This window comes from Castanea sativa, chromosome 5, assembly GCF_040712315.1.
Source record: "Castanea sativa cultivar Marrone di Chiusa Pesio chromosome 5, ASM4071231v1".
Classification (NCBI taxonomy): Eukaryota; Viridiplantae; Streptophyta; class Magnoliopsida; order Fagales; family Fagaceae; genus Castanea; species Castanea sativa.
Genome location: NC_134017.1, coordinates 22,150,146 through 22,222,234, shown reverse-complemented (window position 1 = coordinate 22,222,234; position 72,089 = coordinate 22,150,146). Strand labels below are relative to the sequence as shown.

General features: G+C 36.7%; 2 protein-coding genes, 2 long non-coding RNA genes and 2 pseudogenes across 4 annotated transcripts; 4 read left to right on the top strand and 2 right to left on the bottom strand.

Moving 5' to 3' along the window:
* Positions 1-31,793: 31,793 nt before the first annotated feature.
* On the top strand, positions 31,794-35,121 carry LOC142633597 (putative receptor-like protein kinase At3g47110; annotated as a pseudogene).
* Positions 35,122-37,201: 2,080 nt separating this feature from the next.
* On the bottom strand, positions 37,202-66,594 carry LOC142636520 (protein MLN51 homolog; annotated as a pseudogene).
* LOC142633820 (uncharacterized) lies at positions 41,489-42,433 on the bottom strand. The gene is made up of 2 exons (XR_012843973.1): positions 42,374-42,433; positions 41,489-41,671 (listed from the first exon to the last, which is right to left on the bottom strand). It is a non-coding gene; the product is annotated as an uncharacterized LOC142633820 (long non-coding RNA).
* On the top strand, positions 43,811-44,818 carry LOC142637019 (serine/threonine-protein phosphatase 7 long form homolog). Its single transcript, XM_075811311.1, has 4 exons — positions 43,811-44,259; positions 44,356-44,446; positions 44,617-44,697; positions 44,741-44,818. Exons 1-4 carry the CDS (start codon positions 43,811-43,813, stop codon positions 44,816-44,818), a joined length of 699 nt encoding a protein of 232 aa, XP_075667426.1.
* On the top strand, positions 48,336-51,530 carry LOC142637012 (purple acid phosphatase 15-like). The gene is made up of 6 exons (XM_075811302.1): positions 48,336-48,345; positions 49,123-49,317; positions 49,424-49,614; positions 49,973-50,254; positions 51,089-51,211; positions 51,426-51,530. Exons 1-6 carry the CDS (start codon positions 48,336-48,338, stop codon positions 51,528-51,530), a joined length of 906 nt encoding a protein of 301 aa, XP_075667417.1.
* LOC142633761 (uncharacterized) lies at positions 51,597-52,197 on the top strand. Its single transcript, XR_012843960.1, has 4 exons — positions 51,597-51,615; positions 51,726-51,820; positions 51,904-51,952; positions 52,077-52,197. It is a non-coding gene; the product is annotated as an uncharacterized LOC142633761 (long non-coding RNA).
* Positions 66,595-72,089: the final 5,495 nt, after the last annotated feature.

The following is a 72,089-nucleotide window of genomic DNA, read 5'->3' as shown; positions in this document are numbered from 1 at the left end:
TTGATCTCTTGACTATATGATAAATATTTCATAAAATTATAATTGTGTGGATTTTATATTCCAATGAATGTCACACAACCTTATAAAATAGTGTCGCATATTTTTAATAACTTAAGACATCATGCTATTAATTAATTAGAGTATTCTACCAAAAAAATTAATTTAATAAGAGTTGTTTAAGAGAAATAAGATTCCAATTCTCATATTTCTTCCTTGTTACAACATTTGAATTATTAAAAAAAAAAAAAAAAATCAAGCCACTCCACTAAGAGTTGTTTTGTTTTGCTTGATAACCCATGGCTCATGGTGGTAATTACTAATTATCTTAGTTTCTTTTCCTTCTATTTTTTTGATAATTTAATAATTAAGGGAAAAGAGGTTTAAACTTTAAACTTTTTTGTTAAAAATATCAAAAGTACTAATTGAGTTATAAGTCTCTTGTTATAATACTTTTAGGTTTTGATAAGGCTAGGTTAGTCCAATAAGGCAAAGTATTTTGTACTAAATTCATTGAAGTTTAATGCATGTCTTTTATATATATATATATATATATATATATATATATATATATATATATATATATTCATTCATTCATTTATTTATTTATATATTAAGAGTAAGCTCCACCTGTACACTGATTTAGTCAAAAGCTTTTAGAGTTCTATAATGTCAACTCAACCACCACCACTAGGACCATCACAATTTGATAAGTTTTAGCTATATATTTTGGTGTTGGATCATGGATGTGGTGGGGTGGGACCCACATTATGGATCAACAATTTTTAAGGGAGTTGATGGAGTTTTTTCTTTTATTTTTTGCTACAATGAAGGTTTTTTTTTTTTTGGGGTCATCTTGCACGGTACTTTACAAAATATTGCAAGAATCCACATATTAGTCAGGCATAAGGACAATGGATCCAACATCAAGTTACGTAATGAATGATCTTATTCATAATTCTTAAAAAATAAGATTTGGTTTGTAAAGTATATGGTCTCTTTTGTTCAACTCATTGAATTATACTTTTTTGTTTTGTGTAGTCGGGCATGAAGCAGAAGAATCATGCCTATTGATTCTATTGAAGCATTATTCCACCTAGTACTTACCAAAAAAAAAGACAGAAAGCAATACCATAAACTTCCTCTAATCTAGCATTATGAAAGGGAATCATGTTTCATTTTAGAAATATTTAGCTTGCTTTTCCCAGGCCATGCAAGTCTTGGAAATGGCATTTTCCCTATAATAATATAACAAAGTAGTTGTAACGAAAGCTACTGTTTATTGAAGTTGGTTCTATATGGCGCCTCCAAGAGCATACACACTTTGTGTTACTACTACTCATTCTTTTTGATAAATGTATTACTACTCCTTATTCAGAAATGCTTGATGTTCAACCATTAATATAGCTTGTTAGATATGGTGGTTGAGACCTGAGAGAGATATACGGCTCTTTACTGCCTAAATATTTTGCAAAAATTCTTATTTTCCATATGTCAAAAAGAATTCTTATTTTCCAAACAGATTGTGTTTTAGTTAATCAAAACTTTCCAAACTTAAATAAAATTAATAATGGAGCCCAACTTTCTTTGAACTACTTTCCAAATTTGAGAAGAAACTTCCATGTTTCATTACCGAATCAGATGAATTTCTTCAATTACAAATCCGCATCAGTCAAATTTAGGGTCCATTCATTATTCAGAGTTGTTGGCCGGTATTGAAGCATAATTTGTAGTGAATTAAAACTAATTCTCACCGACAATACCCACTAAATATCTGCTACCGTGACCTCTATCTAAGATTGACCTTATCTTGATGACATCCAATCAGGCAAACTAGTTAGTATCAGCCAACAATATATTGCTGCTACTGCAAACTAGTTAAAGTTCTATATATGCACAATATGTGAGAAAGTTTAACTAAATTTTTGGTAAAATATTTTACTGAAAATGCACTAAAGTATACTTGTACTTTAAAAAAAATAAAATTTTAAAAAATTGTACATAAACTAAACGCAGATGCAAACTCACCTCTAGAATTGCATTGTGGAACTTCTAGCATGCATGATAAACATAAAAAAATAAAATAACTGAAAAATAATAATAATAATAGAATTTGAGTCAAAACTCAAAAGTTTAATACAAAATTAAACATATATTAGATTTCTTTTTAAACTTCTTGTTTTATGAAAACAATATATATATCTCAGAAGGATTTTACTAGCAAAGCACAAACTACAAGCACGCAACAAAATTGCCACAAACAAACTATGCAAACCAGCTACGCTTGTATAGATTTTTTTTTTTTATGGACTCAGCTGCATAGATAGTTAGACTTAGATAGACTACCGTGAGAAACCATGACCTTGGAATCACCGGGATGAACTGATTAGATCGTGTAATTGTTTCTAAAAGGATGGTCGTTCAACTGAGAATATTTATCCTTCAAGATTGAATTATTTGAATATTTTAAATATTGAGCCACCACTTATCTTTATTAAGTAGGAAAAATAAGAAAATTATAAACATGGTTACTAATGCATAATCCAAGACCAAAGAGAGAATCATGCTGTCATCAGAAATTTTAAGAGGCCAGCCATATCATGAGTGCTGCTAATGCTAGTGATAGTGCTAGAGTGAATATAATAAATGAACTTCTTGTATGTTGAAAATATACAAGCTAACAAGAGGAAAGTCAGAGAAAATATTACTAAAGCTAACTAATTGAAACTAACTGATTCTAATTAATTAGAAAAGCACATGTAGAAAATTTTTTGAAGATGTGTAGAGAAATACACAATCTACAAAATATAATTCCTAATCTAAATTACAATTTCTGGTATGCCTCTTGTGAAGCATTCTCATGCGTTGTAGTTCCTTGGCCATATTCCTGGGGCAAGTTCTCCTCGGCAAGCCAATTTTAGGTGAAATTCTCCTCGGTGAGTGCCGTCGGGCTGAATGAAGCTACTTGGTAATTGGTATGATTTGTGGCTTGATTGGTTGGGCTTGAGTAGGTCCCCTTTTATCAATTGGGCCTTCTTTATTATTCATTGGGTCAGTGGCTAATGGCCCAATATCAAGTGGGCAATTTATTACCCCCCAGGGGAGATAGAGATTAGAGATGCAAATAGAGACTTCTTTTGAGCTTTTGATGTTTTGTAGTAACGGGATTTTATTTTAAATACCTTTTGCAGTTTATTTGATATACAGTATCCTTTCGGTTTCTGTTGTTCGTTTCACATGCCTATGTTGATTTGATATATTCTTTAGTATTGTGAATTAAACTGTATCTTGGGCATTATAACTGACAGTATTTGTTTTATTATCCCACATATATAGTGCACAATGCTTTCAAGAAAACACCGGTTGAAGCTAATCAAGACATTCCAGCCGAGTTCTTGCAGTGGTTTCGCGTGTTCGGGTTTTGTAGATTAGACTTGTTGGTTATATATTAACAATTTATTTTTGTGATAAAGCAAAATGAACAATACACAGATTTAAGAAAAAGCAATAACATAAATAGATGTACAAGGCAACAGTAACAAACAAATACTGAATAAATATATAAAGAGAAATATGCAATTAATTAAAAACTCACAGACCAAATGTGTGAATAATTCAGATTAAGTCTTGTGTTTAACACAATTTCCTTAAAGCAGATTTCGCCCCTCACACAATCACCATGGTGCTTTGAGACTCACGGACGTCTGCCTCCTGGATAAAATGATCTACAGCACGAAAACGAAGCACACAAGGTCGTACTTTGTGAACTACTCAATGTCTCTTGCTCTCTCTTTGACACAGAATGAATGCACAAAAATTATTCTCACTAGGAGAGTTTTTTCTAAAAAAAATAGTTTTATGAATGAGGGACTATGTTAAATTATACGTTACTGAACAGCTACTTTATTTCAGTAATAACTGCTATGTACAGGCTAACTGACAAAAAAAAAATTTAATTAAAATAATAAAATACTATTATTTGGACAAGTAAGCCCAGCCCACATATGCCAAAAGCTCAACCCAATGTCCAACTCATGAACATATAAACTCATATCTTATCTATTTCCTTTCCTATGTGGGACTCAAGATATTTACCACTTTTAATAGCATCTTCAAGTGAACATAGAAATATGAATTTCTTATTCACTCCATGCTATTTTTCCAACAATCCCCCACATGAATAGAAATTGATAAACACAATGCAAATGATGATGCAGACACAGAGAGAGTAGAAGAAAAGTTACTGTATCGGAAGAAGTAGCTTGTGACTTTGAACTTTCCTTTGTAAAAGACTATCGGATATACTAGCTAACCAGTGAACATAATGTCTTGAACTGTTCAGCCATTTGTGTATACCAAGACAATAGAATTCACACAGCTCATTTTCGGACAAATTTCATTCTTATGGTTGTGTTCATTTCGGCCCTGAACTTATCTTGGTAAATTCATGAAGTACTTTAGAGAATTCAGTCTTGAAACTGTCATGGAAGCGGCCCACTTCACACTTATATAGGTGATTCTTATTAAGAGTATCTTGCTATACCCCACTCGAAATTTCAAAATATAAGAATCATTAAAAGCCAAACTTACCCTGAACATCGCTTACAGGCATCACTATTTCATCATAGAAATGGGAAGGAGATGTAATCTCCATAGTGATAAAAATAGTCTCCATGATTCGATTATCCCTTTGAACTTAGATCTTGGGATCTCCAGTCAACAAGGTTGGGTTGCCATCCCGGAGACTTTTAAGTAATAGGCTTCAACCTCATTCCTCTCGATGAGCAGTTTACTTGGTCTCCACTCAAACAACTGATTATGGATCCGTTTTATAATTTGGAATAACTTCCAATTGAGAGCAATTGCCACATGGTAATATGTCTCTGATAAATATATCAAGACCTACCATAACTATGTGTACTACCAAGACACTTAATTGGTAATTACACATTTAAGAAAAAGGTAGCATATTTCACATGTCACTGTTTTGTTTCTCAATCAAAACCTCTTTAAATAAACCACATTCTTTTTAAGAAAACACCCCCACATTTAAAGAATTTTAAAAAGGTTATTTGACATTTCCATAATCCATAGTGTCTTACACATTTTCTTTTAGGTTAGAGAATATAATATTAGCAAAAGAACTCTTCGTTTTAATATATCCAACACCTTTCACACGTGGGAATGTTTTCCCTTTAATGCCTCACTTTGACACTGAACAAGTTCACATGCCTTAAGTATATTAAAAAACTTACAAGTCTATCCGGTCAATGCCTAGGCCATGTGAACTCCTTTCCCTATGTAATATGTCAAGCTACTTTCTCTAGAAAAGCAAACAAGTAGAAAGTTGAAAGAGACTTATACACCAATATAGAGAAGCCAAAAGGTAATAAAGTATCTAGATATTTATATCAACACATATATAAGTCAACTTTACAATATATGGTGCATAAACTGCTAACTACAAGCTGGCTGAATATATATTAATAATATAAGTCATTTCTATATCACACAACTACAATATTATACTTAAATTATTACAAACCAAATCCACACTTGCAATAATCCAGATTTACTCTATATTAATTTTGAATAGCCCATTGCTCATATAACCCTTTCTCACGTACATGTCATTCTTTGTGAGTACAAACTTGTCAGATTCAATGACCAACTTGAAACCATTCTTACTCAAAAGTGAGCAAGAAACAAGATTCTTACGAATATCTGGCACATGCAACACATCATTCAAAGTAAGTTTCTTGCCTGAAGTCATCTTCAATATTACCTTTCCTTTTCCTACAACCTTAGAGGTTGAGGAATTCCCCATGAATATTTCTTCTCCATTGTCTACAGGATGGTATGAAGAAAATAAATTTTGATCTATACATACATGGCGAGTAGAACCAGTGTCCATTCACCATTCCTTGGTATCTCCTCCTACCAAGTTCACTTCAGAAATCACTGCAGAAAGGTCTATATCATCCACATATTTAGAAAGATCTTCTACTTCAGTAACGTTGGCTTGAAAGCCTTTCTTGGTCCCTTGATCTTTACGTTTATGGCAGTCCTTAGCACGATGCCCCATCTTGCCACACACATAGCATTTTTCGTTGAACTTTGTAAAGTTTTCCCCACTAGTTCCTTGACTTGATCTTCACCAGAGTATTTCCTCTTATTCTTGTTATGCTCCACAATGTTTACTTTAGATTTCATGTAGTGATTCCCTACAACTTTTTCAGAAGAGCAATTGTCTTCCTCAATTCTCAATCTTACGATCAAGTCTTCTAGCCGCATCTCCTTGCACTTATGCTTCAGGTAATTTTTGAAATCTTTCCAAGATGGAGGCAGTTTCTCAATGATAGTAGCCATTTGAAATGATTCACTTACAGACATACCCTCAGCGTGTATTTCATGTAAGATTACCTGAAGCTCTTGCACTTGACTAAGCACAGTTTTGGAATCCACCATTTTGTAATCCAAAAGTTTGTCCACAATGAACTTTTTAGTTCCAGCATCTTCTGTCTTGTATTTCTTATCCAAGGATTCCCACAATTCTTTTGCTGTCTTGATTGAACTATACACACTGTACAATGTGTTGCCCAATCCATTCAGAATATAGTTTTTGTACAGGAAGTCAGTATGTTTCCATGCTTCCACAGCAGCAACCACTTGCCTATCTGTCTAATTTTCCTTGAGTTTTGGAGCATTCTCATACAAGAATTTTGCCAAATTCAGGGTTTTAAGATAAAACAACATTTTTTGTTGCCATCTCTTAAACTCAGTACCATTGAATTTCTCTGGCTTTTCTCCATGATTAACAGGAACAGTAATAGGGGCAACAACAGGCACAATTTCATTTGACATTTCTGTCAAAATAAAACTCCATCAGATTGAATCCTCAAAATCCAACTGAAGCATTGATTTATATTACACAACAACCAAAATATAAACAACCAAAATGTATAACACACGGCACTGCATTAAAGAATCACGTTAAAGTAAAATCATATACAATATAAAAAGCCATCTAGGTTCTGTGCAGTGCCAGAATATACAAAAAAACCTTGATAGAAAAAGTGTTTTACACAGGTACCAAAGAACTAGAAACAAAATTGAAAAGAAACATAAATCTGTACAACTGACAAGCACTTAGAAGATTAGACAATACATAGCCTACAGACTAAGATGTTCAGTGTCATGTGAAAAGGAAAGATCATAGCATATATAATATATAATACACCGGATTGCAGACAAGGAGCCGAACAGCACACAAACACTAAAATATAGACTCTAAACATAGTCCAGCCAAGCAAATAAGACAAATAAGCTTAATATCAAATAGAATATTATATTATTATACAAAAGATATTTTAATGGTGAAAGAAATCTACATACAGTGTTTCTTAGAAACAAAATCTTGCAAATATATATTGCTCAGTCAAACAAAGATTAAGAAATACAAATATCTTAATATAATATATTATAAATCAACTATACTTCAAAATCAACACTGCAAACACAATCCCAAATCAAAGCCAGTCAACAAGAATACATAAAAGACAAAAGACTCTAACAAAAAATTATAAAAAGGAAGAAGGAAATAACTCTACCAATTTCAGTGAATCACGTAACCCACATTATCAAAATATCCAAGTATGCGATAAACACAAAACCAGTTTTCTAAGTTTCGCACAGTGTATCTATTATTACCGATTAGTGTTTTACAACAAACACAAATTCCCTTCGCCGTTAAATCACAAAAATAAATTAAAGTATATTTTGAAAATTTGCTTTAAGACTGTTGGCTATATATTAACAATTTATTTTTGTGATAAAGCAAAAGGAACAATACACAGATTTAAGAAAAGGCAATAACATAAATAGATATACAAGGTAATAGTAACAAACAAATACTGAATAAATATATAAAGAGAAATATGCAATTAATTAAAAACTCACAGACCAAATGTGTGAATGATGAACAATTCAGATCAAGTCTTGTGTTTAACACAATCTCTTTAAGCAGATTTCGCCCCTCAAACAATCACTGTGGTGCTTTGAGACTCACATACGTCTGCCTCCCAAGATAAAATGATCTACAGCACGAAAACGAAGCACACAAGGTCGTGCTCTGCGAACTACTCAATGTCTCTTGCTCTCTCTTTGACACAGAATTAATGCACAAAAATTATTCTCACTAGGAGAATTTTTTTTGAAAAAATAGTTTTTATGAATGAGGGACTATGTTAAATTATACATTACTGAACAAGTACTCTGTTTCAGTAATAACTGTTGTGCACAGACTAACTGACCAAAAAAAATTAAAATAATAAAATATTATTATTTGGACAAGTAGGCTAGTCCACATAGGCCAAAAGCCCAACCCAATGTCCAACTCATGAGCATATAAACTCATATATTATCTATTTCCTTTCCTATGTGGGACTCAGGATATTTACCACTTTTAATAGCATCTTCAAGTGAACATAGAAATATCAAATTCTTATTCACTCCATGCTATTTTTCCAACAAGACTTAGTTAGTTATGTCATTTCCAAATCGAAACTAGGTTAGGATTGTAATTTGCTTTTTACTTTTGTAAATGAGGTATTGTCGCAGATTACCAAAAGGGGCGATTATTAAGTCCATATGTTAGATTTGGCAAACCGTGTTAAAGTGTCAATTTGTATTTTATGTTAAAGAGTCTTGAGGTTTTGATCGAGACCAAGTTTCAAGAAGACAAGAAGTTTATGTCTTGACGAAAAGTCTCTCGCTCCAGTCTTGATCGACCAAGTTTCATCAGAATTAATTCTAATTTAGGCCCATAAATCAACTTAAGGCTTTAGATTCCACAATTAATTCCTCAAAGTATATAAAAGATCATATTTGTCAATTTCAAAGAGGTTAGTTTTGTGTTTATGCACTTGGAGTTTTGCACGAAGTTTTCCTTTCACCGTCAAATTGAAGTGAAGAGGATGAAATTAAGATGGACGGTTAGATTTTACAAAAACGACTTTGGACGATTGTGCTAAGGTGATGGACGAAGAGAGTAGGTAACACAACGACACATATGGAGAATGGATGGACTAACCTTGATGGACGGATGGGAAAATGGACGGACACTAAGGCGAATGGTGGCCAAAGCCACATGGCACCCACATGATATATTTGGTCCTCAAGGAACCTCAAATGGAAATAACTTGTGCTCCACAATCAACCCTAGGTAACAGAATCTCTATATAGAAAGGATCCTACAAAATATGCGCATTTTTGAGGATCTCCTCTACAAGGAAATGTTCCCCTCCGCCAAGGAACCAAAGTTGGTTCTCCCACTACTATAAAAATCCAAAACCCTCAAATACTAAGGTACGCATAATTGACCCCAGCTTTGACACTTTAGAGTTGTGACAGTTTTTCTAACTTGACATTCGGAGGGTATTTGGCCTGTACTACACCGGTACTCTCTTAAGGTCTTCTTTTTTGGTGTTGTGCAGGTGTTGCTTTGGCACGTAAGGACTGTGCGGCTAACTGACGATTTTTGGCATCATTATGAAGTAACTCTCAAGACTGGTGATTTAGTCAAAGCTACTCAACAATCAATACAAAATTGCTTCTGTGGAAACCTTCAAAGTAGTCTTTAGTCATGGGCAAAGTGCTTATGTGAACAAATCCAGAGTTAGAGATTCTGACTGAGTTAGAGCTGTGAGTGGTCTCGACTGTAAGGGTCGTTTAGTTTATCATGATATTACATTATTGTAATTTTACATTAATGTAATTTGAATATAAGAATCCAACATCATATTGTTTAGGAAGGTGATGCGATTAAGGTGATATGATATATTTTGTAATTTTAGATTATAATGTTAGAAAAAATAAAAGAAACCAATAATTTTAATGTTATATCATCGTAATGTGTATCACATCAATGACACATCACAGTGAACCAAACGCCCTTAGTCTATAATTAGAGTTAGTTTTGTTGTATAAACTTCTATTTTATATTTTTACCCATGGATTTGTTTCTTTGAGGGTTGGTGGTAAGCTTCTAAAGATTTTTTTGCACATGGCTCTCTCTTCATATCCATATCGCTTTTGTCATTTACCCTCCAATTATATTTGTTTAGTGATATTAGATTGTGCTATGTTTGCCCGTGAATGGATCAAACAAACATAATTGGTTGATTAATCAAATTCAGCATAAGTTTTGGGTAGTTGCATTGCAAACGGGTCTAAATTTTCAACTAAAAAAATAAGAACAACATCCATCTCCTTTAATTCTTCTTAAATTAAAAAAAAAAAAAAGATTGTTGAAAATTTTGAACTCAAATAAGGTATTCAATCCCATCTACCACTTGAAATACAATCAAGCTGCTTAGTGCGCATTAGGGTACTTTATTATAACCCAACTTTTTTTCTTACTATTTACATGTCTTATGTGAGTCTTCTACTTTTTTTTTTTTTTTTTGAGAGAATTTCAACTTATGGCGTCCGCTCTTGATGATAGCTTTTTATCACTAGACCAAGACACCAATCAATTTTTGGTGTAGGCGGGAATTGAACCCCAAATCTTTTATACAACTATCAGAGATTTTACCAGTTAAGCTAACTGGAACCCACAGTCTTCTACTTATTTTATTTAGCTTTTAACTTTCTATTTATCGTACTTTAGCACGCAAAAAAGAAAAAGAAAAAAAAAACTAGATATTATTCCAAAACAGATACTTCATAAGAATCCTTGAAGAAAATTCCAAACAAGAAATCTTGTTTCAACCTTAACTAAAATTTTCTATGTTATTAATATTATTAAAAGAAGAAAAACGATAAATTGTCCCAACTTCTTGCCGATATATTGTTTCATCTTATTTAGAAATTTTGTAAATAACTTCCTCCATTACTATATTAATTTAGAGCTGACAATTCTACAATCTCCGCTCCTTTTCCAATATGTCTTTCCATCAAATATTGGATAAAAATGCTAAAACGCATAAAGCTCTAATTAAGAAATCCAAATCTGAGTTAAAAAAATAATAGTACAAATCATATATAGGGTTGGGTTCAACCTATTTCAAGAAGATTAAAGATTAATAACCATAAAAATTGTAGATAAAAGTGAAAATTGATGTACATGTTAAGAACATGTGATTCAACAATGGAATTCACAAATTTGAATTCAATAACGAGTTATTAGGTGATATAATATTGCTCAAACTTGAACCAAACCTTAAAAGAGCACATAAAAAACCAAAAACCAGAATCCATTTAATTTTGGCTGTAAAATTTTAAAGAAATTTTTTTGAGATATTACTTTCTATGAAAATAAACATGAAATGCAGGTTGTATAAAAAAAAAAAAATGAAATACAAGTACTGCAGGTGTACATATAGGTCGAACAAAACCTGACATGTGAGGGCTATCGCCAGAAAAGCCTCCCCTATAAAGTCCTTGAGGTTCTCAAAGAAGCTCCATAATTTTTTTTTTTAATATAGTGAGAAAGTGAAAAGCATAACATTTATCAACTGATTCTCATGATGTATACAACTCTTGGTGGGTCTTGTGCATTGAATATCTATACTTTTTTTTTTTTGGATGAATGAAAAATGGGTAGGGGGCCGACCAACGTGGTAATCTTACTTAAGCGTGACCATAGTAACACCCTACTCATTGGGTCCGGGGCCTTACTATGGTGTAGGAGGACTGCGATGAGCCATAGGTTCCTAGCCCCACAAGGGACACTAGCGATCCTGGGCTGCTAAGGGAGGTACCCTCCAAGCGCGTCCATATTTGGACTCAAACTTGGGACCTCGCACTTAGCACATCTTTGTGCCTCACCCAACACCACTAGACCACACCTCTCAATGGTAATAACTATACGTAACATACAGGCTGCTTCAACGGTACACATGAATAATCTGCTATCTCTGCAATAGTATTAAGGAAATGGACTGATCCATAAGAATTAGTAACACTGTAATAGTATGGTTTAATCGAATTGTAAAGATGTATAATCCTATTTACACTTGGAAAAAAGAAAAAAAGATGTAGTGTTGTGAAATCCATAAAAGCAAGATTGATACAAATTTGATAGCACTTTAAACAAATTAAATAGTTATCACTCAACAGAGAATTATAAAAGAATATTGAGAGCAAACAACATTTGGCCTGGTTTGTTGTAGGTAGAAAATATTGGATATCATTTTGAGCTAGAGAACAATCAACGTATGGGAAAAAGAAGAGACAAAAATAGGAGAACCTTAAAAGGGTGAGAAGAGATGGGTTTGCGCAACAGTTGGGATATGGTAAAAGATAGAAAGAGGAAAGAGCAAATTGTTGTGGCACTTAATAATAAGAGTTTTATAAAAAGATTGTAGAGAGAGTCTTCAAAGAGTGTGCCCTACTTTATGATGCCAGCCTATATTTTGGAAAACGTGGGAAGAAATTAATGTGGAAGGGTCACATTTTGGCTATAATATGTAAGGTAATAAGTGGGCTTGGACTTTTCAAAATGTATGATCTGATTTTAATTTAATTTTGAACTACAGCTCATCTTTTAGATAACAATAAAAAAAAATTAATGTGATATTTTAGATAACATTAAAACAAACTTAACAGAAAGAGATTAAAAATGCTAAATGAAATATTACAGCACCACATGGCAGGAGCTCAATACAATGTAATGAAAACACATTAAAACAAAGAGAAAAACCAGCAGTGTTGCAATACAAACCCAATACAAATATTCATTAGTAAACATGCCTCTTTCCTTGAGGCGGGTCTTTCCAACACTTGATTTACTGGAGTTAATTGCAGGCTGTACCAAAGGAATCAAAATGATATTTAAGCAAATTTCGTTGAGTGCATATTTAAGTTTATCAAATATATAAATTCATATATGTTATTTATGGGAAGAACCAAATGCAAATTGAAGGAGTTTTTGAACTTGTTAATTGAGTTCATCGTAGGTTAATGTCATCTACATATCAAGATGAGAATGGACCTTTTTAATATTGTAGAACATATGGAAGAATCATACTGTTTAACAATATATATGAAACAAATGACTTGAAGCACAAAAATACCTTGGAGAGTGAATAAAGAATGGTTTCTAATCTTTGGTCACAATGAAAGCACAAACACCCTCTAAGGAGCTAGGGTCCCATTTGATGTATGTCAAGGAAAGCCAAAAACTGTTTGAAGAACTGGAAAGATTAGTACATATATCATTAGAAGAAACTTTCAGATGTCAAACTATCAAACTCCATTAGGCAAAAACATAAACGAATTTGTGACATATACAGAAACATATTAAGCCAAAAAGCTGACACTATGAGATTGATTTGAGAAGATATTTTTAGTGCTTGCGAACATAAAAAGAAACATCCTGGCTCTCAAAAAATTAAGACGCGGTCTTTTCTTTTGTAACATCAAATGCGGAAAGGGTCTTCACTACACAGTCTAGAATAAAGATCTGGTTTTCTCATCAATATTCAGTAGTCAAGAAATGAATAAGAAACTCACAAACCACACTTCATGAAAAATATACCAACAACGTTAAGCCTTATAGCAAATCTGAAAACCTATACACAAAATTTACCTCAATTTTGGTTAAATAAAAAAAAATTACGAATTACCACATATATAGAAGATTGTAGCACTCTAAGAAATTGAATCAAAGGATTACAAATCACCTTTCTTAGAGAAATTTATTTAATTAAACGCATAACACGCAACAACTTTTTCTATTCATAAAGTTGATCTTTCAAATAAAATAAACAAACGAAGGGATTAAAAAAAATTGCATAAATATAGAGACACTATGTTCGTGTTAAAAAGAAGAAGAATGATTAATGTTCAATTAAAAGCAAGTTAGCTCTCTGGCCTTTGAAGATTGCTCCTTTTGTATCTGTGAATGTCTTATTTAGCCTTGAAGTTGTTTCTCTCTTTCTTCCTGAGTAGCAATCATCTTTCTTTCTCCTTTTTCTTGGCACAGTCTCATATGACGGGTTTAACATTGATGAAGAGAAGACGTGAGAGATAGGTAGTAATTGAATTTGAATATATTATGGCAATGACCCTTAGGTTCATTTCAATTACAATAGATGAAAACAGGAACGTAAGAACAACCATGTTAATTATGAGGAAGACAGAGAGTTTAGCAATTTGAAGCGACTAAATCTTGTAGAAGAAGAGGAAACAACAGCTAAGCTTTTGAAGAGAAGAAGACATAGAATGGAGTCCTACGTAGCACAACACAACGTAAATGCTAACAGTTAAAAAAAAAAAAAAAGGTTGACACGATTTTTTTGGGTAACAGTAAAAAATGTAAATGAGAAGAAGTTAAAGAAGCTAAATTCAATATTAGAGCGCCATATGACAGGATCTCATGTACTCCTGCAAGAGGTCCCTGCTTATATATATATATATATATTGATGATTAGTCACAAACGCACGCCATGCGTGAGAATTAATAATTATTTTGTAGTTATGGTATAATATATAATTTATTCTCTAAATTCTGTGGAAAATAATTTGTTCTCTCAAAAAATTAAACAATTTCTAAAATTATTTTTCATTTATCTATCCCAAAGAATATTGTAGACGACTAAATTCTTTGTTCGAAATAAGTCAAACAAGTAAAATAGTTTCACAAATGCGAATTTGTATTGATGAATATGTGGTACAATTCTCTGTGATTACAAAAGAGTGATCCTCTGATTCGATCTCCTTGAAAGATTTGTTGATTAGAATTGTGGTGATGTGATTTTAATTCGAACACAAGATATCCTTCAATTTGGCTGAGGAATGGATCAAAGATCTTTGAAACAGAATTACAATGAATCTCTAGCTATGAGCTTGTTAGATATTCTTTGTTCTTCATGTTCTTCGTGTTCTTCATGTGTTCTTCATGTTCTTTGTGTGTTCTTCTTTTTTGAAGGTTTGTGGTGGAAGTTCTTCATGGCTTTAGAGGCTAGAATCCTTAGAGCTTCGCTGATTTGTGGTTTGTTGAGGTTTCTGGAGGCTTTTGAGCTTGATTCCAGTGACCTTTGAGACCTGGACAAGTAGTTTGGATGATTTTGCTTCGAATGTTGTCTGTATTCGAGGTTGAAGTTCTTGAAGTTCTTGGAGGCTTCGGGGTTTGATTCCGGCAGATTTTCTGAATTTTTGAACTCAAGATATCTTTTTTGTGTCTCCCCAAATGACTTAGGAAGGCTTCTATTTATAGGAGTTTAGGGGTGGGTGAGCGACACGTGGCAGAGTCTGATTGGTGACACATGTCACAGCCTGATTGGTCCGCTTATGTCATCGCATACACGTGCTGGATTACTTGTGTCATCGCTTACACGTGCAGGGCTGCTTGTGTCATCGCTTACACATGCTGATGCATTTCATGCCTCTATTTCAATGACACTTGGCAAATTTCTATTGGTCTCTGAATAGTGATAGCAAAACCTAGCAGTAGTACGTGGCGCTTTGTAATTGGTTGTATTTTGTGGACTTGGTAGTATGATGTGTCAACTTGTGATAAGTTAAGAATTTTCCCTCTCTACAAATGCCCCCTCGAGACTCGTTCATGCACATAGTTTTGGAGTGTGGTGAGTGAATGAGTCTTAAAAAAATGGATTTTTATACTTGACTCTTCTAGTGAAATAGCTGAAGGTGGTGGAGCTTTTAACAAGATGAAGTAATTTCAGAAGAGTAGACCCACCCATATGAAAGAATTTGATGAGACCGAGAAGGGGTTTGCGAGTATTTGAATGTACTCGCGTGATCGAGTTTTCTCAGCAGAGGTTAAGTCGAAGTAATTTCAAAAGCGTGTTCAATGGTACTTGGAGTGGGTTGGTGAGGCTGAAAGTTATTTGCAAGAAGATGGATGTACTTGCAAGGTTGAAACATTTCAGTAGAGGTTAAGTTGAGGTAATTTTAGAAGAGTATTTTGGATCGTTGGTGTCGATCACAGGGTGTAGAAGATGGAGAAGAGGTGAGAATGTTGGCTGGGTACAGCATGTAGAGCTCTGGAGCTAGCCTCCCATTTTTAAGAACTTCTGGTGAAGTTATATCTGAAGGGTATACTTTGGATCACGGAGAGAACATATGGGAGAGTGGTTGAATGTGCATGTGTTATTGCATCACTCAGGTTAAGTTGAGGTAATTTCAGAAGGGATTCTGGGTGTGCTGATGTTGGTGGTGAAGAAGATAGAAATGAAAATGAAGTGAATGAGTGAAACATATGACACCATGGTGCTGGCCCTGCATGTTGGGGACTCTCTAGCTTAGATGTCTCTGGGAAGTACACCTTGGGATGTGGGACTGACTGCATGCTGAATGAGGTCCGACAACAAGTCGTTGAATGCGCCTGTGTAACTGGACCATGCTGACGGACATTAAGTTGAAGTAATTTCAGAAATATATTTTCTGAAATTCTTCAAGCTGATCTTAAGTTGGAGTAATTCCAGAAAGTGTGTGTTGAGGTACCAGCAACGATGACCTTTGGGCTCCACGCTGGTGGAAACATGGAATGAGGCTTTGGCGACCATTTACCAGCACCAAAAGCTGATTTCTGATGATCTGGTATCTTAGAGGTCATCGTAAGTGTTGGATGGGAGACAATTTGTAGGATATCCCAACACTTTTTACCACCTTCACCTAATGCAACTTGTTGGGAAAGCACAACAAAATGAAAGGTGGAGCTAACTTGTGATCCTGGTTTTAGAAACTAGCCAAGTTGATGTTTGTTTCGAACTGCTGCTTCTGATGGGAGACCAAACAGTTGGAGAGAGACTATGGGAGCCCTGATCTTAGGAACAGGTGTCTCTGCTAGACTTAGATTTCCTGGCCAACCAAGTCCAAGGAAGCATGGAACGAAAATACAGACCTTGTTATGAATAACTTTATGAACAAATGTGGTCGTTAAGTGAGGAAACAAAATTTGTTTGGATCCTAAAACAGCGATAATGTTGTGAGAAGGGTTTCTACTGAACCATGAGGGGGTTGATTTCAAATTGATTATGAAGCGATTTTGGTTGCTAGGTGTTGAGAATGATGAAACCATAGTAAGAAATGGTTGTGAGAAGGAGGAATTGAAAATTTGAAAGAAGCAAATCTTCATTTCATGATTCAGTGTGTTTTTCTTGATGAGTTTCAGTGAATTAGACCCTTCTATTTATAGCGGAAAGATGAAGAACGGTAGCTAGGTAGTTGAGAATGGCGGATGCGAATTTTTGGTGAGAATGGTGGACGAGAACAGTAGGCACCGAATGGGAATGGTAGGTCGGAGACTAGTAGGCACTGAACGGGAATGGTAGGCTAGAGTAGTGACCCAATGTAATTTCAATTTTGAGACATACTTGCGAGAGTTCATCTATTCTTTGAAAGGGGAGCCTTGATGAAGTCTGGAGGATAATCTTGAAGGAATCCAGACCAAATGGATGAATTTCAAATTTTGATCTTGAGAACTTAAATTTTGGATACCGCTATTATTTCGGAAAAGTGGGTCAAATTGGTGGTTTCCAAGTCCAAAACAAATACACAAATTTCAAAATCAGAATCTTTATGAAAATCAGAATAGGATATGCTTTGCTCGGATATCTTGATTCTTGGTCAAAATTTATATCAAAGCCAACAGTTGTAGAATCACAGTATTTGAGCAATTTTGGATTCTCAAATGTATAAATAAACCCCAAAATTGGAACGTACATGAAAAAACGAGCAAGACATGTCCTTCTTGAAAATTGACTTTTGGTCAAGATTTGTGCAAAAGTCAACTTTCTAAAAATTGGACCATTATGCAATTTCCAAGTCTCGGTTGAAGAAACAGATTCCAAATTCGGAATTTACGTGAAAAATTGAGTGGGATAGGCCCGTTTTGAAAATTTTGACTTTTTGGTCAAAGTCAAAGGTCCAATTGGTCAAAGCATTTTCTCTCTCTCTCTTTTTTTTTTTAAAAATTTCAGGCTATCCGAATCCGGGTCACAGTTTTGAGTCGGTCCGGGTTAAACTAGTTGATGGAGGATGACGTCATCAGTGACGTCATACGCCTGCACTTGGCGCGTGTGACGCGTGCACGCACGTGAGAGAAGAGCCAACGCGTGTGAGCGCGTGGAAGGTGAGGGTTGCGCGTGGGAGCGCGTGATACTGAAGGCAGCATTTCTTAGAGCTTCTAGAGGCGTGTGGAAGCGGGTGGATAATGTTTTGGACCTGAAATTTTTAGGTTTTGTAGATCGGGGCCCGTAGAAGACCCCTGTATGGTCAGTTTTATGAAGTTGTGCACAGATTTGCATAGTTTTGAGGGCCTAAGCCGTTGGTCATCACGAGTTTGTGGCGGGGCGTGGATGCGCGTGGAGTAGATTGAAGGCCGATGGATCTAGTGGTGTCATTGGTTTTGTAAAATTGTTCTCAAATTTGCGCAGATTTGAATGAAAAACCCGTGGGTCGTTGAGAATTTGTGGCTGTGCATGGCAGCGCATGGCTGGGCATCTGGGCCTGGAATTTTTCAGGTTTGGTGGATCGAAGGCCGTAGAAGACTCCTGTGGGTTGATTTTTGTGACACCTTGTCAGAAGTTTTTAGAAATCCGGAAGAGGAGCCAACAAGCATTGTTGGACTTGTTGCCATCTTCTTGTTGTTCGAAGTCCTTAGAAGATTTTTGTGATGTCGGTAGCACAATCAGTTTGAACCATGAATAATGCTAGAGATACAAATAATTTTACAAACTGCTAATGTGGTGAGTAGTTTGTTGGTATGAAAAAGTGATATTGATGGTAGGCTTAGATACAAACCAACAAGAGGTTGACCATGTCAAAAAATGTTGTAAAATAATTTGCGGCGGTAGCATTACTCTTGAACAATATGCGGACTAGAACTTTATCCCAAGTCTAATGCAATAAATTCTTTCTAATAACATGATCTTCTTTTGGGTACTAAGTGTAGTATTTTTTTTGACTTTGAGTGCCTTTGAGTTGCAAAATCTGACTTCAAATAATATCTGTTTGGTGGCAGCATTTTAATGGCTTACCAAATCTCCTTCTTTTTTGTCTGTTATCTCAGAAGTCTTCTATATAAAGCCACCCGGGGCATGCATGAAGTTATACAAAGCATAATCTCCTGGGTAACGTAATACAAGTGTAGAGATTTAAAAAAAAATATTATTTAATTGTTGTTATTTTTTCACTTTTTGATTGATTTATTTATTTATTGTTTTTTTTTACAGGCTAGAGATTAGAACTGAAGCTCTCTCTCTTTGTTGATGTTTTTTTTTTTTTAAGACGTGCCATGAGATTTTCTTCTGACAAGTTCTTTGTGGTTGTTTGTTTTTGTTATGCAGCATGCTTTCCTTGTCCTTCGGGCTTTAGCATCAAGCTTTACATCAACGTTCTTACAATGATGTTTGTCTTCATATTATCAAATTATTGCCCTGTAACAACAATCTCTTAGCGATATCCCTCCTTGATGTTCTCATAGCGGCAGTTATCTAGGCAACAATGGTTATCACCAGTATTCATGATACAATGATGCTATTACTAGTACTTGACCTTGAAGTTGTACTGGCCTTTGTCTTGGTAATTAAGTTGCACCAACACTTGTCTTTGCAATGCAACCATATCAAGGATCTTTGCAACGTAGCCACATTAAGAGTTTTTACCATGAAGCCGTGCCAGCACTCTTCTTTTGCCATAAAGTTACCTCGACGCTTTATTTGCATTGAAGGCATGCCAATATTCATCTTTACCATGAAGCTACGTCAACCCTTCATTTGCATAGAAGCCATGCCAACATCCATCTTTGCCATTAAGTTACGTCAACACTTCATTTGTATCAACACTTCATTTGCATTGAAGCCGTGTTGACATCCATCTTTGCCATGAAGCTATGTCAACACTTCATTTGCACAGAAGCCGTGCCGACATCCATCTTTGCCATGAAGCTATGTCAACACTTCATTTGCTCAGAAGCCGTGTCGACATCCATCTTTGCCATGAAACTATGTCAACACTTCATTTGCATCAAAGCCATGCCGACATCCATCTTTGCCATGAAACTACATCAACACTTCATTTGCTCAGAAGTCGTGCCGACATCCATCTTTGCCATGAAGCTACGTCAACACTTCATTTGCTCAGAAGCCGTGCCAACATCCATCTTTGCCATGAAACTATGTCAACACTTCATTTGCATCAAAGCCATGCCGACATCCATCTTTGCCATGAAACTACGTCAACACTTCATTTGCTCAAAAACTGTGCCGACATCCATCTTTGCCATGAAGCTACGTCAACACTTTGTTTGCATCAAAGCCATGTCGACATCCATCTTTGCCATGAAACTATGTCAACACTTCATTTTCTCTGAAGCCGTGCCGACATTCATTTTTTCCATGAAGCCACGTCAATATTCCACATTGGCACTTACATTCACATTGAAGTTGCACTAATATTGGCCTATATAATAAAGCTTGAAAATTCAAGAAGCTCCCATCAAGACTTTGAGGATGCAAAGAGATGCCAACAAAACCTTGAAGATGTGAGAAGAATGCCGCCATGATTTTGACATTGCACGAACATGCCCTTAAAGGAGAGATGATGGAACACCAACTTCAAACGTTGGAGGAAGGTGATGTGGTCTAGATTTCAGAGGCATGATGTGAAACAGCACCACTCAGAAGGGAGACGATGTGGTTCAAATTTCAGAGCTATGAAGTGGCACAACCTAGAAGAGAGATGATGTAGCTTAGACTTGCAAGGTACAAGAAGATGCCCCCAGGAGATAAGTGATGCAAAGCATACTTCATACACGTTGGAGAATGTCCATAGAAGATGGGGAATGCCATACAGAAGTCTTCATTTTCTACTACAACGATCTTTGAAAAACTCCTCAAGCTAGACTGGCAATCCTTCTTTTTTTCATGTGACTGAACTTAGTGAAAAGTACTAAGCTGCCTACGTACCTCGGAGAGGGATCAAGTCATTACGTAGTTCAACCAAATTTTTTTTTTTTTGATGATTTTTTTTTATTTTATGGTTTTGATGATTTTTTTTTTGTTTTTTTTTTTTCAAAAAGGGAGGGCTCACGTGTGTAATCTTTGCCCTACACCCCACAGCATTTCATGGGTACCAATTGCGCAATAGTGGGTATCACCTCTAATCGAACCCGAGACCTCAGCCTCAAGGGCGACATGGGCATCCAACCACTACGCCACACTCGCAAATGGTGACATAGAGTGAGATTAATTTCTCTTTATTTGTACACTTTCAAAGGTAATGGGAAGACACCATGTACCCCTGTAGTGCTGTAGTGGGCAGTTTAAACTCTTACTGAGGAGCAGTTCTCGATTTTCAAGCATAGAAGCGTTTGAGGAACTTCCCATTGATGGGGCCGATCCTTACACCCTCCTGATCAATCAACTTGTAAGCTCTATTAGTGTAGACTTCTTGCACAACATAAGGTCCATCCCATTTTGAGGTGAACTTATTGCCTGTACGATGAGTCGTGATGATAGGTCTTCGAACGGCGAGGACTAAGTCACCAACTTGGAATGATCGTGGTTTAACTCTTTTATTGAATGCGCTTGACAGACGAGCTTGATAGCACTCAAGGCGTTGTTGGGCCTCGAGCCTTTTCTCATCCAGTGTCTCTAACTCTTGTAACCTAAGCTTGGCATTTTCCTCTTTAGTTAACCCTTCTTGAACGGCGATCCGTAGTGATGGGATCTGGCGTTCTAGGGGAAGGATAGCTTCCACTCCATAAATGAGAGAATATGGGGTCATTTGAGTAGGAGTTCGAAATGTTGTTCGATATGCCCATAATGCTTCTCCGATTTTTTCATGCCAGTCTCGCTTAGTTTTGGATACCACTTTCTTTAATAAACACCAAGAGTTTTGTTAAAGGCTTCGGCTAATCCATTCGCTAGGGCATTGTACATAGAAGAATTGTACTATTTAAATGCAAATTTCTCACATAGCTCCGTCATCAGCCTATTCTGAAACGGTTTGCCATTATCAGTTATGATATACCAAGGGACACCATACCGATAGATCAAGTGAGTTCAGATAAAATTGGTCACCGTTTCTTTCTTCACTTCCTTAAGAGGCACAACTTCTGCTCATTTTGAGAAGTAATCAGTTGCAGCCAAGATGTACAAATGGCCATCGGATGATTTTGGTAATGGTCCTATTGCGTCAAGCCCCCATGCATCAAAAGGCCAAGAAGCTACAGTTGGGTGTAGAGGTTCTGGTGGCTGATGGATGAAGTTTGCATGATATTGATAAGCTTCACACTTCTTAGCATACTCCATGGAATCTTGCACCATCGTAGGCCAATAATAACCCATTCACTTGATCCTGTAGTGTAACTTAGGACCTAATTGGTGTGCACCGCATATTCCAGAATGAGCCTTCTCTAAGGCTTGTTTAGCCTCTTCCTCTCCTAAGCAACGGAGAAACAAACCATCAAATGAACGGCGGAAGAGAGTTTCTTTATAGTAAATGAATCGAGCAGCCTTTCGCCGAACTTCGGTCTTGTGGCGTACATCATTCGGGAGTCTTCCATGTTGAAGGTACTCAATGATCGTTTGTCGCCAATCTTCCTTTTCGACAAGGCATACAGAAATGATGTTGGCTTGCTCTTCTTCTTCTTCTTCTTCAACCACGAAAGTCACCACCCACCTTTGGGAAATAGCAACTTTGGCTGTCTCTTCTTGGAATAATGCTAAGGCGGTAGCCAAATTAGCTAAAGCATCAGCTTGTCTATTCTCCTTCCTTAGTATATGCTCCAATGTAATTGCCTCAAAATTTGCGAGCAACTTCTTCGCATATTTGCAATAAGGGACAAGGTCTTCTTTCTTGACATCATACTGCTCCAAGATTTGGTTGATAGTTAATTTGGAATCCCCAAAGATCTCGAGTTGCGATATGCCGATCTCAATGGCCATTTGTAGACCAATGATTAATGCTTGATATTCAGCTACATTGTTAAAGCAAAGTTCGCTTAATGAGAACGAGTATAGAAGTATTTGTCGTTGTGGAGAAACAAACACTACACCTACCCCCGCTCCTTCTTGACGTGCAGCCCCATCGAAAAACATCATCCATGGTGGCATTACTTCAATGTTAAACACGTCTTCGTCCGGGAAATCATCAGAGAACTCCCAATCAGATAGAACTGGGTGATCAGCTAAGAAATCTGCCAATACTTGTCCTTTGATAGCTTTTTGCGGAACATATGCAAGGTCGTATTGTTGCAGCAAGACTGCCCATCGAGCTATGTGACCCGAAACCACTGGCCTGGAGAGGACATATTTAATCGGGTCCGCCTTTGCTATCAAATGGACCGTATGTGCTTGCATGTAGTGCTCCAGTTTGTCTATGGCAAAGAAAAGAGTGAGGCACATCTTTTCAATAGGAGAATAATTTAATTCAGCTCCATTGAGAGTTCGACTTAGATAATAAAGGGCTCTTTCTTTCCCCTCTTTATTTTCTTGTGCCATAAGAGCACCTAGAGACCTTTCTTGTGCCGCGATGTACAGCACCAAAGGCTTTCCAGGGATAGGAGCACCTAAAACTGGAGGATTAAGCAAGTATCTTTTGATGCACGCAAAAGCATTGCTACAAGCCTCATCCCATTCAAAGTGTGCATCCTTCTTCATCAATCTATTGAAAGGTTGACATCGACCTGCCAAGTTTGAAATTAATCGTCATATATAAGCTAGTTTTCCTTGCAAGCCTCTAAGTTCTCACAGGTTCTTGGGCTCTGGCATTTTTTGGATAGCTTCAATTTTGGACTGGTCAATTTCAATACCGCGGTGCCTCACAATGAAACCAAGAAATTTCCCAAATGTTATGCTGCAAGCGCATTTGCGAGGGTTCATTTTAAGCTGATACTTTCTTAAGCGGTTGAACACGGATCGCAAATCTACCAAATAGTCTTCCCTTCTTTTTGTTTTAACCACCAGATCATCGACATAACACTCCACGTACTTATGAAGTACATTATCAAAGATCTTTTGCATGGCTCGTTGATAAGTAGCACCAGCGTTCTTTAATCCAAAAGGCATTACTTTGTAACAGTAAATGCCTTTAGGGGTACGAAAAGCTATGAACTCTTCATCCTTAGGATTCATTCGAATTTGGTTATAACCAGAAGAACCATCCATGAAAGATAAGGCTTCATGACCAGTAGTGGCGTCAACCATGACCTCAGTGATGGGTAATGGAAAATCATCCTTGGGACATGCATTGTTCAGATCACAGAAGTCAATGCACACCTGGATTTGTCCATTCTTCTTTTTGACAGGGATGATGTTAGCAATCTATTCCGGATACTGTACTTCACGAATGAAGCCTGCCTCAATTAGCTTATTGACCTCAGTTTCTATTTGAGGGATAAGCTCCGGCTGAAAGCGTCTTTGAGCTTGTTTTACTGGGCGCACGCCCTTCTTTACTGCCAAATGGTGTAAATCAATACTTGTATTGAGCCCAGACATTTCTTTGTAAGTCCAAGCAAACACATCTTTATATTCTACCAGGAGCTGGAGGTATCCTTCTTCTTCTTCAGGAGTGAGAAGGGCACTGATGAAAGTTGGTCGGGGTTCTTCAGTAGTTCCTAAATTGATCTCTTTAAGTTCATCAACTGTAGCTTGTACTCCATCTTCCAAGGCTAGGAGAGCTTCATCGACCTCATCCTTGGTGGCTTCAACATCTAATAGTGTATCTTCTTCTACTGTAATATGAAACGAGGATGATACCTCTTCAATTTGCTCATTGTGGACGAGTGACTGACTTGTGTGTACAATCGTTCGCCTTTTGACTTTGAGAGCTCCTTCAGTGCTGATATGTAAGATAAAGTTACGTTTCATGCGTGAAGGAATACTACTGCGGATCTCATCATTAGCTTTCTCTTCCTTTTGAACCTCAAAGTTTATTGAGTTTTGAGAGCAACTATCAATGGGCCTTTTCGTTGCTCCCAATCAATTAAAGACTGATCCACACGCAAAAGTGTCCCGACTTTGCGTTAAACAAGCCGTATTTAACCTGTCGAACACTGTAATTCATGACGATGAAGCCTTAATGCGATCGAATACTGAGATGCGTGATTAAGAGTGATCTTTTCTTTGATTCGAACTTTCGTCAACCTCTACTGTTATGTTTTAGGAACTTGAAGCATAGCTTCTTTTATTGATCCATATTTGAGCCGGTGGTTCTAAAGTATAACCTATTTCGGTCTTTGGGATAGGAATTTCATTCCCTTCAAGCCGCATTTTCCCTTGTGTTTTACTAAGGCCGTGCATCTTTTCTCCGGTGGCTTCTGAAATTAGTTTCCCTAGGCCGCCTTGTTTTGAGAAATCGTAGCCTGCTTTGGCTAATAGCCTATATGCCTTTGGGTCAAACCATTCTTTTGTCCGCTTACTTGGTAGAATACCATGCTCTATCAGACTTTGTGAGGACCTCATGAATCCATTTAGTGGCTTCGAGGGCAAAGGATTTGTGGATGAAGTTAAAGGCATAACATGATTTTCTTTCAATATGGCTACATCCTTCATCGTGAGCTTTGTAGGAGGTCTTCGCATGTCCATTGTAGATTGAAGGCATTCCGCAAATAGTGATTGTCTGTTCTTGCGGTGTGATAATGGTACATAACGGAGGAATGGAGGGTTATTGGAAGGCGTTGAACTTTTCGCTCTCTCTAAATTACTAGTAGATTCACTAGACTGGTTATTCTCATATCCTGGATCTTTCTTTGGGGAAGGAATATCCTTTCTAGTGATGAATTTAACATGCTTCTTTTCACCCTACTTGCTTTTCATGGATAGGATTTCAACCGGGAGAACTTCATTAGGGATGTCATCTTCTACATAAACTTCGTGTCAGCAAAGTGAGCTTCAGTCTCAGAAAAAGGCTTCAAGTCGGTATCGACTTTCTTTATTCCACTTTGAAGATACTTGAAACATTGGTGCAAAGTTGACGTCACTATTCCGTTCCCATGGATCCATGGACGTCCTAACAACATGTTGTAGGTTGTCTTGGCATCAATGACATGGAACAAAACATTGCTTGTCAATTCTCCAATGATTAACTCCAAGTGTATCATGCCGATGGCGCATTGGCCTCCTTGGTTAAAACCTTGTATGACCAAGCGACTGTGCGATAATTCCTCCATAGCAAGACCAAGTCATCTCATTGTCATTTTCGGTAGTATATTAATAGCTGAACCTCCATCAATGAGAATGCGATCAATCTTTTGTTCACGAGCATAACCAGAGACATAAAGTGGACGATTGTGAGGCTTAGAGCCTAACAATAGATCCTCGTCAGTGAAATTTAAGTCTGGAGAGCACACGCAACATTCCTGTGTTTGTTGAAGTGTATTGGTACAAGGAGTGTAAATCTTTGGCTCTTCAAGAGCTTGGGTGATCCCTTCTTTTGGTGAGGTGGAGGATTGCGAGGGTTCAACTTTATCAACCTGAGATTTGAGTTGTTTTAAAGATGACAAGTCTCATTTGAACTACCATGGTCAACACCTTTTTTTTTGTCATTAACTTTGCAACAAGAGACCATGTGAACAGCCTCCGCTGACTTGTTTTGAAAGAATTTTATGGGGAAGAAGTCTTCCAATGTGACGATACTTCGAAATTTTTGGGTTTGTGCCAAATCATCATACATTTTCGTTCTTAGTCTTTCTTTCCTTTTATCATTCTTTCTTCTTGATTGAGGCTAAATTTGGTTTTGTGCTCTTCTGGACTCTTGGGTGATCAAATGAAGAGGGAATACTCGTCTCTTCTTCCATCTCTTGCGAGTAACCAACGTCCAACCCTCTTCCTCATCCACTGTTGATTTTTTATCATCATTTGAGTTATAATCAGATGTTTTTTGTGAGAGCTAAACTTGAACAGGTTTCAAATAACCAAATCGAATGAATGTGGTATTTGCCCCCTGCTTAGTAGTTGGAGACATGCAACTAGGTGACCCGCAAGCAAATGTTGCAAGGTTTGACTAGGCAACATCACTAACATCTAAGTCGATTTTCCTTTCCTTGGCTAGCTTCATGATGAGTTCTTTAAGAACAAAGCATTTTTGGATTGGATGGCTTATGATGCGATGATACTTACAATAGTTCGGGTCATCAACTTTTCCTACCTCGTCCGGTCGTTTGCATTCTGGCAATTCAATTAATTTCAACTTGAGCAGTTGTTCTAACATTTCGGGCATATCAGCATTAAGGAAAGGATACACCTTTTGTTCCCATTCCTTGAGTGATGAGTGACGCGTCTCGCGTCGTTGGCCTCCCTCGGGCCTTTTCTCATTAGCCTTCACATTTCCTGTTGAAATTTTGACTAGGGCAAGGTTGATATTCATGGAGTCTTTGACATTACTTTTCGTATTCCTGTCATTTTTCTTTATTTCCCGCCTTTCTTTCCTTTCTTCAGGTACGGGAGGTTTCATATTTCCATGGCAAGAGATACTCAATTCCATGTCGTGCGCACGAGTTGCCAATTCTTCGAATGTTCGGGGCTTTATCCCTTGCAGGATGTACAGAAGTCCCCAGTGCATGCCTTGGATGCACATTTCTACAGCAGATATTTCAAACAGTCTATCCTTACAATCTAGACTCAAAGAACGCCACCGATTAATATAGTCAACAACGGGCTCGTCTTTCCACTGCTTAGTATTGGTAAGCTCCATCATGCTTATTGTGCGGCGTGTGCTGTAAAACCGGTTAAGGAACTCCCTTTCCAACTGTTCCTAACTATTAATTGACTCAGGTTCTAAGTTCGTATACCAACCAAAGGCATTCCTTTTCAGTGAACGAACAAACTGCTTTACAAAGAGGCCTCCTTGAGTCCCTACGTTCTCACAAGTTTCTACAAAGTGAGCAACGTGTTGCTTAGGGTTTCCCTTGCCATCGAATTGCAAGAACTTGGGGGGTTGATACCCATTCGGCATTCTCATATTGTCAATGCGCTTCGTATAGGGTTTTGAACATATGAGAGAATTTGTAGAAGAACCTCCATATTGTGCTCGTATGGTGTTCGTTATCAAGTCCTGCAGTTGTTGGACAGATATCGAGGCCATTGAGGTGGAATGTCCGTGTTGAGAAGTGCCTTCACCTCCTTTTCCCTTATCACCCTTAGCGTTTTCTCCCTTCAAGGTAAAGCCAGGAGGGTGCTCAAGGTCAAGATTTGATTTACCCGAATCTTGGACTTCCAGTTTGTTCATCAGGGTTGCAATTTGGACATCCTTATCTTCAAGTGCTTTTGTGAGAAGGGTGACCCTTTGTTCCATTTCAGCCATCTTTTCTTCCATAGTAGAGGTGTTGGTCATCATCACTGGCATGACCTCTAGATATGATGGAAAAAACAATGAGACAAGATGAGTCAAAGACATTTTTTTCCTTAAGTTTCTCATCACGAGTGAAGAGTTGATAGAAAAGGTCTTTGTTGGGAATGATTCTTTATTGATCTCAAAATCTTTCGAGATAGATGAATCCTTAGCGGTAGTTTTTCTATCTGAAAGAAAGTCCAGAGAGATGATAGCATGAAGCTTGCTTTCTTTGGTTGATTGGGGTTGCGGTTGATCAAGAGCTTTGGATCGACTGTGAGTGATTGGGCCGACATAACCATCGGCAACAGAAGCATCAATCACCGATTTTTGAGCATTCTTGTTAGAGGCCATCAAAGCTAGTAGCAAATCGAATTTCTTTTCTTTTGAAGGAGAAAGAGATGAGAGGCAGAGAGGTCCCACTGGGCGTGCCAGAATTTGTAGACGACTAAATTCTCTGTTCGAAATAAGTCAAACAAGTAAAATAGTTTCACAAATGCGAATTTGTATTGATGAATATGTGGTACAATTCTCTGTGATTACAAAAGAGTGATCCTCTGATTCGATCTCCTTGAAAGATTTGTTGATTGGAATTGTGGTGATGTGATTTTAATTCGAACACAAGATATCCTTCAATTTGGCTGAGGAATGGATCGAAGATCTTTGAAACAGAATTACAATGAATCTTTGGCTATGAGCTTGTTAGAAATTCTTTGTTCTTCACGTTTTTTGTGTTCTTTGTGTGTTCTTCATGTTCTTTGTGTGTTCTTCTTTTCTGAAAGTTTGTGGTGGAAGTTCTTCAGGGCTTTAGAGGCTAGAATCCTTAGAGCTTTGCTGATTTGTGGTTTGTTGAGGTTTCTGGAGGCTTTTAAGCTTGATTCTAGTGACCTTTGAGACCTGGACAAGTAGTTTGGATGATTTTGCTTCGAATGTTGTCTATATTTGAGGTTGAAGTTCTTGAAATTCTTGGAGGCTTCGGGGTTTGATTCCGGCAGAGCTTCCGAATTTCTGAACTCAAGATATCTTTTTTGTGTCTCCCCAAATGTCTTAGGAAGACTTCTATTTATAGGAGTTTGGGGGTGGGTGAGCGACACGTGGCGGAGTTTGATTGGTGACACATGTCACAGCCTGATTGGTCCACTTATCTCATCGCTTACATGTGTTGGATTGCTTGTATCATCGCTTATACTTGCAGGGCTGCTTGTGTCATCGCTTACGCATGCTGATGCGTTTCATGCCTCTATTTCAATGACAGTTGGCAAATTTCTATTGGTTTCTGAATAGTGATAGCAAAACCTAACAGTAGTACGTGGCGCTTTGTAATTGGTTGTATTTTGTGGACTTGGTAGTATGATGTGTCAGCTTGTGATAGGTCGGGAATTTTCTCTCTCTACAAATATATCATCATTTTATTATTCGGATTTGTTTAATTGATATTATTCATTTTTTAGGAGATCCATAGTTTGCTAAATTATATTATTGTGCATTATATTTTCTTAATTTTTTTTCCTGTCCAACTAAATTGTTTAAGTTTTAAATATATTATTCAAAATTTTCATTCTCTTAAAAGAGAATATTATATTTATAATTTTTCATATTGCAGGAGTAGCTTTAAACTATTGATTGAGTTTTGTTTACTTATATAGATACATGAGATTGGAACTGCATTTTTATCAAAAATTCCTAGGAGCCTATACTGTATTATAAATTTAATATGTAAAATAATATGTAGAAAAAAAAGTAAACTTTATTTTTGAAATTGAACACTTCACCTATTAAAATGAAAGAAAATAATTTGTATAAAAGCGTAATTAAGAGAACGTGATCTAACAAATTTTTTTTTTTTTGACTACATACACTTTCACTTATTAAGGTTTAATTGCTCTTAAGTGTACCTTCATATTTCAGCCTCCTCATCCACCACATCATTGGCCACATTATTTTTTTTTAATATTTTTTTTTACTTTTAATTTTTTGACAATATTAATATATAAATATACTGGTTTTACAAATTCATTTTAGGAAGTTTTAACTTTACATATTCATCTATTTTAATTTTGATGTTATAACTAAATAATAAATCAATGAAAAATTAAAACAAAAATATTGTCTATACATATTCATCTTGAGCAGTTTTAATAATTGATAGACACATTCAAATACATAACCAAGATTATATTTTGATATAAATTCAAAATCTCACTTCCAAAATAACTAAGTATTATGTCAAAAGTTATAAGAAGGAGAGAGAAGACTTGTGATAGAAAACTAAAAATTAAAAAAAAAAAAATACACTACCAAATCATATTAAACCAAAATAGTATTATAAAAAAAATACAATGATTCATCAACCTAAAGTAAAGTTGCAAAAAAGAATAAATAATATATATATATATATATAGAGAGAGAGAGAGAGAGAGAGAGAGAGAGAATAATTACCTTTCTTGAGATATAAATAGAAAATAAAATGAGAAGAAGCGTCAAAATAAAAATATATAGTTATGAGTCAAATACCAAATAATCCAAGTCATGTTATATAATAAAATAACATTATATTCTTGTAAACTATCTTTATATGCAATAGGATGTTTATCTCACATTGATTGTATGTATCTAGTTTCCGCTGTTTATAACCTTAATCTACGATTACAAAAATTAGACTTTTTTGTAGTTGTACTCTAATTATGTAATGTATTATAAACTCGGTTTAAAACACTAGTATTACTATTTTTGTATGTGTTCTAATAAGTATAACTTTTTACTATAAAAAGAAAAAGCAATCATAAAAAAGAAAAAAAAATGTAATAACTTAAAAACTGAAAACATAGAAACAAATTGTATCAACTCAAAGTAAAATTCTAAAGAACACAAATTCATCAATCTAAAATAGAGATACAAAAAATAAAAAATTCACACAAAAATAAAACATAAAAGAGAGAGAGAAAGTAATAACATTTTTCTTGTAGAAAAATATGTATAAAATGGGAAAAAGGGTCACATATTTATAGAAATAGAACGAGGATAAAAAGAGCCAAAATAAAAGGAAAAAGAAAGGATAGATAAAAAGTGATATTAAGATTGAAAGTAGTGAAGAGATAAAAAGGTAAAAAACACTGAAAAATAAAGTATAAATCTCCAATAAGCCCAAACTTGAATTATAAAAAAATCATATATAATTATTTCTTTATTCTTTGTGAAATCTGAATTTTTATTTATTTATTTTAAAAAGTTTTGTGAAATCTGAATCAAAGATAGCTAAAATTCTATCTTTTAGTCACCATTGTTGACCATTATTCTACTTTCTAGTCACTTGCCCGCTGGTCTTGGATTTGTTTACTCTCCAACTGTCTCTTGCTTTTCTAAACTAATACCAGTGTCCACTATGTCAGCAAGTGGCTTGAATAAAATGCCACTTCTTAATATGTGCTCACGAATACGACGTGATAGGCGGCTATTTTGGTTAATAAAAAAAAACAGGTCTAAAAGTCCGTAGAATAGACGCCTATTTTGTCATCATCAACACCTGGTGTATCGACATGTCCACTGCCTAGACACAGCTCAAAACCAGCACATTAGAAATGAGAAAGTAAGGAAGGGGGATCGTCATTTGCAGCAATGAGTCTGAGACTATTGTATTCGATTCACTTCCAAGCCATCCTTCTCTTGTTCATTGTACTGCTGCATATAAATTTAACTCTTTTTGCTGTTTTTGCTGGTAGTATTGGGAATGAGACAGATGGACAGGCTCTGTTAGCCTTCAAGATGCAGATTAGTCATGATCCTGAAAACGTTTTTAGCTCTTGGAATGATTCTCTCCACTTCTGCGAATGGGAAGGTGTTACATGCGGCCACAAGCATAGAAGAGTCACTATATTAGATCTTCAGTCCAGAGGTTTGGTGGGTTCTTTGTCTCCATTCATAGGAAACCTTAGTTTTATTAGAGAAATCGTGCTCTTCAACAACACCATTGGTGGCAAAATACCTGATGAAGTTGGTCGTCTATTCAGGTTGGAAGCATTGTCCTTGAATAACAACTCCTTCAATGGGAATATTCCTGCAAACCTTTCTCACTGCTCCAACCTAAAGTTCCTTACTGTAGGTAAAAATAATCTGTCAGGTTCAATCCCAGTGGAGCTTACATCTTTATCAAAGCTGGAGTTGCTTTCCGTTCACATGAACAATCTTAATGGAGAAATCCCACCTTCCATCGGGAACCTTAGCTCTCTACAACGTATATCTGCCCCCTATAATGTCCTGGGAGGACATATTCCAGATTCCATGGGTCAATTAAGAAGCTTAACGTTTCTTGGACTAGGTGACAATAAATTCTCCGGTTTCCTCCATCTTTATACAATCTTTCGTCTATTGTGATTTTCGCATTGGCCAACAATGATCTTGGAGGAAGTCTTCCTACAGACTTATTCCTCACCCTACCTCATCTCCAATGGTTTCAAATTTATGGAAACCAATTTACCGGATCTATTCCAGTCTCATTATCTAATGCTTCAGAGTTGAAAGTCTTTTCAGCTGAATTGAACAATTTTACAGGAAAAGTGTCTGTCAATTTTGGAGGATTACAAAGTTTTTTGAAACTTAATATTTATGGAAATAACTTAGGAAGTGGAGATGCTGATGAAATGGATTTCTTTCAGTCTCTAGTCAATTGTAGCAGTTTTCAGTATGTGGGTCTTGCGGCGAATCAATTCGAAGGTACATTGCCTAAAGTTTTGGGCAATCTTTCAACACAGCTTAAAATTTTCTCCATTAGCCAAAATCTTATTTTTGGAGAAATCCCTTCGGGGATTTGTAATCTGGTCAACTTGACCAACTTATATATGGCTGATAACAAATTAACAGGTACAATTCCTAGTGATATTGGTAATCTTCAAAAAGTACAACGATTATATCTAAGTAGCAACAGACTCTCAGGAAGCTTACCAATTACCCTTGGAAACCTATCATTGCTAAATTATTTCAGCATAGATAATAACAAATTGCAAGGAACTATCCCATCAAGTGTAGGAAATTGCCAAAATTTTTTGTTGTTAAATCTATCAGAAAATAATCTCACTGGTAACATTCCAAAGCAACTATTTGCAATTTCCATGCTATCAGTTTCACTTAATTTAGCTCAAAACTCATTTGTTGGATCGGTACCATCAGAGGTCGGCAATCTTGTTCATTTAGTGGAATTAGTGTTATCTGATAATAAGCTTTCTGGTGAAATTCCAAGCAACTTAGGCCACTGCACTAGCCTTCAGTACCTTTACATGGAGGGCAATTTCTTTCAAGGAGTAATCCCAACACCCTTGAGTTCTTTAAGAGGTGTTGAAGACATAGATCTTTCTAGGAATAATCTTTCGGGTCAAATTCCAAATTTTTTAGAGGAACTGTCCTTGAAGAATTTGAATTTATCCTTCAATGATTTTCAAGGTGAGGTTCCAACAAAAGGAGTTTTCAAAAATGCTAGTGCAGTATCATTTGTTGGCAATAGTAGGCTTTGTGAGGGTATAACAGAACTAAATTTGCCCAGTTGCTTAATAAACAAGAAAAGGAAGTGGTCTCTTGCACTCACAATGGTGATCTCAGTGGCATGTGTGATTGTCGGAGTTACCATGATGTCATATTTCTTATTTTATTGGAACAAAAAGAGAGAAAAAGATAACTCTTCAAATTCTTCCTTGAGACAATCACTTTTGAAAGTGAGTTACCAAATGCTTCTTAAAGCAACTGATGGGTTCTCTTCGGCAAATTTGATTGGAGTGGGTAGTTTTGGCTTTGTGTATAAAGGAACTCTTGGTGAGGATAGATCAATTGTTGCAGTCAAGGTACTTAATCTTCAACGCCGAGGGGCTTCTGAGAGCTTCATCTCTGAGTGTGAAGCCTTGAAAAATATTCGTCACCGGAATCTTGTGAAGATCATAACTTCTTGCTCAAGTATGGATTTTCATGGCAATGATTTTAAAGCTCTAGTATATGAGTTCATGCCCAATGGAAGTTTAGAAAATTGGTTACATATGGATATTGAAACGGAAACTGGGCAAACAGAGAGAAATTTGAACCTTCTTCAAAGAGCAAACATCGCCATTGATATTGGATGTGCACTAGAATACCTACATCACCATTGCCTAATGACAGTTGTTCACTGTGATTTAAATCCAAGCAACATTCTTTTTTATTATGATATGATTGCTCATGTTGGAGACTTTGGGCTTGCAAAATTTCTTTTAGAACTTATGAATCCAAAACAAAGCAGCTCTATTGGAATAAGAGGAACAATTGGTTACACTGCTCCAGGTAACAGCAATTTACTGAACTTATTAATTGTAAACATATGTTTTCCCACATTTACCATAATTACTTTTTGAGCGCCCTAATTGTAATGTGATTTTTATTATCTATATCAAATATTTTGAATGGCAGAATATGGTCTAGGAAGTGTAGTGTCAACTAAAGGGGATGTATACAGCTATGGAATCATTTTGTTAGAGATGATAACAGGAAAGAGACCCACAGATAGTATGTTTAGTGAAGGCCTTAACCTTCACAAATTTGCTAGCATGGCCTTGCCTAACTGTATAATGGAGATTGTGGACCCAAAACTTTTAAACAATGATGATGAAGTGATTGGCAATGACAAATGTAGCACTACTAACAGAACGGAAGAGTGTTTGATATCTATGGTCAAAGTTGGAGTGGCATGCTCGATGATGTTGCCACAAGAACGATGGGACATTAGCAAGGTTATCTCTGAGTTGCTTTTGGTCAGGAACATTCTGCTTAGTGCTAGGATATAGTGCAACGTTCTTGGCTACATGGAAGGTTAGAAGAATCATATAATTCACCCTCTTTACATTGGTATTAAGTTTTTACATATCATGATTTTTTCCCCTTACGGTGTTTTCTATTTACTTATTGCAGAAACAAAACAGCAATGGATGGAAAAACTTGCTCAAGTATGCTTGTGGTTTATTGAAGAGTATTCTATAGGGTTCCTATATTTGATCCTATCTCTATATTTTAGGTGTGTTTGAATGACTCAAAATAATCTCATTACCATATAATTTCATTTGTAATTAATCGTGATATTTACAGTCAATATTAAGGTATATACATACATATGTACATATGTATATATATCATTTATATCTTCACTTGATTATCTATTTTTCTTCAAAGCTCAAGCTCAAATAATAGCATGTTGATTTTACTGTATTAATAAAATTCACACAGCCATGCTTTGATTACCAAATTTTCAATAACAAAAGTAATCACATAACCATGCTTGACAAGATAGGACATACAAGTTCACGCATATGTAATTTCAAAGATTTTCATGGGAAGCTGCACCCCAAGGTTTACATGGTAGGAGCTAGCCAAAGAAGATACATATGTTGTGTCCAACAAAGAATTGGAGTATATTTGCATCACTTGCAAACAATCCCTATAAACTACAATAAAATGCGGTTGATTGACAATTACATTCTGCTTTTGTTTTTAACCATTCTCCTCCTGCGAGGTTTCCACATCATACCAATTAATAGCCTCTAAGAAAAATTTCCCCCAGTTAAAGAAGTTCATTTCCTTGGCATTCTATATTTAAGTATTAAGAGGTATATGAGAAAAACTTATAACAAGGAAGGAAAAAGTGTTAGTCACAACTGTGTCATATTGTTAAAGGATTAATCTAATCAGAATTGAAACTTCTTGTAATTGTTTAAAGCCTAAATCAACCTAGTGTATACTTAATGTGGGACTCAGAAGACACTCATGTTAGATAATAAAGGGGTAAATAATGTAAGAAATGTTTAAAATTAATGAACAAACAAGAAAACTTTAATGGCTAGGAGGCATGATGAAATCACTATCTTTAGACAATAAAATATAATCTATCTTATGTGATGATAAATGAATGCATGGATATGCGAACATGTGAGCACATATAGTTTATCCTATGAGATGACATATGAAATGCATGGGCATGTGAGAAATTTATGATAGAAAATAACATTAAAAGGTATAGATAATCATGACAATGTTTAGGAAAGTAAATTTCATTCTTGCATTAAATACAACCAACTTCATTCAAAAATGTATCATAACATGTTTGGTTTGCACTTTTTCCCTTCAACATATTTTCCTCATGTAAAAAGACACAGAGACAATATAGGGATACTATGGTTAAATTTTTACAAACTATGAGAAGAATGTGATTTGACAATTTTTGTGTCCTTGTGGGAAATTTTTTTTATGTGAACATGTACAATCAATCTAAGGGCTGACATGTAAAATGCATAAATATAGGGGCAAAGAAGAATTTATGAGGGATATAAAGGTTAATTTCTCACAAATGGATATTTTTAGAATTTGATATCTGACAAATTTTAGAAGCATGTGAACGTGTACAATCAACCTAGGGGATGACAAGTAGAATGCATAAACATATGGGCAAGTGAGAACCTATGATATACGAATGCGTTGGTATGTTTTTTCATTAATAAATAAATAAAGGACCTGATTTTCATTTTTATTTTTAATATTTTGATAAAGATAGAGCTATCATTCACTTGACTACAGTAGTCTGAACTAAGCAGAAGCATCAAAGCCACAAGGGTATAAACAAATACTTATTATTTCCCCCCCTAATTTGCAACTTACATTATATACATCACATGTGCAACCTGACCTGTGTAGATATCCATCTATCTTATTTTTTTTCCCTTGTATTAATGAGTTTTGTGCTCTCACTTCTTCTCTACCAAAATTTACGTAGGTGGTGTATTCTCTACAGACACTCATTTCTAGCAACATTTGACCTGCCTTCTGAATCTACAAATGAATAAAATAACGCAAACAGAATAATTATAGCCAAGCGTTGCATTGCCTAGAAAAACATCAGTAATCACGGATAATAGCTCACTAAAACATCAAGTTCCCATTCATTACACCAAATACCAAATACCAAATACTATTCTGAAAGTCCCATGATCAACTAAAACTCTAACCGCAAGATCCCCACAGCATAGTCTACTCAAGAAAAATCCCATACATAGAAAGGGTTTCTCAATAAACTTAAACTTGTTATTGTCAAGAAAAAAACAAATAAAAACCCCAAACCATTTATATAAATAAATAGAAGAATTCAACACCACCAAGTAAACAGCTGCTGCACAATAAATGTTAATTTTTTTCCTTTTCTCTATAGTTTTGGAAGCTGGCTTACATTTCTCACAAGCTTCAATAAAAAACCTAAACCACAAGAAAGCCTGAAATCGACAAAAGCCGGACATTATCAGTTTCATCCAATGTCAATTGGCGAATTCAGAAGGTCAAGGATTATCCTTTGAAGCAGATTCCTACCGCAAGTTTGAAAAGGGACTGCCACCCGTCAAGCCAATATTGTTTTCAAATTATTTAGTGCAGCATGAGCAGGTGTTTGTCATATATGACTGCATGAACAGAGATAGAGTGAGGGAGGTCAGAACAGAGACAAATAATAACTGAATGTGCAAACTAAAGAGTAGATACAAAGAAATATCTTTTTGGTGGGATTCCGAGATATTATGGATCTACTCTAAGCACCAAAACTAAAACTTGACGAAGGCACTCAGGTTCCAGAGATTGATTAATGCTTAATCACATGATAATCAACTATGTAATATAGGTCTTTCCCTAAGACTGAATCGTACGGGGTGTTTGGCAAACCACAAAACCACACAAGCAAAGTACAAGAAAACTGATTTTAATTGTTTTTAGTTTGGTAACTTTTTCAATTGAAAAACTGTTTCAAAACGGGACTAGATATGTTCCCATATAAAAAAACCAATTTCAACTTTGGTTCTTTCAAATATATTCCATTCAGGATCATATTTTTAAAAGGACAATTTATTGGTTGTAGCCTGAGGTTACAACTTCTTTTAAAAAAAATTAACATTATCACATACATAGAAAATCTAACTTTGCATTTTCTTTACGCTACTAATTCATATGTCAAATTAGTGCCAATTGGATATTATTTACTATATGATCTATTAGCTTATATTTTATGCATAATTTTAAACTACAAAAACTTACAGTTTAAACAATTTATTAATGACATAACTATTGATCTTTAAATTTTTAGAAATTTTACAAGTATAGAGGATATAAGAAGAAAACGTAATCCAATTATGGATTCGTAAGAATTCATATCTAATAAAAAGATATTGAGTAAGGTTGTAGCCTTAAGCTATAACTAATTTTGTAGTTAAACTTTGCTATTTTTAAAATTTAATGTTTCACATACTAATTCCTATCATAAACTAATTTTAAATTTGACATTTTCATTTGCTGCATGTTAACTAAAAATGATTCTGACCTGATTCTAGACAAACTAGAAAAAATTAAACCAGTTAGTTCAATTTGTATAAGAACTAAACCAGTTCTGTAGTTTGCAAAATACTCAGCATAAATTACTAATGGGTTTTCCTATTGAATGGATTGAACGAAAGATGGAGTAAAAGTGAAGGTGAGTATACTGCAAAGACAGATTTGAGATCTCACATTTTGTGTTAAATTGCAGAAGGGGGGGGGGGGGGGGAGGGGAATATCAGAATATCAGGTCAGAAAACATTTAAAATTATTCTATTATCCCTTTCAACATAAAAGATAAAATTTGAGAAATACAAATACATGGAAAGAAATATATTAATTAGAGCAAGATTAATTACCTAAATCTCATGGAACACATTCATAAAAAAATAAAAATTTTGAAACCCAAATACATAAAAGATAAATACATTAATTGGAACAAGATTAAATACCTAAAATATCATGAAACCTATTGCGGACCAAAGTGCTCCAGAACAAAAGCTGGTGATTACAAAGGGCCTGGAGGAAGGCCTGCAGCACCAAGCAATCACAACTCAGAATTTTGTGACACCCATTGGGTGGTATGAAACCTTTATCTGCTTATTAGAACAGGATCCATATCTAAGTACTTTACTGTCCAAAGTTCATCTATGAATATCTGCATGGATAGGAAAAGGCAAATATAAACAATCACACAAGGCAGAAGTATATAGAACAAGGAATCATATCCCAGGGTGGATAAGTCTGGACAACTTGGCAAGCCTCAAACAATTTATTCCACACTCAAAAACAAGATTTTCAACTTGCCTGCAAGGCTTATTTTGTCGCTGCCCAAATTCATCACTTGCAAGTTCTGCAGGAAATGAGAAAACAAGTTTCTTTTGAGTACAGAATTATATAACAAATGATAAAGTGGTGTGTTAAAGAAACAGTCACACAAAAGCACAAGACTACAAATTAAGGATCATATCTTACCAGGCCTCTGTGAAGGCTTCCATTCATTATTGGGCTTGTTCAAATTATTTTCTTTGCTACAAGGAACCCAAAAAAATGAAGATTAGGACAACGCAATGTTGTTGGAATAACTGCATCAGTTAATAGTAGCATGACCAAACTATTAACTTTCACCATATGACTGTACGAGAAGAATTTTGCATTTACAATGACGTTTAATGATCACATGCCAAACAAATAGACAAGACAAAGTCATACTATTGATCATATCTCCACTAACGATTTAAGTCATACTATGGAACATGGTTATATAAGAGTGCCTTGAAGTTGAAGCAGGCATTTTAACAAAAGGACTGAAGTCAAAATAATGCTTCACTAAACACCAAAATGACCAGATTAAGGAATTTTGTTGCCATTTACCATTAGATATCTAACATTTTCGTTAGTTGTCACTGTTCAAAAGAATGTAGGAAACTAGCATCTCGAGTTTTATAAACTCGAGATTCAAGAAAAAATCGAGCTTTTAAAACTCGATTTGCAGTGGTCGGCAATACCATTACGTGGACAAATTTTCCACGTATAGCCACGTAGAAATCGAGTTTATAAGACTCGAAATCTACACGCCCATTTTCAAACCCCTCGCTGAAACAATCACACTCTCTCAACCTCACTCAAACACTCACACTCTCTCAATCTCTCAAACGCTCTCTCTGAAACACTCTCACTAAAAATTCAAACACTCTCCCTCAAACACCCAAAGCAGTCACCCTCAACCCCTCGGCGTTCAACGGAAATCACCCTCACCCTCAAACGGTCTCCTCTTTCCTCACAACCGGCTTCAGGCGATCCTTCAACGGAAGTTTGCAGGTATGTTTTTGAGCTTTTTAAATAATTATTCCATCTGGGTTTTGCCAAGTGTTTGTGTTTGATAATGTCTGTTGTTAGTGCTTTAGTTTTTCTTGTTAGTGTAAGATTTAAGTTAGACGAATTTGGTTTGTTACTTGTTGTATGATTTGGGTTGCTGGCATATTCTGTTTTTGTTGGTTTCTGGGTAATATTCAAATCTATATCCATGAAATATTTCTATTGAGGTATTAAAAAAATATAAGGATTAGGAATTAAAACCACAACCAAAAGTATCGCATGGGATTATGAAATTGTGACCAGCAATTTCTCTGGAACAATTTTCCTCCAAACTATCTCGAAGGTGAACTTTATTTAGCTCTGTCCATTATTAAGCAAAACATATGACAATCGTGAGACTAAAAGTGCAGTTTCTTTGGGAATCTGACTACGGCATCCCACAACAAACATAGAGTTTTGCATGATACCATCCTCATTTGGAAACAATATCATATCTGACTTCACTAAGCTCTGCACCTTCACTTATACCACTTCATGGTCAGTGTGTGTCACCACCAACACCTCCCTATGGCCACTGTCAGCAGCACTTTCTAGAACAGTGGCCACCGCATACATTTATAGCACTATTTACCACAATGGTTCACTAAATTCCTGTTGCAACTGCCAGCTTGTAGTATGCAATTGTCGCCCCCAACGTACCCATCTACTGGCAGCCCTTCAAATTGTATACTATAACTTATTTTTAAGTATCAACAGTAATTGGCATGATTTCATTGTAACATAAGTGAATGGTCAATTTCATTGGCATGAGTTAACTTAAGTATTAACTCATGTCTCAGAAATATTTCTCTGGGCTAAATTATCAAAATAATCAGTACTCAAAACTTCAGCCATCCAAGATCAGAAGTCTCAAGTATCAACACCCAACGAGAATGGGAAATTAGTAGACCATGCCAGCATCTCAAGGAACGTCGCAAATTGAAAAGACAAAAATCCATACAAAAAATTTTAACACAGAATATTAAGTTAATCCGTAAGATTTTAGCATGGTTATCAATCTCCGTGTCTTAAATGGGAAACAACCAAAAATGACAGCCTGTAGAGACAAACTCTTAAGTTCTACAAAGTCCTGAATTGGAGAAATCTTGAAACAAAAGTAACTTGATATCCGAATTCCTCAATCAAAGAGACTGAAGCCCATATCCTGCAAAAAGTAGAACAAAAGAAAAGAAGTCAGATTAAAAGGGGATTAAATTATATACGCCTGCTTGCTTTTTTTCTTTGGTAAGAACCAAAAAAAAAAAAAAAAAAAAAGCCATTAGGGTAAAGGTAACATCTCTAAGGAAACAAAGTTCATGCCTCTATGTGAAATAGTCTAGTCTAAAGAGAGGACATGGATTTGTCACCCATTCCCACTGGTCCCCATAGAGTCTACTAGGATCCCATGGTGCAAAAATAAGAAAGAAAGGGGCCAGACTGGTGTTGCCCCACTACCTAAAGTTACCACTTTGAATTTTGTCTCATTTGGCCACACAATCTAATTTCAACCATATTCTTTTGATGTTCTGATTTGACCAATTTTAGCCCTTGAATTTGAATTTAGCATGTTCTCTAATGTTATTACCTAAATGTGGCACCACAGCTACACATGACTCCTAAAATTGATATCATGTATATGTAAGGATACACTTAAACAAAAAATGCTAAACACAAAAATAAATATCATAATTGGAATATATGTAATCCCCTAGTCCCTAAAAGAAAATACTTGCAAAATAATTATATGAATTGAGAGGTTCGGAATATTTATTTGGTTGGAAGGGAAGAAGAAACCAAATCCAACAAGTAAATTTAGAAGGTTATGCTAATTAATCATGGTTATTAAATTTTGTTGTAGAATGCTTACATCATCTGATTCCTCTTTCTCTTCCACCTTTTCCTCTTTCTTTGCCTCGGCTGCAGCAGGTTATGCAAATTTAGAAGGTTATGCTAATTAATCATTTGTGCTTTTATTTTTGTTCTTGGGTTATAATTACGAATTTTTTTTAAAAAAATTGGGGCTTTTGAGTTTTGATACCTTATTTTGTTCTATGGAAAATTTAAAGAGAAAAAATTGTGAATTATTTTGTGCTTTTGAGTTTTGATACCTTATGAGGACATCGCTTTGTTTTGCATCAATATGAGAGTGACTACCCTGCAAGCAAATAAGAGATGCTATAAGCCATATAGAACATATTAAAATGACATTAAAACTCAACTTCCCCCTATCCACAAAATCAAATTGGTGTATTTGAATCAATTATATGAAAATTTCTTAGTATACTAGGCAAGATAATTCTAACTACTCTTTAAGTTTAACAGACAACATCTGTTAGACTGTCACACTGCTGTCTTCAGAAGATTAAACAAATCTCTTTGGATTTAAACTTTACCTTAACAATTTGACAATCACCTTAATCTATTCAGTTCATCATGTTGAGCTTGGTTTTCCGGTATACAGATGGGTGCATTGGTGTCATAAAACAGAGTTTGAGTTTCAAGGGCATCATAACATCAAAACACATTTCAATTATAAGTATCCAAAAACTCTTGTTTTAGCATTCCCATTTAAATCATTCCTCCCTTTGTCCCAAATAGTTTTTTCTGTATTCTATTTTGAGATGTTGCAATATATAGTCTTATTTTGAATGGGGATCTATCTCATGTTTAGTCACATTTCCTTGCATGTAGAATAGCATTCCTTTGCCCTCACACTATTAATGATCTCACAGTTGAGTATCTGAATGTTTGCAGTATGGAGCCTCGGATTGATGACGAGCCACAGATCTTGCACCCTGGTCCACTTGACAAGTCATTGTTGACGCGACAACGATATCATCGATCAGAGGACATTTGGAATGGCGAGGTGAAATATCTAGTTCTAACAATCGCTTTAATTTTTACGTTGTCTTTGAATTTTAGTTAGCAAGTTCTTTCAAAACACAATTTGTAGTTGTAATAACCGCTATAATTTTTATGGATTTTGCAGGACCCGGGCCCACTTACGTGCCGTGGTCGCACTAAGGAGATGGCAAGCATTCAGATGGAAGATAATCGAGTGATTGACATTATCAAGTTGCTAAGGCTGGAAGGATTGTTTAGGGCCCCTTCCAGAGAGATAGATCATTGCCTAATTTTGGCCCTAGTTGAGCGATGGCGGTCGGAGACGCATACGTTCCATCTTCCACATGGTGAGATGTCAATCACCCTACAAGATGTGGAGGTCATTTTCGGACTTCCTATAGACGGTGAGGTCTTGGTTGGGCCGACTGCTGTGGTGGATGGGGATTGGCGAGATCTGTGCATGGAGTTGCTTGGTTTTACTCCGGCGAATGACAACAAAAATTTGGTGGGGCAAAGAATTCTCATCAGCCGCCTTGTTCACGCCATTGCAGTGCCACTGCCTCATGACGCAACGGAGATGCAGATACACCAGTATGCTCGGTGCTATATTTTAGCGCTGCTAGGGGATAAGCTTTTCATGGACAAGTCGGGAGATAGGGTGCATTTGATGTTCTTGGCGTTCCTGCGTGACCTTCGTGATCCGCCACAGTATAGTTGGGGTAGTGGTTGCTTGGCCTGGTTGTACAGAGAGTTGTGTCGGGCAAGCGAGAAAGGGGCATCGCAGATTGGTGGGGCGTGCACATTGGTCCAGTATTGGGCATGGGCAAGGTTGCCATTCTTGTGCCCGAGGATAGAGCCCCCACCTGGATGTGATTATGGCCCATGGCCATATGCTCCACTTGCATTTAAGTAAGTATTTTTCTAATATTGTGTGTGCAATGTACTCTTCTTAGTAACTATAACATGGGTATTATCTTATCTTATGTTATTCGCTTCTAATTGTAGGTGGGTGCGGGTGCCAAGCTCGAAGAGTAGGCCATCCGGCATGGCCTTGATCCACTATCGCGAGCAATTAGTTAGAATTCAGCCGGACCAAGTATGGCAAACAAAAATTTTGTTTGGTTATGTTAATTTTCCTTAAGAATATGATTGTTTCATCCTTTAACACATCTTTTGTTTTAATTTTTGTTTTTCCTTTTATCTATGTATTCTCCCTTGTTTTAATAAACTTGATGTTATGATAATTGTTTTTTGTTTCTATTGTAGATTGTGTGGCAGCCATACGAGGCAGACTTCGGCCACCTTCCTGACTTTTGCGTTGTAGGGAGGGATACGTGGACGGCAAGGGTGCCACTTGTGTGTTTTTGCATAGTAGAGATATACCACCCAGATCGTGTCCTTCGTCAGTTTGGGTTGGCGCAAGAGCGATCCGGCCATGTTGTGTACGATGAAAGACTGCATAGAATAGACTTGCGTGGGAAGGTGGAGAAGAATTGGAGGGAGGAGCATGGACCGTATATCCTTACATGGGATGAGAGACGACAACGACTTTGCCATGCACCTCCTCAGACTGGTGAGATGCCTCGCGATCATGACTATTACCGCTGGTACCGTCCAGTCACTCGAAAGTATGTCGACCGCAACAGCGCAAAATTAGATATATCGGTAATGTGTTCTAATTAGATATATCTTAGTTGAGTGTTTAGGTAGATTAATAAGTACTATATTATCCATTCTACAATTGATACGTAAATGTCTCAAATCTAATTGTACTGGTTCTTTCTCGGTTTCAGATTGAAAGCCATTTAGCGCTGTTGGAGATGCTTCCTGTAGGCAGTTGAGCCCACAACCATGTCTGACGCGTCCTAAATGATCTGGCTGGGCTTGGTGGTGGTCCTGCACCAAATGGGGAGGCAAACAATGGGCATGAGACTGAATCAGCAGATATTGCAACCCCAAGCACAAGCGCAGCACCTGTACGTACACCGACCCGTGCTACTGCAGCTAGGGGCCGTGGTGGGCCTGCTACAGCAAGCCCAAGCACAAGCGCAACTAGGGGCCATGGTCGGCCTGCTACAGCAAGCCGAAGGACAAGTGCAGCTAGGGGCCGTGGTCAGTGTGCAACAACTGCTCGGGTTGTAAGTAGTCCTGAGATACCTGCACCCATCCCGCACTCATCTCTCCAGCCTGAGGTCCCTCCACCCATGGTAGATGCATCTCCTCAGCCCGAGGTCCCTTCACCCACCCCACCTTCACAGCCCAGTTTCGATCTCAGTATTCATTCTCAGTTGACCCCTATGCACCCCGAGACACCCTCAAACCCATCCACCAGCTCCAGTGCACCCACTTTGCCCATAGACCCACCCCGTACTGAACCCATGACAATGATCCCCACTCCTGGCCTGTACACAGAGCATCATTACCCACCTACCTCATCCTCATCTGACCCTCTAGGACCTCCAGTTGGGATTGACACTCTTCAGCCAGATACTGATGTACCGGACGAGCATCCCCTTCATCAGCCCTCACCCCCACGGGGTCGACCGCAACGTGCCAGAAGAGCTCCCACTTGTGGGACAGGTGGACACAAAATAGGACACAAAGGCAGCTCTATGGTACGATACCATTAATTACAATGTATAGGCCTATTTTGCAGTTCACACACCTTATCATTTCACCAAATATTGATTGTATGCATCTAATGTCTTTGCAGCACGATGATGAGCCTAAGGATGATGCCCCGCAGCCTCCTCCCCCGCCCAAACATTACACGAGGGTTAAAAAACGCAAAATTGGTGAACCTTGAAAAAGAGGTTTGTTACAGAGGTAATGTCTAAGTCTCGGGATGTAAATACAGTAAATTGGCAGGAACTCCTGCTGGTCAATCAAAGTCTCGTGATGTAAACCATGAAGTTTTAATGCTTTCTTTTTCCTGCAATTGGTGGACAGGCTCTTGAACCCTTAGCACAGCTGATGGAGACTGCCTAATTTTTAATTTGAACACCTTCTTGGTAAGATTTTGAGCCCCTTTCATTGGTTTAAATTTATTATAAAATAATAATGTCCTCTTTATGGTATAGGAAATCATGATCATGATGTGTGTTTAGTGGTCATTGGCTGGTTTCTCAGTAAATATATGGTTGCAGTTGATTTCTAAACCAGTGTTTATGACGAGTAATGTGCTCGTTTTGATTTTGTGGGGTGTGTGTGTGTGTGATAGCCAAGATTGATGTAAATGTTGATGCTTACTCCTTTCAGGTTCTTGCTCAATTCATGCTTTGTTTATCTTTTTCTTCCTTACCCAGTAATTGATTTCTCTCTCTCTCTCTCTCTCACTCTAATTCCTTCTAACAGGAGCACTGGCAGTCCTCTTTCTCTGGTAATTGGAAGGTAAGGTTCTGATTTTTGTTATTTTGGGTCAACATTCTCTAGATGGTGCTTTCTTGTTTTTTGGATTTATATGGGTTCATTAAATTTTAAAAGAGATGATAAATGAAGGGAAAGAGAAGATATATAAAAGTTGAAACTTTGTTTTTCCTCACTTGTTTGGCGTAAGGGAATAAAAAGCTTCACTCAACTTTGTTGAAATCAAAATTTGGCTTTGTTTTTGGCTGGTTTTCTTTTTATGTTTTTCTGGTAATCAAAAAAATGTGAAATTTGAAATTAGGAATTTAACTTCTTTTACTTAGCTCTCTAACCATATGGAGAACTATGGCATTGTCGAAATAAAGGGTTCAGTTTGTTTATTGCAGTCTTTACATCAAACATCCGAACTTATTTGGTGGAAGTGAGAAGCTTGATATATCATTAGACAAGGGGCTCTATGATTCAAATGTCTTAATAGCTTATAGGAGGCCGAGACCAGAATTACTTGCTCAGCAGTCCTTTGTTATTCAGGTTTATTTCTGCTTCATTACTATTATTTGTTGGTGAGAAAGATGGAAAAACATATTGCAATTTTTTCAGTTATGCCTGTGTAGGTGGACATTTGGTGAACCCTTACCATGTACAATCATAGGTATGCTGGGTAAAGATATGCTTATGATATTCCACGCCCTAAGGTCTGCTTATCATTCTATTAAACAGGTTAGCTGCACATTTTGTATTTATGAATTCATTCTAATGAGATGGCTATCTGTCAACCATTGGCTGAGATGCAGTTGTTGAGAGGTATTTAGTTGAATATCAGGTTGAAAGCACCACTAGGCCAAGAGTCCTTGGGCAAGAATTAGTTAAATTATAAATGAGTAAGTAGTAACTACAGACAATATGGAATAAAATATATTGCGCTGAACTAATTTGTCACTGCTTGTTCCTGCATTGAAAATGGCAAATTTTTATGTAGTCTTGACAATATGACTGATTGGTAAATGTATGATAATAAGTTCCCTGCAGTTTTTGCTGGCCAATTACTTCTTTAGAATAAAATATTTAAAAACATTTTTTAATTTTTAAATAAAGATATCCTGTTTATGAAAAGAGTTGGGGTATGCATCTGTAAAAGACCAATATTTTTTTCTCTGAATTTTAGTATTGTAATAAAAGAAAAGGGTAGAACTTCAAGGACCATTCCAATTACTCCAAAATATAAATAAAATAGAACTTATGTGAACTGTATAAATGGCATAAAACGTTTTGGTCTTAAGTGTTGTAATAAAGTTTTGGAGTCTGATCTCCAAAAGACTCCAAAACTTTTGGAGTTGTATATAAAAAAAAAAGATTTAAGAATCTGTGAAATTTTTTTTTTTTGGAGTCTGATGTATGTTGTTCTATCAATCCTATTAATAATTTTTGCACTAAAGGGAAAAAAAATCTTGATGGAGGAAGTAAAATCAGGAAACAAGAATGCAACGAGGAAACTAAAATGGAGACTGCAACCAATTTGCATTTGTTGGATGGCTGATTTCAATTTTGTATGCTATCCTTTATAATGTGGTGGTTTAAATGATGTTTTTGTCAGAATTTTGTTCATTGAGGTCATTAAAATGGAGGCTTGTACTTGAGGGAAGTCACTTCTCCCCTGTAAGGAAAACTAAGACATCCTGCATCAGAATATCAACATGATCAATTGAAAATCTATTTTTAGAGTCCTATGTCCAAATCCTTTTGTCAGGTTCTTTAAAAAGGCAATGATATCTTCCTTATATGCTCTACACCATGATAATACATTCCCAAAAGCTTAAGCTGTAAATGAATGGCTAGATTTCTCTAATTAACATTTTATTTTTCCTTATCTCCTGCATTAAAGCTTGAATATGATCGATTGAAAATTTATCATTAGAGTCCTATTTCCAAATCCTTTTGCCAGGTTCTTTGAAAATACAATTAGATTTTCCTTTTATGCTCTACACCATGATAACAAGTGTTCCCAAAATCTTAAGCTTTGAATAAATGGTGAGATTTCTCTGATCCATCATTTTCTTTTTACCTAAATCTTACTCTCACCAATAAAGTCTTCATATTTTATGTCACTCTCAAGTTCCATTGGAGTTTATTTATAGCCTTATAACCCTTGTAACAAGAGATAACTACCAGCTTGAGTAAGTTCCCTCAAGTACTCTTGACTTTATTGCCTCTAAATTGAACTATTTTCTTATTGCTAGATCTCAATAAATATTTTTAATGTGTCTCCTTATGCACCATAAACCATTATTACCTTCTACACTTTTCCAATATCAGTACGGTGTGAATTATTGGTGTGGTATGAATGATTTGACAACCAATCCCGCATGCTTTAAATTAGAAAGCTAACAAATTTGGGTTGACTTTCAGATTATTATACGTGTTTTCAAATCATATTTGATGAGATTGAGCCCCAAGTTTCTGGGATCACATTCAAATCATATTTGACGAGATTTGCAGTTCCTTCAGCAGAGAGTGGATCTAAGAGTAACTTATACTACTCTTTTAATGCTGGAGGAGTACATTTTATCATGTTGGGGGCATATGTTGACTATAACGAACCTGGTAACTGATACTGTCACTTCTATAAATATATAAACCAAAACCACCCAGTATGTTATTTTTTAGATTGTTTTGTGTAACTGGAGTTTTTCAATTAATCTTCTTTCAGGTGCTCAATATGCTTGGCTAAAGAAAGATTTAGATCTAGTGGACCGCACTGTAACCCCTTGGCTAGTAGCTGCATGGCATCCACCATGGTATAACAGCTATTCTTCACACTATCAGGAATTTGAATGCATGAGGCAGGAAATGGAAGCAATTTTGTATCAATATGGTGTTGATATTATTTTTTCTGGACATGTAAGTCAAACTTTATCCTATCCTACACTCATTGATTAGAGAGCATGTGATTGTAATCATTTAACATTTTTAGGTGCTTATTTATCAAAGGTAAAGAATTTGATGTTAAATAATTGTCCTTTTCCGCCTTCCAAAGTATTGCTTAGTTGACTTCTGTTTTGTTATTTATAACAATTATCACACAAAATGGAGCATCAATGGCCATTTGCATAAATCAGTAGACATGTGGTGGTCTGTCCTGTATTTATGATATGATTGAGTGGATAGATATAAGGAGAACTGGAAAATACCTTAAATATTTCAAAAAAGAAATTTTCTTCTATATTGAATGAAGTGCAACATATTTTCTGCTTTGCAGGTGCATGCTTATGAGCGAATGAATAGAGTTTATAACTATACATTGGATCCATGTGGGCCTGTCTATATAATAGTTGGAGATGGTGGCAATATTGAGCAAGTTGATGTTGATTTTGCTGATGACCCTGGAAAGTGTCCTTCAGCTGGAGATAACACACCTGAATTTGGAGGGGTATGTCATTTGAATTTTTCTTCTGGTCCTGCTAAAGGGCAGTTTTGTTGGAACAGGCAACCAGACTGGAGTGCATATAGAGAAAGCAGCTTTGGGCATGGAATACTTGAGGTACAATCCTAGCCCGTCACATTATGTACTTTTCCGGTATTCCTCTCCTAGGTTTGACAACTCATACCCAAATTTTTATCCCTACTGCCTAATCCTAGTGCTACTTGGGATTATACTGGGGACATCTATAAAATTTAGTTACTTATTTTCCCTAGATGCAGAGTTGAATTTTCTAACTCAAAAATGTTATTTGAGCTCCGGTGGAAATCAATTTGTTCCTTCGTTTATACGGTTTTTGTGTATCAGTTTCCTACTACCATTCTCTACATGGCCCCATTTAAGTTTATTGTAAAATATGGGGTTCTCAAGACTCTAGATGTACACCTCACACTTCATTGACCTAGCCCTTCTTTTAAATGATCCCCAAGTAACATGAGTACTCATTGGTTCAGTCAATAAATAGCAATATGTTTATCATGAATGGTAGTAAGCCTAAAGTCTAAGCTCGCCTTGGATGGGTAACTTATGTTAAGGATCTTCTCTTTTATAAATCAACTAAATGGGGCTGCTTTCTTGACCACGAGTGATTATGAGGTTCAACTTTTTTTTTTTGCGTTTGGAAAATGTATTCTTATAATAAAAAAGAGGGGTGTTTGGAACATGTATGTTGTGCATGCAAACCTTTGATAATTCTAAGCACATCATCCAGTCTGCAGTGGCTCAAATGAAAAGTTTACAGATTTTTTATCTAATTAAAAACAAAAAATGCTCAAAAAAATGAAGAGCATGTTGGTTTACATTTCCATTATGATCTTTTATGACATCTGCCTTCATATACTTACCGTTCTTAGTTCCTACTCCCCTCATTAATTGCCTTTCTATTTCTTAATGCAGGTTATGAATTCTACATATGCTTTATGGACTTGGCATAGGAATCAAGATGTATATAATGAAGATAGCCACGGTGATCAAGTATACATCGTGCGACAGCCAGAATTGTGCTCTAAAACTTTAAAAGTGATTTCTTCGTTCAACTTCAAACTTTATCAAACTGTTAAATTTTTTCTCTTTTCATCAAGCAGAAGTAAAAATTCTGTTCACACAATAAATGTGTAGGTCATTATAGAGTGCAACATAAAACAATAGATACTGAAAGCATAATTGTTTATCAGGGGCCAAAAAAAAAAGATACATGCTGAAATATCTTTTATCATTTTTCTATTCATTTAAGTTGTTTTTGATGAATGACCTCATTTTGGCCATTGATGGTAACCTTTTGCTGGCGGCAAAGTTCCTGGCAGTTAAAGAAGGCTGTCAGCGAATAATGCATTCTTAATTCTTTTTTTTTTTTTTTTTGTACCTGGCAGCCAAGCACCCTTCACTGGGAAAGGGATACATCTCCATTGGAAGCTCCTCGCAAGGTTTTTGCTTGCCCTTGGCTTTGATGAACTTTAAAGTTACATCTCCATTTCAAAAATATTTGATTGCTTGGTTGTGTTGGACATTTTCATGTATATTTTTTATAATTTAGATCCTAAGGGACGAGGAAGGTAAAAAGCTTGGTTTGAAAGCTAGCGAAAAGAGCTCTGGGCAGAAGACAATGATGTCAAGATGTCTGATGCAGAGGTACACAACCTATCCATACAAACACCCAAACATGTATCTCTTTCTCATTACAAAATTATCTCATGTCTCTTTTTGGCACACAGGGATCATCAAATAGAAGTGGTGAACCATCTATAGCTACATTTGAAGAAGGTATCAACCTAAAATGTCCATGTTAGCTGAAATTAGGGAGTCTACTATAGATTTCATGTGAGTTTTTGGAAGTCCAGTGCATGTGGTCCCTCTTTTTCACTGTTTGACTGATACTAAAATGCAGGTGTTCCATCCGATAGCGGAACACAAATGACTGGAATTTATGATTTGGTTGCTGTGCTGACCCACAAGGGTAGGAGTGCTGATTCAGGACATTATGTTGCTTGGGTCAAGCAAGAAAGTGGTCAGTTTTCTAGACTTGACTATTTAGTACTTCCATGTACTTACTACCTCATGTGCATAGGATGTTGGGATGTCTACACTAGATAACCTAAAGAATTACAAAAAATGTGAACTACAATCGATGAAATCTACAATAGAAAGAGTATTAAGGATATAGAACATAGAAAAAGTGAACATAGGCTGTTAGGAACTGCTAGCTATGTGGGGATCATCATAGTTGTATATGGTTTTTAAATTTAGTGGCAGGAGACAGGAGCCAGTAGGTTAGGAACTTATCTAGATTGCCCTACGTTGCCTCAACTGATGGTCGTAAAGAAGACTTTTCCTACCGCAAATGCTTGGATAGCTTCATCAAGGGAAAGTATCCAGATGTTGCTGAAACATTCAAGAGAAGAACAATACTCCAGAGGAAACTGAGAATGAAAATAGGCAGTAAGTCCAAGGAGGGGGGGGGGTTCTAATTTATGTTAATTGTAAATCTTTTAGCTTGCCTCCCTCATCATGTAAGTAGTTACAAACAATTCCCGTCATCTACTATTCTGATTTGTATATGTACTGGGCAGATGTTTTTAGTTTACTTCCAGCTCGTCCACAACAAAATCAAAACTGAAGCGTGCTTCCATCTCAGTTGCTCATTTTTCATACAAGAGCGGATCTTATTTACCCTGTAGTTAGCTTATTTGGTAGTTTGTAACCTATACTGTGTGTATAACTTACTAATAAAAAAAGAAGAGAGATATGTGGGTTGAATTAGCATTAGTTTAGATAAATTCTTTGTTGGGCTGTATTGGTTTCTTAAACTATAGTTTTGCCACTGCCAGTGCTTTAAGTGGAATACATAATTCTCAACTTTTTTTGTTTTGACTCAGGTTGGCATCAATGTTCCTATCCCAGTTCCTTTGCCGTTCTTCTCATTTACTGGCTGTAAGGCATCTTTTGCAGGCGATCTCAATTTCTATGGTAAAATATCTTCCTTCCTTTGATCTGTAACTACATTTTTTTTTCTTTCACTGTAGTGGTTACTTGTATTTAATTGATTTTTTTATTATTTAATTTTCAGGCAAGGCTGGTGTTAATTTTTTCACCCAAATCAAAATAGTCACTCAGCAATGGAAGGATTTGCCAAGCGGCACTGGAGCTAATTCGGCAATGCCAACTTCTAAAGTGTAATAATTTATGTTAATACTTAAGAGTTTCTATTCCAGAACTTATTGTGAACTGTCCAATAAATTAATAACAAGATGGTCTTTCTTCTAAAGCTTGTGCTCAGTGGTGAAATCATATAACTTTTTCAAGGGAGACCATGGTTGTATATTGATGTTAAAATTTTTGAAGTTAATCACTTGTCTGAATAATAATAAATTTTTGACAATTTAAGGTCTATTGACAAGGCAATAAAATTCAAAAGCAAATTTTAACCATCATGTTTGATTAGCAAACTTGATAGAAATAACAAGCCAAACCAAATTGATTTTTTTGTTCTCTTCCTCTTTTTTATTAAGAAATCACATTGCCTAATATTAGGATTTGTTCGTAATTGCAAGTTATCTCATATATTCGCTGCCAAACGACAAGAGAAATTCGACATATACAATTTCAAGTTCTTGGAACTCGAAAATTATCGATGCAACTACAACTCTAAAGTGGTGGTTTTTAAAAGTTTTGTTCAGATCCATTTGCACAATTGATTACCTACATGACCAGAGTGTCCCATTCCATCTGTTGCCTATAATGCGAGTGCAATAATTTCTGGATTATGTTGTATTTTAGTGGACTATATTTAAGTTCAATCAAGACATCCTCTGCTTTAGCCAAGAGAGAGAAAGAGTCTCTATGATTGAATTCAGGAAAATAATTTCAATACAAGAGGTCAGTAATGCGAAGAAGCTTGCGTGTAAATTGCACACTTCCCTCAGTCCCTGTAGCAACCAGGCTACCCCCACAGAAATAAGAAAAAAACAATGTCCATATTTGTAACCGTATGGGCTTCCTCTTCTGTAATACTTAAACTGAAACTAGTTGGGCAGATTGAAAACTGAAGGCACCTATTGGATACTAGGACCATCCTTTTTAATTATTTTACTCTTTTTCCCAATTGATCCGTTTGATTTCCTTTCAGAACTGTTCTTTGTGAGAGAAGGTGCTTTTTCCAATATGGAGAGTTGACCATCTGAATCCTTCCAAGGAAGCAGCCCTGGTGAAGCTGATGGCATTTTTGAGACTATATTTATCTTCAGTGATTATAATTTATTGGATAGTTCACAATAAGTTCTGGAATTAGATGTGTTGCAACGTGGTGTTGATTAGAAAATGACTTGTGGCCATGAAGCTACAAGGTATCCAGTTTTCTCATCCTCATAAGCCTTGTCAGAGTCAGAATCATACTGTTCCGCCCTGCTCCCACAATGGATGTCAAAATATATTGGTCCAAGATACAGTGAACTCTCTTATTTGTATGCTTAATAGGGACATTTCCCAGACAGAGAGGTCAGAAAGTGAAGATGTCAGTGGATTGGTCGAAGAATGGCCTTCTAAGAAAGACATAGGCCATATGTTTGAGTTTATAGCATGTTATGTTGCATGTGAAAGAGCTAATGTCTCAAAAAGTGTCCTGAGTTAGATTTTAGAATACTTGACATCACAAAATAATTTTCCAACTATTGTTTCCTCTCATCACATAACTTCAACAAGAAGGGAGAAGCAGGTGCTTGCCCTTCTAGATTTTATATGGTTTGTGGTTTGAAATTTTGTTCAATTGCTGATCTCACTTTTTTTTTAGTTTGCTTAAAACAAGTGAGGGAAAGGGGGATTCAAATCTAGGTTCTCCTCGTAAAAGAGACCGAGCATATTCATTGAGCCACAAAGCTCTTGGTTGATAATCTCACATTTGGTTAAATTTCCATGATGACATCAATGAGTTATCTGCGGGGTGTTTGGGTTATAGAGACTAGTTACAAAGATTTTATTTTTTACTTTTATAATTTGTAAACTCCTTATATAGTATAAATTGCCTTAACTGGCCTGCAATGGTTTTTCTTTTGGAGATGTTTTTTCTACTTTATCATTTGGTGCATTGCCAATTTGTGGTTAATAATCATAATCTTGCGGAAGACAAAATTGAGATAAATTGATAATTAATCAATAATTTCGGTGGATTTTCAACTAAAGGATCTAAAAATATTTCAACCATGAATTTAAAATATGGGATAAATATTGCCACCAGTCATTTCAAATCAATTGTTGTCAAATAGGGAAGTTTATTGATATGCTAAGGTTAAAATTTGTATCTTATTTAAAGTTTACAAGAAAAAGAAAAAGAAAAAAAAGAAACAAAAGCAGAGAGTTAAGGTGTGACGTGTAGGAAATTATTTGATTTGAGAAAAAAAGCTCGGTGGTTTAGTTGTTTCAAATGTTAGATCTGTTCAGTGGGGCTCATGGAACCTTTGGAAGTGGAATGCCAAAGGATGATCAGAGTCTTTGATGACAATGGAGATGGACGAATTGATTTCAAAGAATTTGTCAAAGAATTTAAATAATGACATTCAGTATTACTTTAGACACGGAATATTGAGTTTAGACCATAATTTTCACCAAGCACTTATAATTCTTGCAAACACTAATACAAGTACATCTTTTCATAACATACCAACAACGAACAACAGGGAAAAAATGAGCAAGTGATTTCCTATAAACTTAGCCAAAAGTAATGAACAATTCATCTTTAGATTTGCAAAAGGTGCACGTACAATAGGATCATTTGCCCTCACGATCAACAACAGATCAGTTTGCACAAAACGTGTAGACATCAACAACAACGTTGAATGTTCGTAGGTAGAAATTTTTGGAAGTCATCATTGCTTGAATCTGAGAAGTCTGAAATGTCACTTTCATCATCTAACACAGTAATTTCATTAATAGACTTCATGGCTCACTCTTGCGCCTTCCCCTTTAGATGCTTCCTAGCTTTTTGGACTGCATGAAAACGGTCTAACCGCCTTTGCATTTGATTGTTCTCTTGTTCAAGGCGAGCAAGTATGTTGGTAGGCTCATCTCTAGGTAACTCGGCTGAGCGTGCCTTAGGAACTCGTAACCCGTGCCATCGACAATACACCTCCAACTCACACCTCTTCTCGTATAGGGTTGACCATGGTGGTTCTGCTACGGTGAACTCCATTGCGGTGGTATCTGTACTTAGTTTTGTAGGTTTGCCGACCATGATGTGGCCAACGCTTCCAAGACTCTTGTACGTGTATATTGGCATATTAACGAAATCTCTCTTCTTTCCAACCAATTTCCCTCCATAGTGGTCTGTGTATGTTTGTAGTTGTTGATCTGCTGGAACTTGTGATAATTCATTTGTTGAAGTAGATTGAAACTTGTTTCTACGTGTACGAGATGATGTTGAGGCGTTGCGACTCATAGCTTACTCAACCTATAAAGTTAGTGGTGTAGGAATAAGAAAAGAATTGTGGTACATTTATAACCTCATTCCACTGTGTATTCAATAATAAAATTTAACATATTCAGGCTTTTCATGTCAATACAGGCTGGAAAACCACGATACGAATTTTTTGTTCAAATGTTCCCAATGTCATAGTGAGATTCTCTTATTCTGGGCAGTAGTTGCAGTGTACTGCCATGACTATTCAGCTAAACAGTATTCATGTGAAGAGTATTTAGCATGCTTGTGTTTCATCTGACATGAACTTGACAAGACAATACCGAGTTGTGTTAAATGCATCATAAACTTTTCAGGGGTCTTCTGCATCCTTCAAAACAGTGCATTGCAAAATGATGCAGATATGTGTATTGACGTGAGTGTGAATGATATGACTAGATAGGGTTCAACAGTGCCGAGCTATTGAGCAGCACATGTAGCACTATGAATATCAGTGTAGCAATGGTGGACAGCTGACCCCCAAACTCGAGAATTTGTTTTAATAAATTTAGATTTTGAATAAAGGCTCTCAACCTAAACTTGTTGTCTCCAATTATATATGTAAGTACACAAAGATGGATCGAAACTGACCAAAATGGAACAAAGTGGACTGAATGGACCAAATTAGACCAAATTAGACCAAATCAGACCGAATGAGACCAAATTAGACCAAATCAGACCAAATCAGACCAAATCAGACCAACTACGACCAAATAAGACCAAATCAGACCAAATCAGACCAAGTTAGACCAAATAAGACCAAATTAGACCAAATCAGACCAAATCAGACCAAATTAGACCAAATTAGACCAAATGGACCGATTTTATTTTCCACTATAACTCGAGTATTAAAGAATCGAGATACCAAAGGAACTCGAGTTTCTAAAACTCGATTTTCACTGGGCAAATTTTTTTCCCCAACAGCATGCTCTGTTTTAGGCAGAGAGGCATGCCCTGTTTCAAAAAAATTTGCCCAGTGGAACTCGAGTTTCTAAAACTCGATTTTCACTGGGCAAATTTTTTTCCCCAACAGCATGCTCTGTTTCAGGCAGAGAGGCATGCCCTGTTTCAAAAAAATTAAAAAAATTTGCCCAGTGGAACTCGAGTTTCTAAAACTCGATTTTCACTGGGCAAATTTTTTTCCCCAACAGCATGCTCTGTTTCAGGCAGAGAGGCAGAGAGGCATGCCCTGTTTCAAAAAAATTTGCCCAGTGGAACTCGAGTCTCTAAAACTTGATTTTCACTGGGCAATTTTTTTTTTCCCAGGAGAAGCATGCTCTGTTTCAGGCAGAGAGCAATGCTCTATTTCAGTGAATATAGCCCAAGGAACTCGAGTCTCTAAAACTCAATTTTCACTGGGCAATTTTTTTTTTCCCAGCAGAAAATGCTCTGTTTCAGGCATTGTTTTACAATGTAAATGCACTCAAATCACAACAAAAGTCATTCTCAATATATCACCATTCTAAACATGTCCAACCACGCTTAATTTGCAATTCTAACCATACTACTTAAATCACAATCTTCATAGAGGTACATTAGATAGAGAATTACAAGTACATTCAACAACAATCAAAAAGTTCACATAGAGCCAATACAACGTAGTCACTTTTCCTAAGATCAGCGGTCCGCATGACAAAAACGTCGTCCATGGAAGGATGCCTGAAAAACGTAGAGTATTTACGTTAGGAGACAAGATAGTAAACATTAGGTAAACATCGAATGAACAACAATTATTTAACCGATGCATAAATTTTTTCCAACCTACCTAGTGTGGAACATGGCCGCTTGTGGAAGCACCGCGGGACTGCGGACATTTTCTGCGGTTATGCCCGGAAGCATGACACAGTCCACATGTCTGCTTCGGTTGACTCTCTATCAAATCTGCGTCCTCCCTCCGCCATCCCGGTTCTTGATCCTTATTCCTTACTCCATCCATCTCATTCCTTATTCGTGACTTCACCGGTCGACCTTTGGCCCGCAACAATGCCGGATTAGGCAACCACTTTGGCCCCATGGGATCCCTCCATAATGACTGTGACTTAGGAACCACAAATGCATGCTCATAAGTGTTAAGGGCATGGTTCAAACCATAACATGGGTGAATATACGTGGTCGAATCAATATGTAAATAGTCACATACTCTAATTGCATGTGAACACGGGATCCCTATATTTTCCCATTTCCCACAACTGCATGTTTTTTCCCGTAACCGAACTTCGTAACTGTGGTTTCCCCCTCCTGCGCTACACATGTTGAGTTGGGTAACTACTTGAAATATCAGCTCTTCATTGCTAAATGGCTTGAGATAGTGTTTCTCAGATTTACGCTTATTTCCATCCCACGTGGATAAGGCATATTCACTCCATTTCTTACCCTCTGACAACTCATAATGGTATTCTTTGTGCCGGTCGTGGAAATATTGAACAAGTTTGTTCCAAGTGAACTCAACCAACGCGGCAATAGGAAGGCCCCGTGCACCTTTCAGCACACCATTGAAACACTCGATATATTGGTTGTCATTGCTCCAAAACGTCTCCCACCATCATATGACTGGGTCCACATGTCCACATCCTCGCTCATTAGGTATGTGTATGGAAGATAATCTTGATTCTTTTCCTTACCATCCCTCCCCGTCACCTTCTTCTTCTTCCTAATGGCCTCAATTTCCACCTGCTTAATGGAGTCCATTATGGTAGCAAATTTAACTACCTGACTAGCATATCCCGCTTTCAACGCCGCCGACTTTAGAGTCGAGTTCGAAAATGGGTGTTGAAGTTGCTAGCAACATGTCGAAGACAATATCTATGAAATACCCCTCGCTTTTCCATCATCCCTTCTAGGCCAGTTTGCAATGGCGTTTTTGATACCGAGATGTCGGTCGAAATTATGCAAATGCCGTCGTCGGGTATCAGGGTGGCCAATCGTTTCTGCGAGGCATCGTAAAAACCACCTCCAACTGGACCCTGACTCACAATCCACAACAGCAAAGGCGAGAGGGAATACCTTATTGTTAGCATCGGTTGCCATTGCGACCAACAACTTTCCCTGATATTTACCATACAGATGGGTCCCATCAATACTGATAACCGGCTTGCAGTATTTGAATCCTGATATGCATGGACCGAAAGACCAAAACACATAATGCAACAATACGGTGTGATCTTCATCGGTGGGTGTGACACGATAGCAAAACTGGGTAGTCGGGTCCTGATCAATATACGCCATTAGCAACTTTTGCAGCCTTTGGTAAGATTCTTCCCAATCTCCAAACATAAGCGCAATTGCCTTTTGTTTCGCATCCCATACCTTGTAGTAAGAAGGCTTATGGCCATTATATTTCGCCTCTATCAGAGATCTGTGATGCTTAATTTGAGTGGTGTGATCCTCAAGTAACTTGTTATGGATTTCTGCTGCAATAAAATTACAACTCATCATTCTACCATCATTTCGCACCCCAGTCGGTATACACGTGTGAGGACCCACATACACGGTGACCATCCATAGATTTTGGAGCTCGGGCTTCATAACTGCGTAGACATACCACTTGCATGACTCATGCACGCATTTCGCACAAAAATTTTTCCTCGTCGACCTAGTGATCTTAAAGTGTTTGTTTTCCTTGAGGGCACAAATTGTTAATACGCGCTTCACCTCCACTTTACTGGCAAAAGTCAACCCTTTGCACAAATTCATCCCCTCTCTCCAAGTAGACACAAATGACATCTCAATATGTGAAGGATCAACCATATTTTCCCAAGTATTTGCAGAGAATGACAACGCAGGAGATGCGTAGGCAGGGATTGTGTTTGTAATGTTTTGGACACTAATAACATTGGCTGCATCAGGTTCACCACCGTCCAATGTCTCATCGTCATCAATGTCCCTCTCAAAGTCCCCAAAGTCCCGAAAGTCCCCTCTCTCAATCATGTCTTCATAGTCATCTTTATCGGCAAAATCTTCACCGTTAATGGCAAGATTCTCATCAACATAGTCGTCATCATCATCGTCATCATCATTGTTAACGGCAATAGTCTCATCAACATAGTCGTCGTCATCATCATCATCATCATCATCTCCATCGGCATGAACATCATCATCCTCTACATGTGTAGAATACTCATATTGAGCATCCGGAAGCGCAACTTGTAAGCTTGTGGTTGTTTGTTGGATATCCTCTTGCCATACTGCACGCGGCTCCAACTGTATGTACAACTCAATGTTACTTACTTCAGCTATACTCTCCAACTTGTCAAACATGATCTTCACATGTTTGTCTTTTTCTATCAGCATATACTTGTAATTAATCCGGTGCTTCATGATTTCATTTGGCATACGATAAGTAATTTGCATGTTGTACGCATCAGGATTCTTACACAACTCTTCCATGACAAATATCTTCAATTCATCAAGGGTTTTCAACCTACGATCAACTTGGGCATAATAGGTTTTCATACCCGGCCCCTCAAATGGCAATCCCTTGTTCGCATTGGGATTCTTAAGCAGACCACCATGGTATATGATTATAACAATATCAGGCATTGTGAACCTGTTCAAGTCAAGTCCTATGTTAGTTAAATCACATAGTCGTAAAGTGAGGGAAAAAAGTAATGCAATCTTACCAATGAACATATTCAAGCCAGGTTATAGAGTGCCCATTAATATCTAAAGGCCAAGACGTAAACCTTCTAATCCTAGTGGATGGAGAGACGGAATTATCTATTACTCCATTATGTGGTGACCTATAATGCCTAAAAGGCATCTGAAAGAACTAGGTGGGTAGAGGAGCATGATTACATACCCATTCACTACATTCATTCGCTACCCATTTCATACCCAAACCAATGATAAATAAAGTCAAAAAAACTTGAAAGATCATGATAAAAATAAAAGCCTAGAAATGATGAATAAAATTTTGATAATTACATACCCATTCCCATTCATTACATTCATTCACTACCCATTTCATACCCAAACCAATGATAAATAAAGTCAAAGAAATTTGTAAGATCATGATAAAAATAAAATGATGAATAAAATTTTGATAACAAAAACTATACAAATAAATACTCAAAAAATTAACACTAACAAAACAAAGTTCTATAATTCACAATATTGATAAATTAACTAAGTTATGTTAACTATCTACAAAATAAATGGTAAAACTCTTTAACCCACACCCATAGACAACATACCCAACTACAATGACAATCAAATTATGCAAACCCTTACCTTAAATATGAATTTGCTGAGAGGGAAGAGCAGTGAGAGTGGACAATGTGGTTTTGTGAGAGTGAGTGGTGTGAGAGAGTGAGTGGTGTGAGAGAGTTATGGGTGAGTGAGAGTTAGTGAGGGTGAGTGAGTGAGAGTTAGTGAGGCTGAGAGCTCTGTTTTAGGTTTTCTTTGTGTGTTGTTACTGAGGGTGAGTTTCTGTGAGAGTTAATGCCACGGGCTGAGTTTTTAAATAAACATGCCTAGAGGAAATCGAGTCTATAAAACTCGAGTTACTATCATAAAACTCGAGTCTCTAAGACTCGAGTTCCATGCGTACAACAAACATAATTTAAAAATAAGATATAGTAAAACTCGAGTTTTATAAACTCGAGTTTAATCCGACTTAAAACGAGTTTTAAAAACTCGAGATCCAGGTGGCATTTTGTCCACCTCAGCAAGCCCAAAGCGAGCATAAAGCGAGTTTTTGAGACTCGATTTATTATGTGAATCTCGAGTTTCAAAAACTCGAGTTGTTATTTTCCTTTATAGTTTCAAACAATGCCTAACTTACAATATTCATGCCATCCACACTGCTAATCTGCACATTCCCCCCCAGATTAAGCAAAACAAAGCAAGTCATCAGATCATTGTAAAATATCAAACTCATGGAAAACATTCTACCAACCTTGAGGCACCCACGGAAGATGTCTGTCCTGAAGGGCGAGCAAAATAAGCACTGTCAACAATATATGGTGAACAGTATGTAACCCCCAAAGCTCCTGCTGCACCTGCCAAAACCGGTAGCCTGAAGAACAAATGATCATTACTAATCCCTTTCAAAATAAATAAATAAAAAAACAAAAGAGACAACAGGACTGATGTAGTAGAGAGGAATTAATTTCTCATTCAAACTTTCACGCCCAAAGCAATTTTAATAGCAGGCAGTCAAGGTCAGAAGAAAAACAAGACAAACTACAGAAGAAAGGAAACTGCACATTTACAGCAAAAGTATTACTAACCATGTCATCTCAGAATTTCCCAAACCAAGTTGTGGTTGAGCAACATAACCAGGGAACGCCATGCCAACAGCAGGAACTCCAACACCACCAGGATGCTGGCCTCCAAATCTCATAACTGCAAGTACAACCAGATAAGAACAAGAATAGATAAATAACTAAAACTCACAAAAGTTTGATAGAAGGGGGAAAACAACAAATACACTCGTATTCCATCAAATTTGCAATAAAATAGAGCTAGATAAACAATTCAAAATACCAAAGCTGTTCCCAAAGACCTAATGAAAAAAAGAAGCATAATACGTAGATAAAATTAATTTGGTTGCTAGTAAAAATTAAACAATTTATTTGTATACTTAACCAAATTAGTGAGAGAGAGAGGAGGGGAGGGGAAGAAGAATATAAATAGCATTAGTTCATTACAAAGCTGCACATGAAGTAAACTTCAAAGACTTGTAAGTGTCCTGTAAATAGCAACCAAAAACTGAGAATTCTGTGCATACAAAGTTTCAGAAATTTTCCCTTATTTGTAATTTTCTTATTAATAATTGAAAGTAAGATCCAAAACCTCACCTGGCAAAAAGGTTGGAGTACCAGGAAAGTTTTGATCTCCATGACCAACTGCCCTGTTCCCAGTAGCTCCCATAACCTGAACCCCACCGTACATAAAAGATCCCCTTCCAGTACCTTGAGTATTGGTTTTTCCCTTTCCAACCAATGCACCTTTATATTTATTTGACTCTGAAGTAGATTCAGCTTCTCCAGATTCATTAGAATTTATTGAAAGAGCTGTTTTGGTGGGGAGGAAGATTGAGAACCACTACCAGGCCACAGGCTTGACTACTGTGCAGGAGGTTTACCTCTACTTTGAGCAGGACCTTTCTGAACAGAATGGAGTTGTGTTGAAGAAGAAACTCTATTGACTTGATTATGAGGTGGGCCCGGTTGATAATTCATTTGTCCTGGGATAGAAAAATCCCTTCCCTGAGCTGTAATTGGAAAAGATTGTGTAGTATTGACTAATGAGGATCCAGAAAGTGGCATTTGCATATTAGTCAAAGGCTTCCCAGCACCAGTGTTGATGGAATCATCAATGTAAAGCTTGTCCATGCCAACAGATTCAGCTATATTCTTCCCCCGCAGCAATGAATTGGTTTGTTGGACAGAAGAACCGTCATCCATCACAAATGGGTGAAGACCTCTGTAGGAAATCCCTGAGTTCAAGCTTGAGAACATTTGTCTCCTATCAGGAACAGGATCAGATTCCACATTTGAGGTGGATGAGAAAGCTCTACCAGAGTTAGTATGGGAAGTACTCTAAGAGGCTTCCCAGATCTGAAACATCAGCAAACAGTACATTTTAAGCCTAACCTAATGAACATAGGGGAATTGTTTTTACTGAAAGCCATTAAGCTCAAGGGTTAAACTCACTGTCTGTTTTAAGTTTGAGGTGACTGACTTCTGTTTCTATAGGTAGGTTCAAAGCGTCTGGGCCCTCTCCCCCTCACACCCTTAGGTGCCTGGCTCTAATTATTATTTTTAAATGCTGCAGACCTATTCCCTCTTAAAAACCCTCGATCAATACTCAACTTTTACCACAGCCTCGATAATGACCCTTGGAATTCTCTGACCCTAAAGTTCTTATAATGTTTATGCATCAGAAAGGCAGGTGAGAGAGCCAAAGAGAGGGAACAGTTAAAACAATAATCATCACACAGATTGCACATCTCTAAAACCATCACCTTGTCATAATGCTTTTCCTACTAATTCATCTCCTCAAACTTGTCATGCCCCCATTTACAATCTTTGGACTCCCAAAACCACCTTCCACCATGTGCCCGCCTAAACAAAGCAAAAATCAGGTTAAAAAAAGATTTGTTTATGAACAATTGACAAGAAAGAAAGGATTATACAGTGGCAACACTAAATTCAATTTTATGCTCAATTGGCTTAGCTGTTTGAGAAAGGTGATTTTTTAAAAAACAATAGTTTTAAAGTTTGCGTTTTTTGGAAAAGCAGTTTTCGACATTCCAATTAAGTTCTTCACAAAAATTGTTAAAAAGTGTTGTTTTTTGTCAGCCCGTCAGGGTGAAGTCTAGTGGTTGCAGACTTGGGATGAACTAAAGTCTCAAACATCCTCGGTTTGATCCACTAAATTTTTTTTTTAAAAACCGTTTTTTTTTTCTGTCACCAGATGCTTGGATAAAATTGGTATTAAATGAAAAGGAGAAGAAATAAAAAGAATATGAATACTTGAGATTTGACAGTAGGTGTGATAGATGAGCAACTATGAGGGCAGCAGAGATGTGAGAGAACAGGTGAGATAAGTGTGAGTAAGGGGAGGGTTTTTGTCTGATATTTTGGTCACCAAGCCAAAACTTGAGGGTAATTTAGGTATTGAGAGCCCAAAAAAGTGCTGTGGAAAAACTTGAGTTGAGGTTTAAAATTGGCATTTTTGAAAAAGCTGCTTGGTATGTGCAGATTCTAAATGCGGTTTTCAACGTTTTTTTTAACAACACAACTCCATCAAAAAATTTAAGATGAACAGACACAGTCTTGAATTTTTTATGAAAACAGGAGTTTGCCCCTAAGAAATAGTGGTGCCAAATGGACACTTCAATACAGAGAAATAATAGATAATAAACCACATGAAATGGAAAGCAACATATAACAAAGAAGAGATCCTTAGGAGGGAGTGAAGTTGAAAATTGCATTGAAACTTTTAAATCCACAATGACAAAAACAAATGTTGCAGCAGGAAAATTTTGCAATAAAAAACAAAATAATAGTGCACGAGAACTGTAGAGTAGAGTCTCACTTTGATCTGTCCATCACCACAGGTTAAAATTCAGCAGAACGGGGAGGAAAGTAGGGCGTGGATTAAGTGGATTTTCAGAAGTATGCCCACGTAATCTAATGCTGAGGAAAAAAAGGACTTTATACTAAAGTACACTGTAAACACAAAGAAGCACCTCAAAAACATAGTCATCACCAAAGGGAAAAGGGAGCGCCTAACTCACCCAGAATATACAACTGAATTAAGTTCATGTCCTACAGTCAAGCTACAATTGCGATTGGTGTTGTTTAGCACTAATGAAAAGTGTGGCACTCAAAATCATCATACTACACCTCATTCATAAATTAATCTACACATAATTCACCTCACAACAAATCTAGCAACATTAAACTCCTAAAGATAATTGTACCCCCTCCTCTTCTTCCTCAATAAGTCCTTCATCTTCCCCTTCCATAATTCCTCTTACTCTAATAATTCTTCTTCGTCATCATCATACTCTACAACCCCGCCCTGACCGTCTGATTCATCAGAATGAATCACTGCCCTCGGATCCACCCTCGTTTTTTCTCTCCCCTCTTCTTCAGCTTCCTCATCATCACTTGCTTCTCTTGTCCGTATTGCCAACGATCGCTTCATATCCTCTGGATCGCTCTCATACTCCAACTCTTCTTCACCCGCCGAAGCCATCAATTCCCCCCTAAAAAAAACCAATACAAAACCCTAAACTCCCAAACTTTCTCGAGAACCAAATGCCAATCCAGAGACAAAAATTCCACTCAATCAAGCCCCCAAATGAATTATAGTAATAATGGTAGCACCATAGATATGAGAGTAGTTTCTACATTCATTTCAAAGATCTGCTTTTCCTAAAAAACTATAAACTGCCTTGAATTTCACTCATATAGTAATTTAGGATTCATATATGGAGCACTAATGCTTAGCAAATGTATAACCAGTACCTGTTTCATTCTCCAAGCATCAGACAAGTTTTTCTGATTCTCTGCATGAGAGAGAGATGATCAACAATAAATAAAAAAGAGGCAAGTAACAGTGTTAGAACCAGAAAAAATAAATAAATAAAAACATAATCAAAAGTTTTGATTTCCCTCGTGGTAGCACCAGCTGTCAACAAAGGTTTAATAAAGAACAGAGCAAATCAGAACAACAACAAAAATGAAAGACAATCAAGTGTTACGAGAAAAACAGGCAGTAGAAAAATGAAGAACAAAATCTACCTGTCCAAAGCCTCTTCAAAACCATCAGTATTAACATCAAAATCTACTATTATTTTTGAATAGGAATGGATTTATAAGTTCAAAGTTGGTTTACATCTCTCCCGTTGTAATTTAAAAAATAACTTCATATTAGGGGATCATTACTTCGTGAATGAGCAGTGACAGCTCATCAGAAGTGGATGCTACCCTCACAAGCTAAAAATTTTACAAGTATCATAGATACCGTCTTCCATAATGCAGTGAAGCATATAAAAAATTCATAACTCTGCCAAATAGTCTTATTTCAAAGAAGGTTACCTCATGAATGTAACCCAATGTGATGCAGGGCATTTCAAGTTGTTGCATCCTAATCCTCTTGTGAATAGTTAGTTAGTTAGTTAGTTAGTTAGTTAGATGATTGCTTAAGCAATAGCCAATAGGATTTAGACACTTGTCAAGCATCTCAAAGGCTCCAATGCCAAACAAATAGTATAAGTACCACATTGTAGTTACTTTGTGATTAGTTTTTGAATGCAATTACATAGATTAGCCTAGTGCTATTGACGTAGGACAACCACAATATTTCAATGGAACAAATAAACAACAAAATAAACCCTAGGAGTCAGCACTTAAGGGCTGCTTAGAGCCAGCACCAAGCAAAAATTGGAGTCGGCACAGTGTAAAAGAAACACGTTTTTTTATAATTCTCAAAAGCTGTCTTACAATAATCAGAAAAATTGCTTAAACAACTAACAATAGAATGCATAAAGAAACCCTAATTATTAAATGCTCAGGCTTGCTTAAGCTCAAGCCTAATAACTAACAGGCTCCATCCATAACGCCATAGGTTGGGCCGTCTTCTTTTTGCTCTTCCTCCCATACATGCGTATAATTGGGGGCTTGTACCTTGTGTCCGCACCAGCTATTTTCAAGAGATGGATTTCTCTTAAGAAGGTTTTGTCAGACCTTGTTCACTGTTCTAAACAACTCTCATTTCCCTTAATCAATTCTAAGCCTAAACAGCAGCCCCCTTAGAATCCCCTCATCAAATTGGTATCAGAGTTTGAGATCCTTAGGATTTAAGTTCTTGTATTGTTTCTCATTTTCTGTCATCAAGAACCTGTCAAGATCCTATCTTGATTCATTCCCAGCCTTAATACCTTACCTTTATCAAATAGAAGCCTTCAATTGTGCTGGCAAGATTCTGCAGTAGTGAAAGATGGTGTTTGAGAAGGAAAGGAAGGACAAAGGGATGAAAGTAGTGGTTCAAAAGGCAGCCTTGGAGACTCATGCAGCCGATGATCCAGAATTTTTGGAGCAGCACTTTGCCTTAGAATATGAAGTGGAAGGGTTGAGGAGGCAAATCCATGCCTTGACTGAGCAGGTTCGAAGAGACGAAATACAACAGCCAAACAACCACGATTATCATGTAAGTGAGGCATCAAATGAAGAAAGGTATGAGGATCCTTTTGCCTACAACCCAAGGATAAGACATGGAAGGCAAATTCCTGTTCTGCAACCAAGGGATCATGAGCAAAAGTGGGAATCCAACTTCAAGATTGAGTTATCTGAGTTCTATGGTAGCTTTAATCATGAAGAATTTGTGGACTAGCTTAACCAAGTGGAAAGAATCTTTGATTTCCATGAGGTACCAGACTACAAGGAGGTGAAAAATTGGTAGCAAATAAACTCAAGGGCAGGGCATTTGTTTGGTGGAGGCAGTTGCAGGTCCAAAGAGTGAGAATGGGAAAAGGAAAGGTGCAAGAATGGTTCAAAATGAAGAGACAATTACAAAATCAATTCCTGCCTTTCAACTACATGCAGACTATCTTCCAAAATATGCATAGGAAGTCATTGCAATCTGAAGCCTCAAGAAATCAAGTACCAGCAAGTGCCTTTGCAGCAATATTGGCCAACCAAGAATGATTATTGGCAGACCAAGAAGGACAAGGGAAATGCAGCAGAATGTTTTCCTGTTAATGCAGTACCTGGTCTATCAAAGGCAGCCATTGCATGCAAGCATGGCACAAGCAATGGAATTTTCAAGTGTGACAATTGTGGAGGACAAGTCTATGAAGCCCCTAACAAGTGGAAGTCAGCCATGCAGTTGGAAGGAAAATCCTTGATGGAGGAAGGGATTAAAGAAGAAGGTATAACTTTGATCCTTGATAGTACCTTGCAAGCACCCAAGGAAGATATGCTCATGAATGCACCCGTGTATGATCAATATGAAGAAGAAGAAGAAGGAGAAGAAGAGGAAGTCAGTGATAGCATATTGCCGATTGAAAACAATAAAGTGAAGGAATGCATTCTAGAACCCGTGTATGATCCATTTGTGGAAGAACTAAATGCTAATATAGAGCAGAAAGGAGGTGAAGTTAGAGTTTCAAGAGGGTGCTTGGGGTTCTTATCAATCAATAGCTTTCAAGATTGTGTTCTTTATGATAAGAAGACCATGAATGTTTGTCATCTCTTACTTGCAAGTGGAAGGCCATGTCAACATGATAGGAAAATCATCCATGGTAGAAGGTGTAGTACACACATTATGTACAAGATGGTACAGCCCTACTATTTGCAACCAAAGAAGAGGAAAGTAAACCCCAAGCCAGTGGTCAAGATGAAGGTTGGTTCAGTTGTGTGGGACTTCGCTGTGCAGAAGCAGCAGCCTTTGGTGTGCTGCCAAGAGTAGAAACCTCATTACACAATGCAACTGCATCATCCTAGAAGGCTATAAATTCATACAAATCTTGTAGCAATCAAGAGCACTTGAGGTCAAGTGCTTCTTAAAAGGGAGAGTCTTGATGCAGGGCATTTCAAGTTGTTGCATCCTAATCCTCTTGTGAATAGTTAGTTAGTTAGATGATTGCTTAAGCAATAGCCAATAGGATTTAGACACTTGTCAAGCATCTAGAAGGCTCCAATGCCAAACAAATAGTATAAGTACCACTTTGTAGTTACTTTGTGATTAGTTTTTTAATGCAATTACATAGATTAGCCTAGTGCTATTTTCAAGAGATGGATTTCTATTAAGAAGGTTTTGTCACAACTTGTTCACTGTTCTAAGCAACTCTCATTTCCCTTAATCAATTCTAAGCCTAAACAGCAGCCCCCTTAGAATACCTGCATCACAATGCCACACCAGAATCATCCTGCAACCTTTGCCCCCAAAGTGTACACATTGTTTTCATATTGAAATTCCTGAATTGTTCAAAATTCAAATTGGTCATCCAAATATCTTTTTTTTATCACCAACAAAACCCATCATCAGAATTCCTCTTAACCAACCAAAAAAAAAAAAAAAATAGAGTAGTTAAACACCGTTTGTTCCAACAAAAATGCTCTCATTTGGTTCCAGTGATGTAACAGTTACTCATGCAAGGAGCCATCCCCAAAGCTAGGCATAAAACCGTGTATAAAAATTATATTGATATCTGTAACCGTTAAGGCATAAACTACGTCTTCTTATATAAATTAATAAGTAGCAGCAAGTAAAAACACAAAAAGATGAAACATACAGATTGAAATGGAAAAATTAAAGTCCATAGTTTATCCGGATTAATCCCGCATCATTCAAGGCAAGAAACGTCAACCAAGAATCAAATTCAATGAAAAACTTCAATTGGGTAGTCACAATTCTATGGGGAGTGCAGTAGAAAATCTCAACCACAAATGAAAAGAAAAACGGCCTCAACTTAAAAAACAAAATTCCTACATCAAAACCAATCCACCCACAATACCCAAATCTAAATCACATTTAACTCTCAACAAAAAAGTGAAAAGAAAAAACATTACCGGAAGCAGTTCCAGCCATCTCTAGGGAAGAATAAAACTCTAAATCAAGTCAATTGAAATACCAAGGTAGAGCATAACAAGTTCGGTTTGCACTTTTTCCCTTCAATGTATTTTTTTCATGCAAAAAGACACAGAGACAACAAAGGGATACAATGGTTAAATGTCTATAAAGTGTGAGAAGAATGTTGTGCGGGCCAAAAATCAAGGATTAATGGGCTCACAATCTATTTTTATTGTGGGTTTTTGGGTTTCCTACTACGGGTGGTCCTATGCTTAATAACCCAAATATTCTCCCATTCCTACGTACCCTTCTCTCACAATGTCCTTCTCCTTTCTTAATCTAACCGATTCTTTTTACCAGTTCTCTCTCTCTCTCCTTTCCCAGAATTGCCAACCCCTATTCCTCACTCTTTCCTTCTATTTATAGCCTGAGATGAGTGGAGAGTCATGATTATTCTTGATTATTAGTGGGGATGGGGGTCCAATTCCATCGCTTCAAAGTGGTCCTAGTGGAGGTTCCGTTGGGGACTGTGGCAATGGCATTGGAATTGGTTCCTACTTCCAGAAGGTTGTTCGGTGACGATACTCCCCAAGGCAATATTTAATCGCTGAGACCTTGTATCCCCGAGAAATAGCATCCTTGGAAGGGGGTTTGCCGGACGCCGAGGTATGTTCGGAATAAGGTCATCGATACAATGGGGATTGAGTCAGGTGTTGTAATTCAAGATGAGGGCCCATGGCCCAACGGGCCTGGGGTCCTGTCTCATACGTTATCACGAGGCTGGGGTTCAAGGTCCAATGGGCCCAGGGCCTTTACCCGTACAAATGCCTTTTGACAATTTTATTATCCTGGTAGGAAATCCTTTTTTTGTGAACATGTAAAATCAACTTAAGCACTGACATGTAGAATGCATAAACATAGGGGCAAGTAAGAACATATGATTTATGAATGCATGGGCATGGGCATGTGAAGTGCATGAACATGTGAGCATAGAATATAATCTATCCTAAGTGATGACAAATGAATGTATTGATATGTGAGAATGTGACCACATATAGTCTACCCAATAAGATGACATGTGAAATGCATGGGCATTTGAGCAATTTATCTTAGAAAATAACACTAAAGAGTATAGTTATGCATGTGATTGTGTGGAATTAGCTAGGAAAGTAAATTGCATTCTTAAATTAAATACAACTAACCTCATTCCAAAGCATAGCATAACAAGTTTGTTTTACACTTTTTCCCATCAATGCATTTTATTCATGCAAAAAGGCACAAAGAGACAACAAAGGGATATAAAGGTTTAAAGCTGACAAATGGATAACTTAAAATTTTGACATTTGAAAAATTTTAGAAGCATGTGAACATATACAATCAACCTAAGGGATGACAAGTAAAATGCACAAACATATGAGCAAGTGA

What these genes read in the sequence shown, in the direction of transcription:
- LOC142637019 (XM_075811311.1), top strand. Translation starts at nt 43,811, where the DNA reads ATGGAGTTGCTTGGTTTTACTCCGGCGAATGACAACAAAAATTTGGTG. An exon ending in TATGCTCCACTTGCATTTAA is followed by an intron (nt 44,260 to 44,355) that starts GTAAGTATTTTT and finishes TTCTAATTGTAG; the next exon opens with GTGGGTGCGGGTGCCAAGCT. An exon ending in GGGATACGTGGACGGCAAGG is followed by an intron (nt 44,698 to 44,740) that starts GTGCCACTTGTG and finishes TATACCACCCAG; the next exon opens with ATCGTGTCCTTCGTCAGTTT.
- LOC142637012 (XM_075811302.1), top strand. An exon ending in ATATTATTTTTTCTGGACAT is followed by an intron (nt 49,615 to 49,972) that starts GTAAGTCAAACT and finishes TCTGCTTTGCAG; the next exon opens with GTGCATGCTTATGAGCGAAT. An exon ending in TGTGCTCTAAAACTTTAAAA is followed by an intron (nt 51,212 to 51,425) that starts GTGATTTCTTCG and finishes TATTCATTTAAG; the next exon opens with TTGTTTTTGATGAATGACCT.